At 36.6% G+C, this 71,155-nt stretch overlaps 6 protein-coding genes, 1 non-coding gene and 1 pseudogene across 9 annotated transcripts; 3 read left to right on the forward strand and 5 right to left on the reverse strand.

Moving 5' to 3' along the window:
- Window positions 1-14,112: 14,112 nt before the first annotated feature.
- Window positions 14,113-14,517, forward strand: LOC107943426 (tubulin beta-6 chain-like). Its single transcript, XM_041094437.1, has one exon. The coding sequence runs from the start codon at window positions 14,157-14,159 to the stop codon at window positions 14,457-14,459; it is 303 nt and encodes a 100-aa protein (XP_040950371.1). The 5' UTR covers window positions 14,113-14,156; the 3' UTR covers window positions 14,460-14,517.
- A 3,204-nt stretch (window positions 14,518-17,721) lies between these two features.
- LOC121217882 (uncharacterized) lies at window positions 17,722-20,267 on the reverse strand. The gene is made up of 2 exons (XM_041094436.1): window positions 19,259-20,267; window positions 17,722-19,151 (listed from the first exon to the last, which is right to left on the reverse strand). Exon 2 carries the CDS (start codon window positions 19,108-19,110, stop codon window positions 18,793-18,795), a length of 318 nt encoding a protein of 105 aa, XP_040950370.1. The 5' UTR covers window positions 19,111-19,151; window positions 19,259-20,267; the 3' UTR covers window positions 17,722-18,792.
- Window positions 18,189-18,748, forward strand: LOC107943424 (tubulin beta-1 chain-like; annotated as a pseudogene).
- On the reverse strand, window positions 19,683-19,777 carry LOC121218046 (small nucleolar RNA R72). The gene has a single exon (XR_005914315.1). It is a non-coding gene; the product is annotated as a small nucleolar RNA R72 (small nucleolar RNA).
- Window positions 20,268-21,312: 1,045 nt separating the features above from the next.
- Window positions 21,313-23,869, reverse strand: LOC107943422 (transcriptional regulator ATRX homolog). The gene is made up of 4 exons (XM_016877176.2): window positions 23,246-23,869; window positions 23,002-23,124; window positions 22,846-22,916; window positions 21,313-21,791 (listed from the first exon to the last, which is right to left on the reverse strand). The coding sequence occupies exons 1-4, from the start codon at window positions 23,567-23,569 to the stop codon at window positions 21,485-21,487; spliced, it is 825 nt and encodes a 274-aa protein (XP_016732665.1). The 5' UTR covers window positions 23,570-23,869; the 3' UTR covers window positions 21,313-21,484.
- Window positions 23,870-25,259: 1,390 nt separating this feature from the next.
- On the reverse strand, window positions 25,260-27,118 carry LOC121217883 (uncharacterized). Its single transcript, XM_041094438.1, has 5 exons — window positions 26,774-27,118; window positions 26,546-26,657; window positions 26,277-26,341; window positions 25,608-26,201; window positions 25,260-25,511 (listed from the first exon to the last, which is right to left on the reverse strand). The coding sequence occupies exons 1-5, from the start codon at window positions 26,975-26,977 to the stop codon at window positions 25,392-25,394; spliced, it is 1,095 nt and encodes a 364-aa protein (XP_040950372.1). The 5' UTR covers window positions 26,978-27,118; the 3' UTR covers window positions 25,260-25,391.
- Window positions 27,119-28,465: 1,347 nt separating this feature from the next.
- LOC107943425 (WEB family protein At1g75720) lies at window positions 28,466-29,974 on the forward strand. Of its 2 annotated transcripts, none has more exons than XM_016877178.2 (2): window positions 28,466-28,884; window positions 29,321-29,974. In XM_016877178.2, exons 1-2 carry the CDS (start codon window positions 28,738-28,740, stop codon window positions 29,822-29,824), a joined length of 651 nt encoding a protein of 216 aa, XP_016732667.1. In that variant the 5' UTR covers window positions 28,466-28,737; the 3' UTR covers window positions 29,825-29,974. The 2 variants fall into 2 exon arrangements, with proteins under 2 accessions (XP_016732667.1, XP_016732668.1); XM_016877179.2 differs by having other exon boundaries at window positions 28,481-28,884; window positions 29,354-29,974.
- Window positions 29,975-31,948: 1,974 nt separating this feature from the next.
- On the reverse strand, window positions 31,949-39,693 carry LOC107943427 (5'-3' exoribonuclease 3). Of its 2 annotated transcripts, none has more exons than XM_016877182.2 (23): window positions 39,324-39,693; window positions 39,121-39,223; window positions 38,927-39,003; window positions 38,558-38,749; window positions 38,335-38,454; window positions 38,130-38,192; window positions 37,777-37,923; window positions 37,525-37,689; window positions 37,310-37,387; window positions 37,126-37,212; window positions 36,319-36,585; window positions 36,022-36,117; window positions 35,554-35,649; window positions 35,398-35,468; window positions 34,973-35,101; window positions 34,818-34,894; window positions 34,684-34,724; window positions 34,512-34,586; window positions 34,228-34,385; window positions 34,021-34,125; window positions 33,844-33,919; window positions 33,209-33,318; window positions 31,949-33,050 (listed from the first exon to the last, which is right to left on the reverse strand). In XM_016877182.2, exons 1-23 carry the CDS (start codon window positions 39,525-39,527, stop codon window positions 32,285-32,287), a joined length of 3,303 nt encoding a protein of 1,100 aa, XP_016732671.1. In that variant the 5' UTR covers window positions 39,528-39,693; the 3' UTR covers window positions 31,949-32,284. The 2 variants fall into 2 exon arrangements, with proteins under 2 accessions (XP_016732671.1, XP_016732670.1); XM_016877181.2 differs by having other exon boundaries at window positions 34,021-34,137.
- Between the last annotated feature and the right edge of the window lie 31,462 nt (window positions 39,694-71,155).

A 71,155-nucleotide genomic window follows, 5' to 3' on the forward strand; every position in this document is an offset into this window, starting at 1 on the left:
AGCCTTTATAAGATAAATGCCTTAAATAGTTTTTAATCCAATCAACTCCATTTAGCAACTTATGGAATATAGTTGCAGTTTACAACTGATGGAAAAAAAATGGTAACTAATTAGGGTTTGATGTGGAAAGCTTAATTGATTTTTTAAATTATTCAAGTCTAATAATTATTAAAATATTATAAAAATTATCGAAAAACTATAAAAATTTAAAAAGAAACTATTAGAGATTAAGCAATATTACCAATATGTTATGAAATTATTATAAAAAATTATAAAATGATAAAAATAATATACAACATTTAAATATAAAATTTATAAAAATAAGGGACATATTTGATAAACTGGCTATGAAATTTAAAAATTTTACAAGTAAGATTGGATTAATGACAAGTGTAGATAGAGTATATTAAAAAAAAATTGGGCATGGCACTGCCAATTTACCAAATACTCACCTAATAAATTATAAATAAATATTATAGAAAATTTTTGTTGTTTTGTATGTTTGGGATCTTTGGTTTTAGTAATAAGAGACTCTTGAAGTGTGATGGTGATCGTGCTTGTATAGGGTGCTGACTAAGGAGTTTGAGTGACAATAATTTAGTATTTGGTGGCTTAAAATGAATTATGAATAATAGTTTTGGCCAAAGAGAGGTGATGCAAGAAAAGATAATTTTTTAAGAAATATATTATAAATTATTAAATATTATTAAAAATAAAATAGAAAAAGTAGAAAAAATATAAATCATTAAAAAATTATTGAATATTATAAAAATTTAAAAACTACTACTTTTATAAATTTTCATGATAAACAATTAGAGTACATGTAATAAATTTTCAACCAAATGACCTTCTCTGCAATTCTCGTACCAGGAACTGTTTCGAGTATAGGCTCAAACGAATTCAAATCAAATATAGAACCATAAATTATTTACTTACTTTTGAGTGAGAATGCAAAATTCTCTCTTTAATAGAAATCGATAGAATTATTATTTCAAAAAAATTAGAATTTATATTTAAAAAATAAATTCTCACTATTTTCAAGTCTCAAAATTGTGTATTTAGCCCTATCGGTGTTATCTATTTATAAGGAGAAGAAGTAGAACAATTGTTGGATTAGTAGAAGTTTATTTCAATAAAATAAAAATAAAAACAAAATACAACTAGGAAAGAGAAGGGCGGCAACCCTAGTTAAATATACTAGGGTTTGTCGTCCTATATACTAATATAAGGGGTTTTAAGGCCTCTCCTGTATAGGTTCTAATTATAAATGCTTCCTGAACTTTTAACCCAACACTTTATAATTCAATCTAATCCAATACATGTTTTTCTATTTTTCAAAATAAACATCATAAATTAATTTAAATAAATAAATAATTTTCTCAATTAAATAATTTTCTCAACCTGATTCCAATTCCGTCAAAATCACTACAACTTTACTGTAAAAGAATCTATGAGAAAACATATTTAATATTTCTACATTCAACGAAGCCACAATGACCAAATAATTTAATTCTATTTTCAAATTCAATTAATTAATTAATTAATTTTCCAAGTCATTTCCATTTAGTGAAAAAACTACATTCATTTCTGAATGTTTCCGATTTCTCTAACTTTACCATTTCTATTCATTTATGTTCATTTGATTCAATCTGTAATTTTTTTCTAGTTTTAACTAGCTAGTGGAGGGACCGATTGGACATATGTGATTAGGGCTCAAATGATTAATAATTAAGTTCCAGCCTTTTGCCTATTAATTAGAAACTCATTTAGTCACGAAGTCATTCTACTATAGTATCGTGACTAAGCTCTCCTAATGACATACCATTAAGAAAGCAACTCGATCAGTATTCTTCTAATGACCTTGTCATAAGTGTGTTACCCGCATATGATATCCTTAATCTCTTTTGGATAAATCTTCTCTCCCTGTATGATCCTATTTTATCTCATGGTAACCATTACATCTTTCTTCACGAAAAGTCAATTACTACTAAATAGTAATCAAGTCATTCATCACAAATAAGAACAACTCGTGGCCACTTTTACTTTTCATCAATTATGTAATGCTAATGAGAGAATATCATTTACTCGCGTATTGGGTTATGATTCAACTATTGTGAATGATGCTACATAACGTAGAATTCATACACCTAACACACCAACTTTGATTCTATTTAAACTCAGGTTTTTACTTACATCAAAGTATTCGAGTCACGCATATATAATTCATCATCCACTCAAGATTAATGTATGACACTCTTTAAACGTCATAAGTGTGACAGCCCTAAAGTGACCCTAGTCGGAAAGCAGTCTCGGGACCGCTAGACCGAGTCACCAAATTATTTGAATGTGATAATTATTGCCTAAAATATGTGAATATAAATGTGTGAAAGTTTTAAGCTTCGATTTAGTTAATTGCATGTGAATTTAGTTGATAGGACTTATGTGAGAAAATTTAGAAATGTGCTAGGCAAATGCAAGTGGCCTAATAGTGCATGTAATCAAAGGGGTGGACTTGCATGTCAATTTCCCCCCCATTTAAGTACTAGTGGCCGGCCATGACAAGGGATGATGGGCAAAACATGTCATGAAACATGTTGTGTTAATGGAAGAATAAAATAAGAAGCATGGGCAAAACATGTCATGAAACATGTTGTGTTAATGGAAGAATAAAATAAGAAGCATGGGCAATAAACTAATAAGAAATTGAAGGAAGAAAACAAAGAGAAAAAAATGTGTTCATCATTCTCATGCATGACCAAAAAAAAAAGAAGAGAAAAGCTCTCATGTTGTTCTTGGCCGAATAGGAGAAAGAAAAAGAAGGAAAAAGAGCTTTGAGGAAATCGGCTATGGTGGTTTGATAGACTAAGGTATGTTTGATGATGTTCCATGAGATGCATGCATGTTTTAGTAGTTAGCTTGAGTTCTAAATAGCCCATGGATCAAATCTTTACTATGTCATGGAGATGATATTCGGCCAAGGTGGATTGGTGTTGATATCATTTGCATGCTAAAAGTGAAGCTTTGTAATGGTGCTTGTGATGGTGGATTGATGATTCTTGAATATTCTTTTTAGCATTTTTGAGTGAGACATTAAGTTCTTTGTTTAACCATGACCAAAAATTGAAATGGTATGGTGTTGTGATGCAATCGGCCCCAACATAGACATGTATGTTCGGCCACATGAATAAGTACATAAGTTATGTGTATATTCGGCCATAAGCTAGCAAAATGAGACTTTAATGAGTTAAATTTGTTTGAATTAAGCTCAAGAGCAAAGGGAAACTAAATCCGATAAAGGGAAGGAAAAAGTGGTCGAATAGCCGTCGAAACCGTTCGACAACATCCGAGGTAAGTTCTTGAGTAATAGAGCTTAAATTATTATTTGATTAGATCATGTTTTAAGCAAATCAAAATCGTGCTCTTTGTGTATGGCTATTGAGCCGAAATGGCAAGAGTGATAAGTGTCTTTTGTTTGAGTTTTGCTAATGAAAATGAAATACGAATGTGTTATGATTTATTATTAAATGTGCATGGTTATTCGAATGATGTCCGGGCTAAGTCCCGAAGGCTTTGTGCTAAGTGACCATATCCGGACTAAGATCCGAAGGTATTTGTGCGAGATACTAATTCCGGGCTAAGCCCGAAGGCATTGGTGCGAGTTACTAAATTCGGGTTAAGTCCCGAAGGCATTTGTGCGAGTTACTAAATCCGGGTTAAATCCCGAAGGCATTTGTGCGAGTTACTATAACCGGGCTATGTCCCGAAGGCATTTGAACGAGTAGCTATATCCGGTTAAATTCCGAAGGTACGTGATTTGGGAATGAATGATCTTGCTGTAAAAATTTCAGTTAATACGCTTGTAACATCCCAACATTGAGGTATGTTTCGTATGTGCTTTGAATTAGTTGAGCCCTTACAAATAAGTATTCGCTCAGTTGATAAATGAGCTACCGGCCTTTGGCTAAGTTGATCTTTGTGTATGACTAAAAAGGGTTGGTAATGTGAAGTAAGTATGATATTGAAAATTTGTGCATATGAAATTATCCGTTTAGCTACATGAATGTTATACTTTGATTGTGTCTAAATTCTTTGCTCAAAACTTACTAAGCATTTAATGCTTACTCCGTTTCTTTGATTCTCTGTTTTATAGATTTTGGTTCTTCAGCTATCGGACTCGGGATTTTGAAGTCGAAGTCGCCCACACTATCAAAGCCCCCTTTTGGTACAATTTTGGTTGAACTTCGAAATGGCATGTATAGGACTACCCTTTTTGTTGTGGGTCATGGACCCTTTGGATTTGTATAATTTTGGATAGCCATGCGAAAATGGCTTATATATGTTTGAGCATAATGTTATACTCATTTGGTATGGATATGCTTAACGAGGATTGGCCATGGGAATGGTTAATCACTATCATAATTTGTGCTATTTATGCTAAAAGGGCTAGTTGAATCATGGAAACTATGAAATAGGTAAAGTCTACCTTAAAGGCAGATGCTGACAGCAGCAGTGATGTAGATTTGGAAAATCACTAAAAATAGTAGGAATGGAATTAAATAGTGAATAAATTATGCAAACGAACCTTGATGAATCTATTTTCATAGGAAAGTAACGAAACGTTCATATGAATAGTATATTATGAGATGCTAAAGTTTTTGTGAGACAGGACCAGAACTGTTTCTGGATTCCCTGTTCCGACTTTGGAAATTCATTATAAATTGACCAGAGATAATTAGAAGTCATGCCATATGTGAATAGATTCCTTTTTGAGTCTATTTTCTATAGAAACAAACGAAATTAGTATTGAATCCCTGTACAGGGAGATATCCAAGTCGTAATGCGCAAAGGTCAGTGTAGTCGATCCCTATAACATGGGAGACTTTGACTAATAAACTGTACTAATTGGCCCGACCAAAAATTCTAGAAAAAAATTTGTAAATGCATATATGAGTCTAGTTTCAGGGAAAAATCACGAAGCTGATTTTTGAGTTGTGAAACTTAAGATATGATTTTTAAGGTGACAGTGACGCAGTTAGCCAGCTTGCCTGGAAAATTTAAAATGGATTGTGCAATGAAGTGATTTAAGTCTGCAAACCCCTCGTGTCCGACTCCGGCGACGGACTCGGGTACGGGGTGTTACAATTTTATTGGTATCAGAGCTACGGTTTAGTCGATTCTAGGACTACCGTAATACGTTTGGGTCTAGCTATACATGCCATTTTGTGATTATTTGATAGTGTGGTGATTTCTGACGATTGAAAATGTGTTTATTTATAGTAATGGATCCCGATCCCGACCGAGCGGTAGCTGATGATCTGGAGAGTGTGGCGCCTGCTCCCGCACAAGGGACAGCGCCGGTGGACTCTCAACCTATTGCTAGCAACCCGAATGATGAAGCTAGACAAGCTTTTTATAGCGTAATGAATGATTGGTTCAACCAATACATTCGAACTAATACGGCTGTTCCACAACCTCCATTCCCGACTAATGCCACCCCCGCACCTACAATACCTCCGGTAACTGACCAAATAAGGTCAAATAAGCCCCCAGTTGACAGAATCCGAAAACATGGGGCTACTGAATTTAAAGCTACGGATAGCGACGATGCCGAGCAAGCTGAATTTTGGTTGGACAACACTATCCGGGTACTCGATGAGCTATCTTGTACACCCGATGAATGCCTAAAGTGTACTATCTCCTTGCTACGCGATTCTGCCTACTATTGGTGGAGTACTCTGACTTCTGTTGTGCCCCGATAGCAAGTAACTTGGGAGTTTTTCTAAACTGAGTTTCGGAAAAAGTATATCAGTCAGAGATTTGTTGATCAAAAACGAAAGGAATTTCTTAAGCTTAAGCAAGGTTCTATGTCAGTTACTGATTACGAGCGAAAATTTGTTAGACTTAGTAGATACGCTCGGGAATGTGTTTCGTCTGAGGCTATCATGTGTAAACACTTCGAGGATGGGCTGAATGAAGATATAAAAATGTTCGTTGGCATTCTTGAAATACGAGAGTTCGTAGTACTTGTCGAGCGAGCTTGTAAAGCCGAAGAGCTTAGAAAAGAAAAACAAAAAGTTGATGTGGGAACTGGAGAGTTTCGTAAAAGATCCTCGGGAAAGTCTCTTCAACAGGCATCGAAGAAATTTCGAGATGATGTGGGCCGGTCTAGAGGCACTTCGGGCCTTTTTAGATGAGATCGTGATCGACCCCCTGTGGGTACACGAGGCACTTCGGTCGCTAGTGTTGGAAATGATCGTCGGGACAGAGCGGAGTGCCAGTATTGTGGTAAATGGCATTCGGGGAGTTGTAGATTCCATGATCGCTCCTGTTACAAGTGCGGATCAGCTGACCACTTCATTAAGGATTGCCCGAGGTTGTCTGAACAGAATATAAATCAAAGCAAGAAACCGGGTGCTACCACTGTTCGAGGTAGACCATCTAGAAATACGGGCAATGCTAGTGGTGGTCAGAGAGGATCTAGAGATGCTACGACCAGATCCGAGGCTCGCGCTCCTGCTAGGGCTTATGCTATACGCGCACGCGAGGATGCTTCCTCGCCAGATGTTTTTACCGGTACTTTTACTCTCTTTGATACTAATGTGATTGCTTTGATTGACCCTGGTTCTACTCATTCTTATATATGCGAAACCTTAGCATCCAGTAAGACTTTACCTATTGAGTCTACTGAGTTCGTAATTCGGGTGTCAAATCCCTTGGGTCGTTACGTGCTTGTCGACAAAGTGTGTAAGAAATGCCCCCTAGTAATTCGAGATTCCTGTTTTCCGGTGGACTTGATGTTTTTGCCGTTTGATGAATTTGATGTTATTCTTGGTTTGGATTGGTTGACCGCGCATGATGCGGTTGTGAATTGCAAAAGCAAGACTATTGATTTGAGGTGCGTAAATAACGAGATAATCCGAGTTGAGTCTACGAACTTAAGGGGGTTGCCAGCTGTAATATCAGCAATGTTGGCCCAGAAATATGTAAGAAAAGGGTACGAAGCATACCTTGCGTATGTACTTGATGACAAAGAATTTGAAAAGAAACCCGAATCTGTGCCGGTGGTTTGTGAATACCCGGATGTTTTTCCTGAAGAATTACCGGGTTTACCACCTGTTCGGGAGGTAGAGTTTGGTATTGAGCTTGTCCCTGGAACTACGCCAATTTCGATAGCTCCGTATCGTATGGCACCAACCGAGTTAAAAGAATTGAAAGCTCAGTTGCAAGAGTTAACGGATAGAGGTTTCGCTCGACCAAGTTTCTCACATTGGGGTGCACCAGTATCGTTCGTGAAAAAGAAGGACGGAACCATGAGGTTGTGCATTGACTATCGTCAACAGAATAAAGTGACGATAAAGAATAAATATCCATTACCGCGTATTGATGATTTGTTTGATCAACTAAAGGGAGCCTCAGTGTTTTCAAAGATAGATTTGAGATCGGGTTATTATTAGTTGCGGATTCAAGATTCGGACGTACCCAAAACTGCTTTCAGAACGAGGTACGGTCACTACGAGTTCTTAGTGATGCCGTTCGGGCTCACTAATGCCCCTGCGATATTTATGGATTTGATGAATCGGATCTTCAGACAGTATTTGGACCGGTTCGTAGTTGTGTTCATTGATGACATCTTGGTCTATTCAGGAGATGAGACCGAACATGCTGAGCACCTGAGATTAGTGTTGCAAATTTTGCGGGATAAGCAGTTATATGCTAAGTTCAGTAAGTGTGAGTTCTGGTTAAGAGAGGTTAGCTTCTTGGGTCATGTGGTATCCGCATCGGGTATTCGAGTTGACCCGAGCAAAATTTCAGCCATACTTAACTAGAAGCCTCCAAGAAATATTACCGAAGTTCGGAGCTTCCTGGGGCTCGCCGGTTATTACCGACGATTTGTAAAAGGTTTCTCGATGATAGCCACACCAATGACGAAGCTACTTCAAAAGGATGTTAAGTTCGAATGGATGGAGAAATGTCAGAAAAGTTTCGATCAACTGAAAACTTATTTGACTGAAGCTCCAATTTTAGTGCAACCCGAATCAGGCAAAGAGTTTGTCATTTATAGTGATGCATCCCTACTTGGGTTGGGTTGCGTATTGATGCAAGAAGGTCGAGTTGTGGCCTATGCGTCGAGACAATTGAAGCCACACGAGAGAAATTATCCGACCCATGATCTCGAACTAGCTGCCATCGTATTTGCTTTGAAAATATGGCGACATTATTTGTTTGGTGAGAAGTGCCATGTATTTTCGGATCACAAAAGTCTCAAATATTTGATGACCCAGCGAGACTTGAATCTGCGACAAAGGCGTTGGCTTGAGTTGTTGAAAGATTATGAGCTTGTCATTGATTACCACCCGGGAAAGGCTAATGTGGTTGCGGACGCCTTAAGCCGGAAATCACTGTTTGCTTTACGAGCGATGAATGTACACTTGTCTGTTCTACCCGACAATGTGTTAGTAGCTGAATTAAAAGACAAACCATTATTGATTCATCAAATTCGTGAAGCTCAGAAAGTCGATGATGAATTGGTTGCAAAACGGGCTGAGTGTGTTCCGAACAAGGAATCGGAGTTTCAAATTGATGATGATGATTGTTTGAGGTTCAGAAGTCATTTGTGTGTTCCAAGGAATTCAGAACTCATTCCGATGATTCTGAACGAAGCCCATTGTAGCCGAATGTCAATTCACCCAGGGAGTACGAAAATGTACAACGATTTGAAACGTCGGTTTTGGTGGCATGGTATGAAACGAGACATCTCCGACTTTGTTTCGAGATGTTTAATATGTCAACAAGTGAAAGCAGAACATCAAGTGCCTTCAGGATTACTTCAGCCGATCATGGTACCTGAATGGAAATGGGATCGAGTCACGATGGATGTCGTATCTGGGTTGCCAGTATCGGCAAGTAAGAAAGATGCGATTTGGGTTGTTGTGGATAGACTGACTAAGTCGGCTCACTTTATCCCCGTACGTACGGATTTTTCATTGGATAAACTAGCTGAATTGTATGTTTCTCAGATTGTGAGATTACACGGGGTACCGATTTCTGTTGTGTCGGATAGAGATCTGAGATTCACCTCGCGATTTTGGAAGAAATTGCAAGAAGCTTTGGGTACCAAGCTGCACTTTAGCACCGCTTTTCACCCTCAAACCGATGGTCAATCCGAGCGGATAATTCAGATACTTGAGGATATGTTGAGATGTTGCATCCTCGAGTTCAGCGGTTCATGGGAACGGTATTTACCTTTGATTGAATTCGCTTACAACAACAGTTTTCAATCAAGTATTAAGATGGCACCTTACGAGGCTTTGTACGGTCGTAAATGTCGTACACCATTGTTTTGGACCGAGCTCGGTGAAAGTAAAATTTTCGGAGTTGATTTGATTAAAGATGCTGAACAGAAAGTAAAGGTAATCCGTGAAAGTCTGAAGGCAGCCACAGATCGTCAGAAATCGTATGCGGATTTGAAACGAAAAGACATTGAATATCAGGTGGGAGATAAAGTGTTTCTTAAAGTTTCGCCTTGGAAAAAGATACTCAGATTTGGCCGTAAGGGCAAGTTGAGCCCGAGATTCATTGGGCCGTACGAAATCTCCGAACGAGTTGGTCCGGTTGCGTATAGATTGATTTTGCCCCCTGAACTTGAAAAGATTCACGACGTCTTTCATGTTTCGATGCTTCGACGTTATAGATCCGATCCGTCACATGTGATTAATCCCTCAGAAGTTGAAATTCAATCTGACTTGAGTTATGAAGAAGAACCGATTCGTATCCTAGCTTGTGAAGTGAAAGAGTTGCGAAACAAAAGGGTTCCGTTAGTTAAGGTGTTATGGCTCAAACACGGGATCGAGGAAGCTACTTGGGAAACCGAGAGCTCGATGAAAGAACGATACCCAAACCTATTTACCGGTAAGATTTTCGGGGACGAAAATTTCTTAAGTGGGGGAGAGTTGTGACAGCCCTTAAGTGACCCTAGTCGGAAAGCGGTCTCGGGACCGCTAGACCGAGTCACCAAATTATTTGAATGTGATAATTATTGCCTAAAATATGTGAATATAAATGTGTGAAAGTTTTAAGCTTCGATTTAGTTAATTGCATGTGAATTTAGTTGATAGGACTTATGTGAGAAAATTTAGAAATGTGTTAGGCAAATGCAAGTGGCCTAATAGTGCATGTAATCAAAGGGGTGGACTTGCATGTCAATTTCCCCCCCATTTAAGTACTAGTGGCCGGCCATGACAAGGGATGATGGGCAAAACATGTCATGAAACATGTTGTGTTAATGGAAGAATAAAATAAGAAGCATGGGCAATAAACTAATAAGAAATTGAAGGAAGAAAACAAAGAGAAAAAATGTGTTCATCATTCTCATGCATGACCAAAAAAAGAAGAAGAGAAAGCTCTCATGTTGTTCTTGGCCGAATAGGAGAAAGAAAAAGAAGGAAAAAGAGCTTTGAGGAAATCGGCTATGGTGGTTTGATAGACTAAGGTATGTTTGATGATGTTCCATGAGATGCATGCATGTTTTAGTAGTTAGCTTGAGTTCTAAATAGCCCATGGATCAAATCTTTACTATGTCATGGAGATGATATTCGGCCAAGGTGGATTGGTGTTGATATCATTTGCATGCTAAAAGTGAAGCTTTGTAATGGTGCATGTGATGGTGGATTGATGATTCTTGAATCTTCTTTTTAGCATTTTTGAGTGAGACATTAAGTTCTTTGTTTAACCATGACCAAAAATTGAAATGGTATGGTGTTGTGATGCAATCGGCCCCAACATAGACATGTATGTTCGGCCACATGAATAAGTACATAAGTTATGTGTATATTCGGCCATAAGCTAGCAAAATGAGACTTTAATGAGTTAAATTTGTTTGAATTAAGCTCAAGAGCAAAGGGGAACTAAATCCGATAAAGGGAAGGAAAAAGTGGTCGAATAGCCGTCGAAACCGTTTGACAACATCCGAGGTAAGTTCTTGAGTAATAGAGCTTAAATTATTATTTGATTAGATCATGTTTTAAGCAAATCAAAATCGTGCTCTTTGTGTGTGGCTATTGAGCCGAAATGGCAAAAGTGATAAGTGTCTTGTGTTTGAGTTTTGCTAATGAAAATGAAATACAAATGTGTTATGATTTATTGTTAAATGTGCATGGTTATTCGAATGATGTCCGGGCTAAGTCCCGAAGGCTTTGTGCTAAGTGACCATATCCGGACTAAGATCCGAAGGCATTTGTGCGAGATACTAATTCCGGGTTAAGCCCGAAGGCATTGGTGCGAGTTACTAAATCCGGGTTAAGTCCCGAAGGCATTTGTGCGAGTTACTAAATCCGGGTTAAGTCCCGAAGGCATTTGTGCGAGTTACTATAACCGGGCTATGTCCCGAAGGCATTTGAACGAGTAGCTATATCTGGTTAAATTCCGAAGGTACGTGATTTGGGAATGAATGATCTTGCTGTAAAAATTTCAGTTAATACGCTTGTAACATCCCAACATTGAGGTATGTTTCGTATGTGCTTTGAATTAGTTGAGCCCTTACAAATAAGTATTCGCTCAGTTGATAAATGAGCTACCGGCCTTTGGCTAAGTTGATCTTTGTGTATGAATAAAAAGGGTTGGTAATGTGAAGTAAGTATGATATTGAAAATTTGTGCATATGAAATTATCCGTTTAGCTACATGAATGCTATACTTTGGTTGTGTCTAAATTCTTTGCTCAAAACTTACTAAGCATTTAATGCTTACTCCGTTTCTTTGATTCTCTGTTTTATAGATTTTGGTTTTTCAGCTATCGGACTCGGGATTTTGAAGTCGAAGTCGCCCACACTATCAAAGCCCCCTTTTGATACAATTTTGGTTGAACTTCGAAATGGCATGTATAGGACTACCCTTTTTGTTGTGGGTCATGGACCCTTTGGATTTGTATAATTTTGGATAGCCATGCGAAAATGGCTTATATATGTTTGAGCATAATGTTATACTCATTTGGTATGGATATGCTTAACGAGGATTGGCCATGGGAATGGTTAATCACTATCATAATTTGTGCTATTTATGCTAAAAGGGCTAGTTGAATCATGGAAACTATGAAATAGGTAAAGTCTACCTTAAAGGCAGATGCTGACAGCAGCAGTGATGTAGATTTGGAAATCACTAAAAATAGTAGGAATGGAATTAAATAGTGAATAAATTATGCAAACGAACCTTGATGAATCTATTTTCATAGGAAAGTAACGAAACGTTCATATGAACAGTATATTATGAGATGCTAAAGTTTTCGTGAGACAGGGCCAGAACGGTTTCTGGATTCCCTGTTCCGACTTTGGAAATTCATTATAAATTGACCAGAGATAATTAGAAGTCATGCCATATATGAATAGATTCCTTTTTGAGTCTAGTTTCTATAGAAACAAACGACATCAGTATTGAATCCCTGTACAGGGAGATATCCAAGTCGCAATGCGCAAAGGTCAGTGTAGTCGATCCCTGTAACATGGGAGACTTTGACTAATAAACTGTACTAATTGGCCTGACCAAAAATTCTAGAAAAAAATTTGTAGATGCATATATGAGTCTAGTTTCAGGGAAAAATCACGAAGCTGATTTTTGAGTTGTGAAACTTAAGATATGATTTTTAAGGTGACAGTGACGCAGTTAGCCAGCTTGCCTGGAAAATTTAAAATGGATTGTGCAAAGAAGTGATTTAAGTCTGCAAACCCCTCGTGTCCGACTCCGGCGACGGACTCGGATACGGGGTGTTACAATAAGTGAATAAACACATAAACAAATTTAGAATCTATTCTTCTTGGCTCAAATCCGATGTATTGTTAGTCCAGCCAGTCACATCTATGTTTCTATCTTCTGAGAGTTATTTGCTCTTATACCCAAGATAAGACATCTCTCCAATTGGACTTGATATGTGACATGTTAGTCTTTCAATCCGATTTACTTATTTTCGATTAGACTGACATGCTTAGATTTGTCTAATAATATAAGTTGTCTTTCTATATTGCAATCTGACCACGTAATATCGCTTAGTAGTAGATTAAATATTAAAAAACCAGTAAGCTAATATTTGATTCTATTTTGCTTTGCATGCAAAAACCATATGAGGACATTATACAAATAATATTAATTTAATTTATGAATAATTTTATTAACTAATCTATTTAAAATTTACAAGTTTACAAATGAATATAGTACACTTAGGGTACAAAATCCAATAGTTTACATACTCATATGCGTGTGATAAGATTTTTAATATTTAGTAAAATAACTTTCTTATGTTTTCTACTTATGAATTTTTAATTCAACTTTTAACATATAATTAAGATTATATAATATATATTTTATTTTATTTTGTGAAAATTTAATATATTATATAATATTGTTTAAAATTTCAGAACAGAGAAAACCATTTCAAGATAAAGAGCAAGAAATTTAAATAAAATCAAATTTAGAACAAAATTTGAAATTTAGTCATTGTACTTTTAACTTTAAGAATTTAGTTTCTTTACTTTTCAACTTTTAAAATTTGGGTCAAATTGTTAATTGTTTTAAATAATTTTATTAAATTTATGTTCACTTTTGTTATACCTCCTTTGGACTTGGACGCGTGTTAGCATGACAGGTTACATGAGAAGTGCCCATGGCCAGCTCTTTGATTCCACTTGGGCACTTTTGTGACTAGTCGTCCTGGATCCTTTGATCTCAGCATGGGACCTAAACTACTCACTCCCTCTTGGAGGACTTAAACCACCTGTATCTAGGAAATGTCCACTCGTTTAGCAAGTATCTTTGACAGGCACATACTCTTTAGGTATGAACACTCATTAAGTCTTACCACACCTCTAATGACCACTAAACTTCACCTGAGTGTAAGAACCTTGTATTGTCTTAACAGAATGGGGTCCATGGTGCACGTTTTGCACATCCTACACGTCCTGCATGTACCATATGAGGGTAGCCCCTTTGCAACGATCTGTCATGTCACACTAGTGACAAACAATCCTTCTCTCACCTCTATATTTACTACCCATTCTCCTCCCTTCCCTTTTGCCAAAACAAACCCCCCCAAAAAAAAACAAAGAAGCCTCTAAATCCCTCCCTCTCTCCTTTCTCTGTTTCTAAATTTCCATCTCACCCAAACTCAAAACCATGAGAGAAATCCTTCATGTTCAAGGAGGCCAATGTGGGAACCAAATCGACTCTAAGTTTTGGGAAGTTATCTGCGATGAGCATGGCATCGATCCTATGGGAAGGTACCAAGGAGATGGATCGTCTGATCTTCAACTGGAACGTATGTATTACAATGAGGCTTACGGTGGAAGGTACGTCCCTCGTGCGGTTCTCATGGATCTAGAACCCGGTACCATGGATAGTATTACATCCGGTCCTTATGGCCAGATCTTTAGGCCTAATAATTTCATCTTTGGACAATCCGGTGCCGGCAACAACTAGGCCAAAGGTCATTACACTGAAGGAGCCGAGTTGATTGACTCTGCTCTTGATGTTGTTCGTAAAGAGGCAGAAAATTGTGATTGCTTGCAAGGTAATACATACATACATACATGCATACATACATATATATTTGTCTTAGAAATCTATATTTGGCTAAATCTGCATGGATTTTTCGGGGTCTTGGTTCTATTAATATGGCATTTCACTTTTACCTTAAAATTTTGAACTCTTATCCGTTTTGAGCTACCGTATCACTTTCATGATAAAGATATACAATTGCTTTTGCTTTTTTTTCTTTTAATTTTTCCAGCTTTTGACGATGACCACATCGAGAGGAAATACTCATTTAGACCTATCAAGATTAACTCTCTTGAATACAAATAACTGTGAAACTGATATGGAAGGATTGATTCTTTCGTCATTATCTACCCTTTCAGCTTTAGTTGGTTAGCAGTAGCTCTTTACATTTTGTTCTAAATAGTAAACATATTTTATCGACGATATTGAACTATGATTGGTAAGGCTATTTTTTGTCAGGTCTGAACCTCTGAAGGCAAAAAAGGGCATGGGTTTTTATCTACCTTCTATATATATAATATTATCTATATAAGCTGATCTATGTTTCTATATGATTTATTTCTTATCGTGATTGTGATTGGCCCGTCTATTTATCATTTTGTCCTTTATCGTAACCACAATCTTCTTTTCTGGTAATAAAAGAGTGGTAATTAACAAATCAAACAAACTAAATTGAAGCTCTTAACGTATTCTGGGCATCATTTTTGAGCAAGGACCATGAGCTTGGAATCGGATGCTCAAAACAATGAACAACTCCATCTTGAACAGACCCAATCTTTGCCATAAAATCAGCCACTTCGTTCGCATCTCTCGAAATCTTAGCAAACTGGACTTCCCAATCCCGACAGCAAATTTCCTGGATATTCCCAACAAGACCTGTTGAGTGTTGGTCCGTATGCAAGTCGATTAACATCCGAACCATCATCTCGTTATCGCTCTCAACGATGACCTTTTTGTAACCCCTTTGCTAAGCTAAACACAAACCATCCCATATTGCTTATAATTCAACTTGTAAAACTGAACCAGTCCCCATAAATCTGTTTTAACCAAGCAGCCAATTACCAGATTCATCTCGCAGAATTCCGCCCGCAACCGCACAAGGATTAGTCGTTGCAACTGCCCCATCCGCATTAAGCTTACCCCAACCGTTGGAGGAGAAATACAGGTATTGACAGGGCTGCTATCCGTTCTCTGAAGAGAACCCGAAAGTGAACTGTGTGCAACATGCTTAGCCCAAGACCAGCATTGTCTAACAAGATCCTCAGCACTACACGATTCCTCCTTGAAAATAATCATACAACGGTTTTTTCCAAATTTGCCAACAAGTTATCGAGAAGATAAAGCACCGTGGGACGGACTCATTGCGCCAACCGAATCTGTCATGGATGCCATCCATTAACCATTGGGATAAATCTGAAGAGTAGAAAATGGACGAGCCTAATGTAGGGACCAACTTCGGCCATATTGACTGGCGACATGGCAGTCTCGTAAAGCAGGCGAAACAGTTTCCTGATCCGCTCCACAAAGCTGACAAGAAGTAAACGATGTAAGATGGCGTCTCCACCACTCATAATTACAGAGCAAATGATTTTTCATTGCAAGCCAGAAGAAACTCCTAACCCATTGCGGGACATGTAGCTTCCAACTCTTTTTCCAAACATTATCCTTGGGATCAAATGTGACTGTGACGGCACATTATATGCTTTGGCAACAGAAAAGGGTTGTTGATTAGAACCTTGCCACACAAATTTATCTTCACCCTAGCTTCGCATGGGGAGGCATAGATGCGATCCGCACCAAAGCAAAACAATCAATTAAATGAGCAAATGCATCTCACCTCCAAATCTCATTCCCATCCACCATATCAGCCTCCCTAGGTCACAATTAAATGGTCTTTAAGCGGCCCTAAGCCCGAAATCTATTCATCCGTCCAAAATTTCACTTTCTTATCATTGCCAATAGACCACCCAATGTGTTCTTTAAAAGAGTTCCAAATGTTCACAAGGGATCTCCATAAAAAAGAACAATTGGATCTTGCTAGCAAAGTTGGACAAGCTTCCTGAATCTTATATTTACTCCTCAAGATCCTAACCCAATAGGCATCCAGCTTTGTCACCATACCAAGCCCCGACTTAAATTAAAAAAACATTTATTTTGAACCTCTAAATTCCTGATCCCTAGCCCTCCATTTTCAATCGGTTGGCAACAAGTTTTTCAATTGGCAAGTGCAATCTTCTTCTCACCATTTCTTGACCCCCAAACAAAATTCCTTGCAATTGTCTCAATTTTCTTGCACACCCCCACAGTAATAAGAGCAAAAAAAAATTAGGAATCGTTAATGAAACAGATTTAGCATGCGCATTATACCCAAGGTGTTTCCGGATTTTGTCAATAACAAACTGAAAAGTCTCTTGGTCACCCTCGATGAAAAAGAGGCATTCCCAAGTAGCTTCCCAAATCAGAAGCAAATCCCATGATACGACAAATAGAATCCGCACTAGATTCAGAAACATTAGTCGAGAAGAAGACTCTACTCTAGCCTTGTTTGCATTCACTTTGTGGCCTGAAAAGGAGCAGAAATAATTAAGCACATCAATAACTATTTTCGCTTAAAAATCATCTGCTTCACAAAAGGGAACTAAATCATCCGCGAAAAATAAGTGCATCCCTACTAAGTCTAATTGGTTTCCAAGCTCCTCGCATCACAGAAGCATCAACACTTTGCCCTAACCTCTTCATCCCTAGCACAAAAAGATAGGAGACAATGAGTCTCTTGTCGAATCCCTTTAGTCGGCTTAAATTCATCAGAAAAGGAGCCGTTCCACAGGATTTGCATGAAAAAAGTAGATACACACTCATAATCACCTTTTAATGCATTTGACGGAGCCTTGATGGCCCTTAATTGCCACTCTTACCAGCTCATCATCATATGAATGATGTCTTCACAGTATTATGTGTTGGCCACATTTAATATCTGAATCTTGAAGGAAAATGAAAGATGTTAAATGAACAAGGAGAATAATGATTATTTTATCTGTCTAAGAATAGTTCACATGGTAAATTACAGCGCCCATTCGAGTATCAGATTTATATTTTACCCAAAAGTTGAAGAATAGTAAGTATAAACCTTTTTTTTTAGAAACTCGTAAGTATAAACCTATTATAAAAAAAAAAGGGACTATTTCTTTCATCATCTGATAATGGTATGATTGCTGTGAAACTGTGAAATATACAACACTATATTGTAGACGATGGTAATGATAGACTACTGAGTACCATCACATTAAGGGAACACAAATATATGCGTGGGATACATTAGGTATCACGATACAATAATCATGGCTCACTTCGAACATGTAAGGTAGCTCGGGTGTTGCAAGAACTTTTCCATCCAGATAACGAGTGGTTAGCTGTTTGGCTCCTGGTATTAGTAAATTATAAAGCATGCATGATAATCTTATTATTCAAATTGAGTTCTTTTGCTACTATGAAAGGGTTACTTTGAAAAAAATCCTTGAGTTGAACTGTTGCCAACTTAGCAATAAAGTCTTACTGGCAAGTAAACAATGGTTATTTTCATTTTGAATTGACTGATGATGCTCACTTCTTCACGTTACTTATGGACCAGGCTTCCAGGTATGCCAATCACTTGGAGGAGGCACAGGTTCCGGGATGGGAACTCTCCTGATATCAAAAATCAGAGAAGAATATCCAGACAGGATGATGATGACATTCTCTGTTTTCCCTTCACCTAAAGTCTGACACAGTTGTGGAGCCTTATAATGCCACCCTCTCTGTGCACCAGTTGGTAGAGAATGCTGATGAATGCATGGTCCTTGACAATGAGGCACTTTATGATATTTGCTTCAGGACCCTAAAGCTCACCACTCCAAGCTGTGAGTGATATAATCTTTTCATTTTGATGGAAAGTTTGCACTATAGTGTTAAAACAATTTAAAATTCTGACCCTAACGCTACATTTGTAATTTGCAGTTGGAGATCTGAACCACTTAATTTCTGCAGCAATGAGCGGTGTAACATGCTGCCTAAGGTTCCCTGGACAGTTGACCTCTGATCTCCGAAAGTTGGCTGTGAACTTAATCCCATTCCCACGTCTGCACTTCTTTATGGTTGGGTTCGCACCACTTACATCCCGTAGTTCCCAGCAGTACTTTTCTCTCACTGTCCCGGAGCTGACTCAACAGATGTAGGATGCAAAGAACATGATGTGTGCCGCTGACCCTCGCCATGGTCGCTACCTGACAGCTTCAGCTATGTTCCGGGGCAAGATGAGCACCAAAGAAGTTGACGAACAAATGACCAATGTCCAGAACAAGAATTCATCATACTTTGTAGAGTGGATTCCCAACAACGTTAAGTCCAGTGTTTGTGACATTCCACCAAAGGGTCTGAAGATGTCATCCACATTTGTCGGAAACTCGACATCGATCCACGAAATGTTCAGAAGGGTAAGCGAGCAATTCACGGCAATGTTCCGTCGCAAGGCCTTTTTGCATTGGTATACTGGTGAGGGAATGGATGAGATGGAATTCACAGAAGCAGAGAGCAACATGAATGACTTGGTGGCAGAGTATCAGCAGTACCAAGATGCAACTGTAGAGGATGAGGGTGAGTACGAGGAGGAGGGTCTTGAGGAGAACTACGAGTCATAAAATGTGTGGCCAATCACGTTTAAACCAAATGAAAATTGCAACCTTTACCTGCCTATATACCTACAATTGTGCGGCTACTGCTGTTTGTTCAGTTCTCTGCTCTGCACTTGTATTTCCCAAGTTAATATTGTTTGCTTTTCTTTCACCTTTTTTTTAGACTTCCAAATAATGATTTCTGGTTTACTTACAGCCCTCAAACTGAATTTATTGATTCTTCTGACAATACTACAAATTTTTAGAAAAGAAAGAAAAGAACAGCCATTTAGCATACATATATACATACATAGTAATTAAAGAAGAAGTTCATAGAAACAGCTGTCGATTGAAAGAGAGACAATATGACATACACAGTGAGGAACAAAATGGAATGAAATTTACAATCATCTAGCACGACAAACTAATAGAACCCCCAAAAAATAAGGAAATAGCCATTCATCATTATAATCAATTAATAATATATCATTAGAGGCGTACGCATCAGAGTCATGGAAGTATGAGGTTCAAACATCGCTCGCTTTAAAGTATCGGCGAGCTTCTCATACCCAAAATGATTCTCATCATTTGCATGCCTGTCTGGTCTATTACATTATAAAAATAATCAGAAATAAATGACCCAACTCAACCTCCATTGGGAATAGGATAAAAAGAAAAAAAAACAGTATCACTGTTGTCGGAGAGTGGCAAGTTGCAGCGGCAAGTAGGAGAAGGATGTTGGCGGATTGAGATTATCAAAGTTCATATACCCAAGGAAGGTTCCCTAGGGTTGCTGGGAGAGTTTAACTTAACCAGGTCTAAACCATGGAGCAGAACTAAGGTTAAATAAATGAACGCACAAGATTTCCTCTCTGCAGACTGGGCTGCCGCCAACACGATCCGATTAGAGAGTAGATGGACAAGTACTTAATGCTATAGAGTGTTATCACGTGACATTCATCCTCGTTTGATTTCATAACCCCTCTCGCTCCACATGAAATCCTAACTCAGCTTAAACCCATATTCTCTAACTCACTGAAAAACTATTAAGGTGATGAAACAAGCAAGAACAGAAAAATATCGATTACCCAATGAATAGGTCAAATTTAAATTTATCTACAAGATAGAGATTTAAACAAATTTAAACTCCCTGTTATATCCTTTAGAATTAAAATTTATAAAAATATTTATCGGTTCACTGGAATTCAAATAAATAAGTTTTTTTTTTAAATTATAAAAATTGTCTTATTTTCTTAGATGAATGCTTTGGGCTACATGTATGTCTTGACCATAGGTCTCTGTGCGTGGGCAATGACACTAGTGCATACCTTTAGCCAACGAATTTTTGTTTTATCTTTTTAGTCAAGTGCTATGTCCAAAGAAAATGAAATGCTCGTTATGCATCTTAACTAAAACAACTAACTGTTATTAGCTTATGGTATCTGATAGTCACATTAAATCTCGATTTAAAATCAAATCGTCGGATCCTTAAAAGTGAACAAAATTCTCTCATTACTATTTTTTTCTTTTCATCTGCGATATTCACACTGAAAACTTTGCTTAAAAGATATTAAATGTCTTACTTCTTGACTCAAGAAGCATAGACTTACAAAGTTTGATACTATTGTTCTGTTAGATATTTAGATCAAACATGGGTTTCGAGAACCACTCCACCAAACTTGTACGGTCTTGTAATAAAATACTACGGCGGCGCCATAGCCTTATATCTATATGGCTGTTCCTGGAAAAAATATATATATACTCTTCACAAGCAACCATAGGGTATCTAATCTCTCTTCAAGTTTACCAATTAAGAGTAGAAGGGCTTTGGATAATGGCTGATCTGATCTTCTTCCTCTTAGCCTTATACTGGAGAACCAGCCAAAGATTAGCAACTTCTTTATCTGAATCGTTGACCCATTTTTTTAATGCTTGCTGTTTCACTAGTTTCACAGCCATAATGCAGGTTTTCTTGTTGTTAACAAATAGGGGTTAATCTGTCCTCAGACAACTTCCATTGGAGTCAAGTGTCAGTGTCATGCAAGGGTTAATCTGTCCTCAGACAACTTCCTTTGGGGTGTAAGAACATAGTTCTCCATTCAGCAGAAACAAATTTAGCAGATTAGGGAGATTTTGAACACTTCCAGTCTTCCATTGAATGCTCGCTAAACAATGCAATGATCATTTAAGATCAGTTCAATCAGGCCGGGATTCAATTAGTATTGGTACAACTAATCAAATGAGTTAAAAAGTACCACAACAGAACAAACTAGAAACAATCAGTTATGGTGGAAATCAAAATTAGTTTGCTTTCTGTTTCTTCATTCTACTGACCAAAGTATTCTCAAAATCATCATCAGAGCTTTCGCTTTCTTCGGCCTTGCGTTTCTTAGTCTGCTTTGGGGCAACCTTGGAATCTGTTTTCTTTTTATTCGAAGAACCTGGGGAGACCATAGGAGTTCTCTTAACGGTGACGGATCCTGTACTACTCTTTACAGCTGAACCAGGTTTCATTGGGGAACTCAGCTTTTGCTGCTTAATCTTCTTCTGTTTCTTTTCGAAGACTTTCTTTGCTTCTGCTAAGGGGAGCAAACCAGACTCCATCATCCTGCAATTACATATCAGAGCATCCTTCTCAGTAAATGCATTCAACAAAATATAGTAAAGAGAATATATGTTCTCCAAGATGAATGAAAAAGTTATGCAAAGGATTTTTTTTCTATTCATTTCTGTGTGTAAAATCAGTTTAATCAACCGTGCACTGTATTGATATGAGTTGATCAAATGGAATGGGTATAAAGAGATGACACTGATCACAAGAACCAAATAAATGAGACAAAAATATTCATCATCAATGTAGCAACATATTGCAGTATCATTCTTCCATCCAAGAAGAAGAAAAGTCTAAATGTAGCTACATATCGAATTGAAGAGCAAAATATTGAGGTACGAATCAGCAGATTATGACACTCAGCTAGAGATTCTGAAGAAAGCTTTCTTGCATTGTACAAAGAAGGATCACAGACCATTTGGCACAATATTAGCTGTTTCAGTTTCAGATGCACAATCAATTTTCTTTCAGATTGATGAGTTCATAGCAATAAAGTAATATATTTGGGGCAAGGCTTGCCTCATTGCGGGAATTAAAGAGAACAAATAAGAAAAATTCTGGCTATTACAAAAGAAAATTCGTCACTTGGGACTTGAGAGACAGAAATAGGAATTACAAAAGAAAACGAAAAACTATCAATAGAACCAAAACCTAAAGATACACACTTTAAGTTGCATCAACTCTATCTGGGCAAATTTTTGCATTACTTCTATGAATAAACCCGACCAACCGAGGGAAATATAGTAACCCAAATGACAACCTTGACACCCCAAATCTGGTCAAGATTTTGTTTATTCACCATTCTTAACTGCACCAGTCTTTGTTAAGGCAAGGCTATCACAGCATTCAAGCACATACTGCCCCCAAGGAAAGTAGCAGACACAGCTTTCAGTTCTCAAATTAATGAGATCACAGCACAAACAGTCGATAAAATGACTTCTAAGCATTCACAATCCTTATATTGCATACATTACAGAACTACAACACGCCACAGAAATGAACTACATTATCCATAAAAAGTTAATGCAGGACTTGGGGAATTATGTCTTACCAGAATTGTGCCATTTCACTATGGGGAATTTGCTGGTACATTGTTTCATAAAATATCCGCAGTGGATCCCTCTGAAATTCAACAGTGAAAACAATGATAAATTACTCAAAAATTAGGAAAATAAATCCCCCAAAAAAATGCCTTAAGTCCAGGTACCTCCTCAGGAGGATCCCTCTTCTGACCAGGCAAATCATAAACCTTCTTCTCCCGCTTCACTTCCTTCCCAGCAGCCGCTTTCTTTTCTTCCCCCTTTTTCTTCTTTTTCTTCATCTCCCTTTCCTTCAAAAATTTATAGCGGAAACAAAAATACCAAACACATTATCTTTTTTTTTCCTGCAAATACCGAACAGAACAGAAGTCTTTTTGGACAAAGAGAAAGCACAAAAGGAATTCCAAAAACCTTATCTGCTTTAGTAGCGGAGCTCCTTTTGGAGATGGGTTTTTCGTCTTCATCGTCGCTCTCTTCCTTCTTGGGCTTGGTTGCTTTAGTAGCGGAGCTCCTTTTAGAGATGGGTTTTTCGTCTTCATCATCAGTCTCTACGGGCTCTTCTTTCTTCACTTTGGCTTCTTTGGGACGCGATTTCGAGTTAGAAACAGCAGCATTGTTGCTATTACTCGCGGATTTCTTCTTACGATTCTCCGCCATCGAACTCAGGCTTTTGAGGTCCTCATTATCCTCTTCGGGTTCCTCCTTTTTCACTGACTTCGAGTCCTCAAATGGCATGCTTAATCTTCAAGAGAACAAACAAGTTTCTGCCTTTGTGTCCCCAAAGAAAGTATACAGAAAAGGGATTGGGATTTTCCAACTGTTTCGGCGCAGAATACATGTAAAAAATCCCTCCGAGCTGCCGCTCGGGTTTTTAGCTTGTGACAATCAGAAAATGGTTGAAGACGGGCCCTCCAAGCCCTAACCAACCCCACGTTACGGGACCTAACGGCATCGTTTAAATGTCCATGACCCAAAACATAAAGTTGGCTACTTTTCTTTCTCTTCATCAAATTTAAAACCAAAGATAATGTAGGAAAACCCGCCTTCTTAAATTTGCACGGAAAGAATAAATTATGTTTTCTCTCTCTATATCTTCTTCAGAAAAACATATTCTCAGCTACACCTCATCATGCCCCTCTTGAGTTTGGGCAGCTTCAATCTACAATTGTGGGTATATCTTTTTAAGATACGGGTTGATTTTAAATATGAGTTTAAAATTTTTATCAAGCGTTAATTTTGAACTTAGTTCGTTTGTATTAAAGTTTTCATATTTTTTACATTAAAACAAGTTTAAAAATATAATATATCAAATATATTAAAAACATCAAAATAAATATTTTTTAATAAATTAAAAATACATTAAAAAAGTTGGATACTTAAATAGTTGCAACTTAACAAATAGATGTCTCTAAAATAGTAATAAAAATAATAATAAAACAACAGTTATATAATATTCAAATAATAACAATAAAATAATAGTAATATAATAGTAAAATAGTAACAAAATAACATTAGCAGTGAAAAAATTAGACAAATTTGAGCCGAGCTAAACCCAGGCAAAAAAAAAATCTCACCTGAGACCCAATCCATTTAAGAAAATATTTTTACTTAAATTCTTCCACTTTTTGAACGAGGCTTATGATGAGGTTTATTTCCAACCTTAATGATAATGAGTTCAAAAGAAATATGTTGGTTAATTATAAGGTTTGGTCATTCAGTTATACTTTTATTATTATTATTATTATGTATTAAGGATAAATTAAAAACTACAAATCACTTCTATGGCCATTCAAAAGGTCTAAAGCTTAATATTTTTCACATTTTATTAATTTGATCTTAATTTTAATTTTAAAAAAATTTAAAAGTTATTAAAAAATTTAGTAATTTCTCCTAAATCTCTAGAATCAAAATCAAATTGACAGAATGTATAAACATTGAACACTAAATTTATTATTATACTAATTAAAGCCATTATTAATTTTCCCTAATTTACTTCAAAATTGACAATGACTAAATTGCTCCGCTTTTCTAGAAGAATCAATTTACTCAATATCAAAACTTCACAGGTTTTATAGGCTCTCTAAATTACCTTCTCATCACTTTTTTTTTTTACCTAAAATGAAAAATACATTCACTTTTTGTGTTAATCGCTTACTTGCTTTTCACATTATTGGACGAGTAATACAGTTAACTCTTTCAAATTTTGACTGGCATAACACCTATAGAGAGAGATAATGGTTATAAGCTTGTCATATAAATTATATTGTGAATTTTCAGAGAGAAATAAAACATAAAAATAATTAATTCGTGAAATTTTATTACAAAAGATTTAACTGTTATAGCATGAGACTGTGATATAAAGGGTTAATTGTATGAGCATAATAGCACCCACCACTTATAAAAGGAAAACATATCCAGATTGATATAAGAGGATACAAACATATCCAGATTCATTAATAATTAGCCTTGTTCCAGGGTATGGAACCAATACATATTGCACAAACTACTTAAGACAGACGTTGATGGAAAAGCAAGAAACGAAAATGATGGTGCAGAGTCATCTTGTCTTGGGAGAGGAGGTTTTCAATCTGGGAACTTTAAATGTAGAAGTGAACAATTTTGGAGTTTCAGATATGGGTTTAGCATCTTCTTTTTTTCTCTTCGAGCTTCTACTTCCCTGAACGACAATAAGAAATTAACATTTGATTAGACAATGAATCTTTCATGCTATTAACAGAATATGTTCTGCCTGCAAACTAACATAAAGAAGTACCTTTTCATTCTCCTTCTGAATATCAGGAACATGAGGAGCAGAATTTTCTTTCTTCACAGTAATGTTACATGGATCCCTGCCACTGTTCTTACCGCCCATGACATAAGTTCTTCCGCCTGCTGCGCAACGTTTTATTACAGGTGTACAAGAAGCACTTCTCGACTTCCTTAACGATTCTACATCCCCAGAAGTTTTAGAAACTTGTTGGAATCTACTTGCATCAGCCTTTTTCCGAGACAGTTCCGCTTTTAATCTCTCGATTATTTCATCCTTTTCAGCAATGGATGACCTGAGCTCCTCCATATCGGACATAAGTGCCTCAATTCTCTTGTTAGCCTTGTCTAGTTCAGACTGCTTGGTGTTTAAATTATCAGTGTACCGACTTTCCAGAGCATTAAACTGATTCCATGCAAATTTATTCTCTGCCACAAGTGCAGTGACTTGACAACTCTTTTCCGAAACAAGATTTTTGTATTGAAGCTGCAGCCTTCGTATATCGTCTTCCAACGCCTCCAAAGTAACAGACTTGGAGCCACTACGCTTGCGTGCCGACGTCCCTTTTTTGGTTTCTATGGAGTCCCTTTGAGAAATATCCTGAAAATTATTAAAAAGATTAGAAACTGTACAATGGATATGATTATGCAAAGAAGAAAAGCCGTAGGAACATACTTTTGAATTTTTACCGAGGATATCAAACCAGATTCTGAAATCAGTCAGTTCATCCTCCGCTTCCTCTGTAAAAAGCCAATTTAAAAAAAAAATCTACAAACATCAGACCATAACTAAATTACCAAAAAAAAAAGAGCATAAAATCAAAACATGAATCTAATTCAACATAAAAGAATTCGAAACCAAATTGAACAACCACCATTACATCACAAGTTTGTTTCTTCCCTAGTGAATTTGACCAAAATATTAAGACGAAAGAGAACAGGTACCTAATTTCATTTTGCAAAGATAAGCTTCTCTGTGCTTCAATCCTACCATCATATCGGCTTTTGTAGCCTCAAGCACACGTGCCATCTCTTCCGATTCCAAACCACTTTTCATCTAAACACCAAAATATAACCAAGATCTCCAATATGAACCCTCCGAATAGGGGAGCAAAAAAAACCCTGAATTTACAAAAAAAAAAGGGGTCAAAACCCTAGATTTAGAAGTCATACCTGAGAAATGTGATCTTCGTAGAGGCGAACATCAGAGACCCAACGTTCATATTGCATCTTGATCCGATCTTCGAGAATCTTTCTTTCTTTACTGAGAGTTTCAAGCTGTTGTTGCTGGGTTTTAAGCATCTTAACTAAACCCTCAAAGATTTTGTCCCACTTTTGACGCTCTGACGAGCCTTGAGACCGCGTTTTCGCCCCCATTGTGGCCTTCTTGATAGCAGAATTACCAGAAGATGAAGAAAAAGAAAATGATTGAGAGAAAATTCAAATGTTGCAATTTGAAAAGGGACTTCAACGGTCTGATTTTTAGTGTATTACAAACCAAAAGGATAGGGGGTAATACTAACGTACGCACCTGGAGTACTAATACCTTTTCGCTTTTTGGGCTCTCACTTGGGTTCTAAACTGAAACGCTTAGCCCATCATAAACACTTGATTTAATTAGAAAAATAAATAAATCACATTTAGTGTAATACATTTAATTAGAAAATTTCAAAAACTAAAAAAGTTATTTCATCGATCAAAATCAATGTTTTCAAAACTAGACTAGGAACCAATAGGGGTGTTGGGCCAGAGATAAGGGTTGAACCGACTGACTTGTAAATTGATACATACCAATTGAACCAAGCTAAAAAAATCAGTTGAACTGAATTTCTCTATTTTCTTAAATATTTTTATTTTTATGAATTTTAATAATTTATTTGATTGAATCAAATGAATTGATTAAATCAGGAACTGGTTACATGACTGGCTTAACCTTTAATCTAGTTCTAAAGAAAGAAAAGAAAAAAGAATATATATATATAAGAGAAATAATACTTTTGTGTATTTTTTTATCACATGTCAAATTTTAATTGGTTGTTTTTTAAATAGAATTAATAGCTTAACTAACGTTTGGACTAACAGAGGCACCAACTTAGAAAAAAAAAGTTTAGGTACCACTTGTGACCTGAAAAATATTTAGGTACAAAAATGAGAAGAAAAAAAAAGGACATACTTTAGGTACCAATTTGTAGGTTAAGCCTCTTTCAAAATAGACTTAACAGTTTGACTAACGAATGTACTAATTTGGAATTAGGTATCACTCATGACTAAAAAAACAAGTTAGATACAAAGATGAGAAAAAAATGTATAATTTAAGTACAAATTTGTAGGTTAAGCCTTTTTTATAATCATGCAACACCTCTCCAATGTTACTATAAATGTGAAAACAACATGAGTCTAAATTTAACAAAATTAGAAAGATTAAGCCAAATGAGTTTTAGCTCGGTTGATATCAACATTGTTGTTAGTATAGGAGGACGTGAGTTTCGAGTGCATTAAAACGTGTTTATCTTTTTATTTAAGGATTGAGAATGAACTATGAATAGTTCTAGATATTGTATAATAATAAAAAAAGAGGTTAAAATATCCTTCAATTCTAAAACTCGCTTGTTAGAGGTGTAGCGAAAAATTATATTGTAATGAACCGAAATTTATTAAAAGAATGTTAACTATATTAATAATTGAAGTCGAATTTTCAAATCCAAAAATTAAGAAAACTAATTTTTTTTTGTTAAAGAAGGGAATTAAATTATTTTAAATAAAAGGAAGAGAATGTATTTTTGTATTGCAATAATTGATATTTGTATTGCACAATTAGGCATTGGCTGCTAAGAAAGCAAAGTAGGGGAGGGCCCTGAAACTGAAATAGTAGAGAGTGGGGGGTCCGTTGATCCGTTGGGTATAAGATAGTTAAAGAGTCCCTCTCTTCCGCCATGAAACAGGCGAAGCGAAGCCCATATGAACAGATATTCCAGTGAAGTGGACGCGAAGCAACGAACCTCCCCCTTCCCTTCCCTTCCCACCAATATTATTATAATTGCTTTTGCTCTCCTCTCTCTAAATATTTAACTAACAACACCCTTCACTGCTTCCCTAACTTTCCATCTTCCTTTGTCTGCCAAAACTAGTTCAGCAGCATGGACCGTGAAGGGGGAGTTGTGATGATGAATAGGGCAGAAATCGATACCAGGGCACCATTCAGGTCTGTCAAAGAAGCCGTTGCCTTGTTCGGTCATAAAGTTTTGTCTGGCCAGCTTTATCCCATCAAGCTCAAGGAGGAGGAGGTAACCTCCTTCTCATTTGCCCATGCTTCAGTTCACTACTTTGATTTATTAATGGTTCCCAAATCCCTGAATACTATTGTGTTTTGCCCTTCTTCATATTAAAAATATGTATGTTAGTGTATTATGAAATATTTCTTGATCAAAAAGCTTTACTGTGGTGTTTAAACTCCAGGTAATTTCTTTATCTGATGCTTGCTTGTCGCTGAGTGCAAGTGTTATCGGTGTAATAGTAGAGAGAAGATAAATATAATAATTATCAGGGGGCTTACTTTAGCTTTTTTTAAGGAATCATTCTCTTACTCTTGATGAAGATATCTCCATTAAAAGTTTAAACATGGAGGTTTATCTATCAAGCAAGCAAGCATATCTGTTACAGTACTTCCCTGAAAATATCCATATATAGTCTTCTAAATTCATCAACTGAATTAATAATCAGGAAATGTTAGTTTACCAAGTTCATTTACGACAGATGCATGGGCGTGAAGGCAGTGAAAATGGTTGTTCAAGGCTTGGAACTGTTACAGCTGAACTGGAAGAGACAAAATACAACCTTGAAAAGGCCAGAGAAGAGAGTTTGATGATGGCGAATTGCCTGTGTGCTCTTAAAGAAGAGCTCGAAAGAACAAAGACCGAACTGCAGCAAATGAAGGAACGAGAAACCGAGAAACTGATGATGGAGTTCGAGATGGAAGATGTCAAGATTGTTCCAGGCTCCGCAAGATATGAAGTCAATGAAACACGCAGGTTTAACGAAGAAGGTACCACCGAGTTTCAGCAGAAGAGATACGTGACCTTTTCAAATCAACCTTGTTTGACTCAAGTTGTTGGTCCACAAGGTGTGGAGAAACTTGAGAGGCACCCTTCATTGCGCAAGAAGAAGAAGAAGCCATTGATCCCTCTGATTGGAGGGTTATTTTCCAAGAGAAAAGGGAGTCAATAAGTTCATAGTGCCAACATAAATAATACCTTATAAGATTTTACTTTTTGTAAGGTTTCATATTTCTCTTGTATGTACACGCCTAGCAAGTTTAATGTATAAGAAGGGTGTAGATGTTTTATGAGAGAGTTATATAAGAAAAGATCACATAAATCACTTCATTTTCTACCTTAAAGAATAATCCAAAACTTAGCTTAATTGATTCATTATATTCAGGTGGCTTAAAGTTCGAACTTCGAACCATTGAAGCATCAGAAGCGTCGAGAAACCTGAAAGAAATCAAAACCAACAAAAACATACCTCATCTGAAGTGTACAAAAGAAGAACAAAGTAACATTCCAAGTTTCCCAATGTCTCTTTCTATGGTAGATTCGTAACCCACGAAGGAAGAGACTAATCGAATATATATTCATTCCAAAAAGCTGCTATGCATTAATAAAATAAACTTCCAAACGAAAAAAACAAGGAAAATATAACGAAGAAGATCAGCAGCAGCAGCAGCAGCCAAAATTAAAAATATGATGATTAAACCAAAACATCAGACTTTCGACCATCATAAATCCCTTCTTGCGATGACTTGTTGAAGAACTCAATGCAGTCAGCAATGGCCTCAGTGTAATGGGAGTGAGAAGAGTAATAAGAGCTGCATGAAGTCTTGGGTGGATCGAACCTGTCGCAGCAGTTATTTTGCTTGGCAGCCATATTTGAGGTGCTAGAAGGTCCACCACAAGGAAGGGAAGAAAATAAGAGCCGCATAAGGAACTTGCGGAAAATGTGAAAGAGTTTCATTGCAGATCAGAGAAAGAACTGGCTAGAAGGGTATGGTGTTTATTGTAGGGTTTCACTGCTTCATCGATCTTTCATCTGAGGCAACATTGTGTGAATTTGTAGTCTCTCTCTCTAGGAGGTTTTGGCTTTGCCACTTTCCAGATACCCTCGGGCTATCATGTGTGTGATTCATTGTGAAGACATTAAAAAAAGTTCGAGGTTATGAAAAGGGTGTGTTTATCCATGTGCCCAAATCATTTGTATCTGTGCGCTTCACTTCACTTGTGTTCTCCTATGTAGTTTTGTTTATTCTAATTTTAACTGTGAATAAATATGGATATGTAATTGCTTGTTTACTATGAATGATCTGAAGTAAGCAAATCCATGGATGAATGTACATGGAAAGTTTTAAAAGGCAAGGTGAATGATGAACAGTGACCCTCATTTGTCCCATAAAAGAACCCTTAAAAAGTGTCTTTAACCCAAGACTTGAACATTTGTGGGGCCCATATACTCATACACTTTCACTGTGTTGATATCAAAATCCGCCATTAAAATTTTAAAAGCTAAAAAGAATGGTGAAATAAAGTGAAGGCGCTGGAGCCGGGTATGGGTAGTATGTTTATTCATGTTCTTTGGCGGCCTTATTAACAAAGCTATGATCATTCATTGATTAGGTAAGTTTGTCTAATGCAGAACAAGTACTATGTTTTTAGGCATTCCAAAGGCAAGGAATTTGTGGTCCTAACAAGCTAAAATTCATAGTTTTTATCCTCCGTACATGGACCAATCCAAAAAGCAAGTCAAAGAAACGAACAGTAGGGAAAGCAAAACAAATTATCTGAAAAAGTAGGGGGGGGGAGAAAAAAGAAAAATTGGAAAGAGTGAGAGATGATGAGAGTTGAGATGAAATCATTAAGAGGGGAGGGTTTAGATAATGATTCGGTTAAGACAGACATACGTACATGATTGTGTCCTCGTACTTGCATCTTTAAACTAATTAACACAAAAAGGAACAATCATGAGCTTTTACCACATTTCCTGTTAAGTTTCATTAACATTTCCTGTTAAGTTTCATTAACAAGATAATAACATTACTTGCTTTCTTTTCTTAAATGATGTGGTTTGGATCTCTGCCCATTAAATCGGGTTTAATTATTTAAAACATATATCCAGCCATTTTGATCATTTTATACTACTCAACATGTTTGAATAACAAAAATCAAGCCGCATAATTTACTAAAAAAAATAACAATTTTACCCTCTAACGAGATGAAAAGTGACCACATGCATCAGGTTCAACCATTTCCAACAATCAAAGCAATTTAGATTGCAACGTTCATGTTCAACAGTTCCTTATAACAGAAAAAATAATGCTTGATATACAAGACATTATTGTTTTTTTTAAGTCATTAATTGGTAAAACGTCACTTCAAAAGTTGATAGGTGATCAGAAAAAAAAAACAAGACTACTTTACGGCCACCTTCAAAATATGTAATCTAATAGAAGACAGAAAAGAGGGGGGAGAAGCGACCATATTATGCAATAAGACTAACGCAAACAAATCAAGAAAATAAACCCACGTGACATAATGCCTAACAACGAAGGACTTATCTTTTACCCGCAAGGAAACCCCTAGCCACTCGAACAAGTAGTATACAACAATTCAAACATCAAATGAGTTAAGAGGAGCTTTAGTGGTTGGGGGGCCTTCGATGACCTCTCCTGTCTAGTGCAGAATATGGGTTTCCTCTCTGTTGTTGGCTACCCCCATGCTGTTGGTTGCTGCCATAATACTGTTGACTGCCCCTATGTGGCTGGCTTCCTCTTTCTTCATAGTCTCCTCTCTGATGATGATGATACGATTGGTTACCTCTTTGTTGCTGCTGGTCACGGCCTCTATAAACACCCTGGTTCACTCCACCTTGTTGATATAAGCCATATCCTCCAGAAACATTTTGGTTGGCCTGCGGAGCCATTCTACCACCCCACTGCTGATAACTACTGTTTTCAGGTGCCTGGTACCTACGGCTGCTGTCATAACCACCTGGATGAGAAGGATACAGATCAGCCTCTGTTGACATTTGTGCCATAGGAATGTGCCTTGCCCGACCATCCTGATAATGTCTTGGAGGGTAGTGCATGTTATTGGCAGCTTCTTCGTTATTTATTTGGTAGTGATGGTAGCCTTGGGAATTTGGATGACGTGATGGAGGATTCTGAGAATATGGGTAACCTGCACCAGGATAATCTTGTCTAGGAGGTACCATTCTAGGCTGCCCCTGGTTATGATACCCATAATTTGCATGGGAATTGACTGATGGGTTATAGGTAGCAGTGGCATATGATGAAGCCTGTATATTATTGCCAAACCCGTTACGATCCATCTTCAACTGTAAGCTATTAGTAATAAGTCTGTGTGATGCATCCTGGCCAGAAACAGATCCAGAAGAGTTATGCCTGAAATGAGAAGGCAAAAACATATGGTAAACACGGATGTAAATGGTTTCTCGCACTGAATGACAAGCACGGTGGCAAGGAAAAAGGGAACTTCAGAAACAAAGATAAATAGGGAACTTCAGAAACAAAGATAAATATATTATCTTTTGAACACAGACCGATCCATTTGATGACCTCCAGCAGGCTGCCTTCCATTTTCCCAAGGTCTCCTCCCAGAATCTTCATGCCATAACGCAGGTGCAGGTTTTAAATCGCTGAATTGCACCATCTGTGAAGCACAATATTGAAAACTATCAGCAGAAGTCGTATGACTAAATCTATCAAGAGAAGCATTTTTTTACTCCTTTTGTTAAAGGCAAGCTCACTCAATACATAAATTATCCCAACTTCTTTTTCCTCCTTTCTGGTGTGTTTTAGTGGATAGAACAAGCTTAGTACGGTTTCATACTAAAAATTTGCTTCTGGCATGACATTTTGAGGATATTGTACATAAGCAAGTGGAAACTATTTTTTTCATAAAAGGCCCTAACAATGCCATCTAGAAGTCCTTGAGTTTGGTAAGCAAGAAACTTCACGAGGAATATAAGTTGGCAGGATTAAACAAAAGTCTACTGCTTTAATTGGTCACTTCTCATATTTAAAAACTCAGAAAATTAGCTATGGCTACAATATTTGGTCAGCTACCATATCCAGATAACTTCAATGAGTCAAGCACAAGCTAAGTTGAGATGACACAGAACAGGCAAAAGTAGATAAAATTAAAGGTGATACAACATTACTAAGCAGAACATACCTTAGGAGGGAATGCAACTCCTGGTGGAGGACGGGTTATATGCTTATGAGCTCTTGGAAGTCTATATATACAACATCTGTAAAGCAGGCATGCAAGATAGTTAAGGTATCTTCATTTAATAACCTGCCCCATGCATATGATCAATAAATACGTAAAGCATCAATAATTAAAACTTACATGACTTCATTGGCCAAAATATCTTCCATGTCCTTGATTGGAGACCTGAACACTGGAGGCTGTGTATCTCCAGCACAAGGGGATATGTAACCATTCATCCCATCACTGCATTCATACCTAAATAAATCAGAAAAAAGTGGGACGTGTCTTAAATTCAACTAGCATGGAAAATAATCAAGGCAGACTGAATTCTAAATTATATCCCACCTCAAATCAGGTTTGACTTCCTCCTTGACTTCAATCCGTTGCCTTTCTGGCAATTGTTTACAACGACTGTCAAGAGAAAAGATTTGTTCAGAGAGGCGGTGTGATGCAGCCACAAAAAGCATGTCACACATTGTACTGTTTCTCTGTGCTTCTTCCTCCTGCATAAGATTGTAGCATTTAAGAGGCAGCTAAAACAAAATTCAGCGAGAGAATATAGATTCTAAACCAAAGGAAGAAAGAGTGCAAGGGACACATGAAATGATGACTTCAACAAAGAGCCATACCGTCAAAGTGTGTTCTATTTTTGCAACCTCAGCAAGAAGTCGCTCTTCATCAATGAAAGGCAATTTTGCAATACCCTTCAGAAAGAACAACAACAAATAGATCAACTTTCCACTTCAGGAAAAGAGAATTTCCATAAACCAATTGGCATATGAAAGTAAACGATAAACCTACTTGCCAAGAATACCGCTTGCCATTCATGTCAACTTCAAAATCTGATAGAGAGAGGAAGTTCAAGTTTATGGATCTTATGGAAGAAGTTAAGAACAAAAACATATGATGCATGTTTGTTTAGCAAAGTTGCATACCGGTCGGATAAAAATCAATAATGGGTGAATTTGGATCAGTCATCAACTTCCTATATTGTTCGGGAAGGGCATGGGAACTGCAAATTAAATATATTATAGTACCATACTGGCTCAAAAATTTAGATGGAGAACAAAGCAGAAACAAGTAACAGTACCTTGCAGCAGGAAAAACCCCCAATAACTGATTGAATGGTTTGAAGGGGGAACCCAACTCAAACTGAATATCAAGCTGGCCAAGATCCTTCAGATCAGATGCAAAGGGTGCATAATGGTAAGGATAAAACCTGAAACAACAAAGTTCAATGACAGAACAGTGACAAATAATGTCTATTACAGCAGAATGATGATATTCTGATTAACTGACCAGTCTCACCAAAACAAAGCACAATCAGGCCTAAAAATTCAACTCAGGTAAAAACCAAAAAGGAATAAGATGACTGATTCTATGCACTAATAATAACATCCACAACCTCCAAGAACAACCAGTAATAGGAAAGTAAGAATGTAAAAAAAACTCACCACCTCCAAGAACAACAAGAACAACCAGAAATAGGAAAGTAAGAATGTAAAAAAAACTCACCACCTCCAAGAACAAACACCTTCATAGTAATAATGCATGACCCAACATAGACCTTCAGTGAACTTCAAAACCTACACAAATGAAGCTCCACTGATTATTAAAGAAATAATTCAAAAATACAATAGACAACACCCTCAAATAGATCCACCAACTTACAACATCTTTTCGTATTTCTTCCATTTCTTCTGGAGTTTTTGCTGAAAACTTTTCTTGATAATACCTTTCTTTCCACCCTGGCTCTCCCAGTTTAATCTGACAAGAGCAAGCAGCTAAAATATTAAAGTCATGGAATAAAATGGCAAAAACATTGTGAGCTAATAAGAGAAAGAAACAGCAGCTTTTTTGTATTAAGGTGGCATGCTGTGTCCAAGCATGCTGGTCTCAACTGCCAAAAAGTTGCAAGTATTAGGTAAAGCCCCTTGAATGTTGCATATGATGACAAACCAATATGATTTTTTTTTTTTAACTTGTTTGAGATAAGAGTGGGACAATCTATGTTTTGAAAACTAAATCCCAGAAAAAATGAAAGCAGAGTTCCCAATCCTACTGCCTATACCCAAAATATTCGTAGAAACTGCATTATTAAAAAAAAAAATCATAAATTACTTAAGAACATATTCAAACCTTATCTTCCTCGTGATTACTGGAGTTAAAAACATCAGATTTGTCACGGATCAACTCCTTAAGTTTTGCTTTCAATTCTTCTTTGTTCTCATGCACCTGATGCCAATGGGAAGAAAGAAACAGCATAGTAAGTGTCATCAGGTAAAAATATATAGCAGGATAATTAATACTCTCTTAACTCCTCGCCTGCAAGGCTCATACCAAATCATAGGTTAGCCCATGGAATATGAGTCCTAAAGAATGGCTGAAGGAGTCAGAACTATATTAAAGTGTCTCTCCTGAAGCAGGAAAACATACATCTGTTTCAATACTATCTTCTGCTTCGACAATAGCAGCACCAATGTTGGCCCCCGAGGATAAACGTCGCACTTTATGTGGGCGATTAGAGGATCCATTACCATTAGACTCCACCGTTTGCTGAAATGGAACAGGTGTAGGGCCTGAGGCAAGACGGGAACCATGAAATCTAGCAACTGGAACCAGAGAATCAGGTTGAACTTGAGGCTGCGCATCATCTCCTCTTCTAACTTGTGCTTTTTCTCGTTTGATTCTTTCTGCTTGACGCTGTATGAAACCAGCATAGAACAAATTAGTACTGAATTCTTTACCAGCTTAAAGGATGAGTAGAATTCATGTGTAATACATTCATTCCAGGAATCCTCAAGTCAGATGGTTAATTTGAGTTGCATATATACCCATATAGATCAATGGCCTAAAATTATAAAACAACTAAAAGAGAAAACAGCATAAGGTGTTGCTACATCCTTAATCTCAGGAAGTTATTCAATTACACAAAAGGTAATCTTGCCACCAAAGAGTGCTAGACAAGTCTCCTTTCATGGTTCAAATCATGATAGTGTAAATCTCTTGCACAAGCACTGAAAGAGGATTGAACACATAATGAATACCACATGCAGAACGAAATAGAAAGAGACTAAGAGACTACTGGCTCACAAGGTAAGACCCAACCTTTTTTACATGAAAAATGAAACAAGACCATTCGCAAGTTTTCCAGAATAATTTGGATCACAGATAAAAGCTAAATACAAACTAATTTTTTGTTTAAGTTCAAGAGAATCATATTGATCCTAAACTCAAACAAACCTGATGCAACCGTGCTCTTTTGTTGAATATTTTATCTTCATAGGACCCCACAGCTTGGATAAAATGCTCTACCCTGCTCAAATTAGGCTGAAATAAAAATCATACAGTCAATAGCTTTAGTTTACCAGATGAAATTTGATGACTGGAATAATAAGTGGCCATCACAAATAAGATCAACAGGCACCTTGCTTCCATCAGTCAAATAACCACCAAATGATCTAAATTCCTTCTTGTATACTGCCATTAACAAATTGATTGCACCCTGAAATTAACAAATTGAAAAGGGGAAGGCTTTCAATTAAAACCTTGGCTTCATATAAGAACCCTAAAGTTACATTCAAAATCACAATATAAAAATACAACCCAACAGTAGAATAATTACTTCAACAACATACAAACCTCACGAATCTCAAGTGTAGGCATATGAGGTAAGAAATCATTGCCAACAAAGAAGCATATGAATATAAAATCATCCACAACGCGTTCCAAGTCAATTTCAAAAGGAGGATTGGGGATTCTCATCTCATATTCCAGATACTCCCTAAGGGTCCATATGTTCAGGAACTGCAAAGATGAAGCAAATAACAAGTTCTAATTTTTCCAAATAATTCATTAAAATAATTCCAACTGTAAATTAAATTGCAAAGTAACCTGATATGGCTTTCTGGCCACAGCTTTTCCATCAGCTTTCTCATCAAATTCTCCTTCCTTCCTCTTTGCCTTTCCTTCACAATTTGCCGCTATATGGCCCATCTGACCACATATGAAGCACTTATCTTGCCCAGGGGTGAAGACAATCTGAAAATATTTCATAAACCCTGTTACTTTTGGGCCAAGAGGGAACATGATAATAGAATGATAAAACATCCTTCGAAGAAAATTCATTTAAGCGGTAACATCTACTTATTCCTACAAACAAGTAAAATAGCCAACCTCGGGTAGAAGTTACAAAATGAAAGAAAACTAGATCATAGATATTATTTTGCAAAGTAAAATATACGAACCTCTCGAAGGATTGAAAAGTGAACTTCATGAGTGGCCAAGGCCAACATAATTAAATCAGCATCCTGTCGTATTTCAACAATAAGCAGAGTGCATGATCTTAGTCCACTAAAGTAGGCCAAAGAAAATAAACAGAACACATGCTTAAATTTTTTATTTTTTTTTAATATGAAACTTAGAAATGAAAATATTGAAGGAGAAATATACCAAACCATATAGGCAATGGCGTGTGTTTGGATCAAAACCAGGAAGGTTCCTTTGGAGCCGTATATATGACATAATTTTATGTTCTCCTTCACCAGGAACGTTTGCATCAGATAGAATAACCTTCAAAAAGAAGAAAGTAAGAGAAATGCTAAAACTCTCCACCATATCAAGAGAAAGCAAAGAATAACACATAAAAGACAAGGAACCATAAAACTGATACTACCTTGATGTTTTTCCAGCCGGGATCGTAATTTAATCTGAGGTGGATATAATACTGCAAAGCAATTGATAGAACAGCCATAAATGGAGTGCCAGGTGTAATAACATTCGAATCAACAAGCTGTGATTCCTCTTTAGGAGGAAGCCTTCTGCCCTCCCTCTCAAACTCCTCTCGAAGTCGTGCTTCTTCAGCTGCCTGCAAAAGCAAGATTAACAAGAACAAAATTACCAATCAAATTGTCTTCTTTCTTGCAACAATTTCTATCATTAAAGTGTGGGAGAAAATGAAATATCAGTACCAACAATATCTTGACGACCTAACATTTCATCCAGTATTCAAATTGGTACTGGAATCAACCAAATATATACATACCGCCTCTGCAGCATCTTTTGCTGCTCTAAAACGCCTAGATCGCTGTTGGTTCATTTTAGCCCGAGGGGCAACGCCATCTACAGCAGTTTCCAGGAAGAAATGACAGTATCATCAAATAAACATAAGTACACGATATCTGCATGTCAAGAATATAAATACACTTTATCTTTCAACCTAAGACAAGCACTACTTACCAATAGCCATATACAAAAGCTTTCGAGGACGGACCATGACAAACAATCTATCAATGTAATCAAATATGCATTGAAAAACTTCATCAAAAGTTGTTGGTGAAGGCTGCATGAGACATCGAACAAGCCAAATTACATTGGTTCTAAAAATTCCGAGGAAGGAAGAAAGAAGAAACTATGGAAAATGCATTTGTCAAGAGGGTTACCCTGTCTTCGGGGTGGAAACAAGGATGAATAATCCCGTTCATGTCGAGATAAAGATTATCGTACTCAAGTTTATTTGGATTGGGTTTACTAGTATCCACCGGAATGGAGACGCCTTCGATCACCACCGGTTCTTCCTCGATAACGTCCATCACAATCAGCGGATACTTCTCCGCTAACCACCTGTAGAACGCTGGCACTCCCATTTCCAATCGCTTGCAATTCCAACCTCTCGCGGATCTCTAATAAAATCGAACACCAATGAGGAAACCCTAACCCCTAAATTCGAGAAAAATGCGGAAGAAGAAAACAATTTGGATAACTTCGATTTTTCTTTATAGCTTCTGCCAATGTATGTTTCGCAAACAGTCCGGTTTAGGGCACAAAAATAATGTGAATGGACAGTTATACCCTTATTGATTTGGCAGTCTGCTAGTCAGAATAGTTACAGGTCTTTGTGCACTCGCGTATGGGTAAGGTAAGTTTGGAATTTTGCTAATGGTATCATTTATATCCATTTAATTGGGACAAATTACCAATAAAAGTTTTTTTTTAATTACTGAAATGGGCCTATTATTAAATTATTTACCGGAATGGTCCTTTTTTCTCGAAATCGCGTCCACGTCAACGCGAGTTGCTGACATGGCAACAAATCGCGCCCTCAAGGACGCGATTTGCTGCCACGTCGCGCTGACGTGGACGCGATTTCCTGGCGCGTACCCTGATATCGTGCTGACATGGACGCGATTTCGCGGTTTTTCCCACGTTAGGTTTTTTTGGCTTTTAAGGTTTAGGGTTCAGGCTTTTAAGGGTTTTTAGGTCTTGGAATAAATAATTTCGAGTTGACGTTTCTGATAAAATAGTATAAAATCGCTTCTACCAGAATGCTATTTGAGAAGAATTTGTGAAATCGCGCCCTCGTGGACGTGCTTTTGCTACAGTAGGTCACGGAAGAAATAATTATTTTTTTGACGTTTCTGAGCAAATAGTATAAGATCGCTTCTAGGAGGATGCTATTTGAGAAGAATTTGTGAAATCGCGGCCTCGTCAGCGTGCTTTTGCTACAGTAAGTCATGTAAGAAATTTTTTTTGACGTTTCTGAGCAAATAATATAAAATCGCTTCTAGCAGAATACTATTTGAGAAGAATTTGTGAAATCGCGCCATCGTGGACGCACTTTTGCTACAGTAACATGTTTGGGCTGAGGCTATAAATTAGGTAGAAAATGTTCTCATAATGCATAAGTCACAGCAGATACAATTTAGAGAGGCTAAGAAGGTTAGAGTTTCAAATATGAGTGAACGTATTAGTGCTGTTATTTACTACGATGGTAAGGTTTGCCATACCGAGAATGGTGTTATTTTTTTGTCGGAGAATACGGTGCGACTGGTTTTTAACCAGAACATAGATTTGACAGAACTTCGTAAAAGGATTAGGCGTAAAATTTTCAGAACGACGCCAATGAAAGTTCTGTCTATCACGTATCGATTTTGTTCTTCTGTTGATCCGGTGACATATGACTCGTTCGACATAAAAGGTGCACATAGCTTGGAGGCAATGGTACAGACTCATCTTGCTAGTGGAGCATCTTATATTGAGTTATATGTACAATTTACATCGCCAACTGATGTACCAGCGACCGGTGTTCGAGATGTATACACCACCCCTGGCCGACACTCGGTCAGCGGGTTACAAAATATGGAACAGCCCATGTTCAGTAGCGGTGTCGAATGCACATCCCCTACAAGACACTCTGTCAGTAGATGAGACATGTACTTCGGTGGCTCGATGTTTGATGCTGGAAATGCGTACTAGGGAGCGGCATCAAGTTTTAGCAGGTGGTAATCTACATCCAATTTGGGACATTATCAAATACCCAGAAGAAGGGATGATGTACTCCCTACGACGTCAACCGGTGAGGGGACCTCGTACACTGCAGATGATTGTGGGTTAGAATATGACTCAAATGTGGATCCACCTCGAGAGCCCGAGCTGGATAGTGTAGAAGTTGGCTTATTTTCTAAACCGGAGCCTATTCCAACAAAAGCTGAAGATGCTGAAAGGAGTTTAGATGAGAAAGAAAATCCACGATTCAGAGCATACTCACCTCCAGCCTACATGCATAATGTCGATCTGTCTGCAGATGACGCATTAGAGTTTCCAGATCTACCACACCGGTTGCGTGATCATACAAGTTCGGGGGGTAGATTTCAGTGAACTTGAAGTTGGTAATCAGTTTACCAACAAGGATAGTTTTATTGGTGCTTTGGAACAACATGGCATCAAAAACGGCGTTAACTACTACGTCGTTAAATCAAAATTTGATAAGTTTGAGGCGAAGTGTGCGGTGCAAGACGGCACATGTTCATGGAAAATCTACGCCTCGTTAAGGAAAAGGACAGGGTTGTGGGAGATAAAAAAAGTACAAAGGTCCACATACATGTGCTGCAGGTACAGTATTGACTGTATCTGAATAATACTTTTATTATGCAATGTTGCATTATTTAATGTACTCCCTTTGTAGGTGTTTCACAAGATCATCCCAAAATGGATTCAGCTATGTTAGCTAGCTTGATACTGCCCACGATAAAAGTAGATCCTAGGACTTCAATGCCGGTGTTAATTGCCAATATCCGTAGCCAAATGGGGTACACGCCCTCTTACCACAAGGCTTGGATAGCTAAGCAAAAGGTGTTGGAGAATATGCATAGTGGGTGGGATGCCTCATATAATGAAATATGGCAGTGGTGTCAGGTACTAGAGAGATACGTCCCCGGTGCCATCACAAACATTGAAACGAAACATGCGTACTACAACGGCTGATTGCTACGTGGATGCCAAGTGTTCAAACGCCTGTTTTGAACCTTTAAGCAATGCCGAGACGTATTTCCATACTGCAAGTCGTTGGTATAAATTGACGGTACCTTCATGTTCGGTAGATATACTTATCAGCTATTGCTTGCAGTAGCACAGGATGGCGGTGGGAGAATTCTTCCAATTGCATTTGCAATAACACCGGGGGAGTCGTCTGATCACTGAGATTTCTTTCTCTCTAGGTTAAGGAGGCATGTATGCCCCCAACCTGATATCTGTGTTATTTCAGATCGGGGCGTCGGTATACTAGCTGCATTTGATCGAGAGGGAAGCTTATAGCAGTGCACACACCATAGATATTGCCTAAGACACGTTGCTTCGAACTACTACAGGCAATATCCATCTAAGAGCGAACGACAACAAGTGACCAATATGAGTATTTAGTCTATATATGTGTTATTTCGTTTGTCAATTTAAATTAGTTTTATTGGTAGAAGTGGTATAAATTATTCGCTATGATCTTATATTGGCAGGGTATGAAATAAATAAAGATCGTTTTCACGAGATGTTGGCAATTTTACAATCCCAAAACGGAGAAGGGGCAGACTATCTTTGTAACATACGTTTCGAACAGTGGGCACAAGCATACGACGGTGGCCTGCGATATGGCCATATGACGTCGAACCTAACAGAATGCATAAATTATGTTCTTAAAGGAACGCGCCATCTACCGATAACATCAGTTGTACGAGAGACATATTTTTGTTTGGCGGCACTATTTCCAAAGCGAGCAGCAAGTTATGTATGCCAGATGTAGGGAGGCTATGTATGGTGCAGTAAGGTAGTTCAAGAAATTAACAAGGCCAAGTTAAGGGAAAACACCATGCACACAGTGTGTCATGATCGAGACAATTTATGGTTTCGCGTGACAGAGTTTGACAGACCACACCAAGGTGTTGTTGGCGAGCAATATCGTGTACACTTGCGAAATAGGACTTGTGACTGTGGGATGTTTGATGCACTTCGTTATCCATGCGCTCATGTTATTGCGGCTTGTCAGAAACTCCGTCTGGATCCAATGAGTTATGTGGATGAAGTGTACAAATTAGAAAACATGTACAATGTATGGAGACACGTTTTCCCACCGGTCCTAGATGAACGTAAGTGGCCGCCCGTATCTTTTGCTCCTTTTAAGCTGTTACCGGATAGAGAATTACGTCGCAAACCAAAGGGTCGACCTTGCTCGACTAGAATACGTAACAATATGGATATCCGAGAAACAGCCAGTGAAACGAAGTTGTGCGGATGGTGTAGGAATCCAGGCCATACAAGTCGATCATGCCCTAATCACAATAGTTGAATGTAATTGTAAAAAAAAAAATAAGTTTGTGAAATTATTAATTGATAAATTGTATTCAGTCAAAAAATTGTATTAATGGTTAGTAAAATTATCAAATTATATCAAATTATTAATTGTTAGTACCAGTCAAAACATTTTTCCAAATCTAACATTATGTGAATGTAAAATTATTAAGTTAAAAAATTGTATTAATGGTTAGTAAAATTATCAAATTATGTAAAATTATTATTTGTTAGTACCAGTCAAAACATTTTTCCAAATCTAACATTACGTGAATGTAACATTGTTAACTTAGTTTAGGGTTTTTAATTAAATTAGGTTAGGGTTTTTAATTAAATTAGGTTAAGGTTAGGGTTTTTAAGTTAAGGGTTTAGGGTTTTTAATTAAACTAGGTTAGGATTTGTGTTTTTAATTAAGTTAGGTTAGGGTTTTTAATTAAATTAGGTTAGGGTTCTTAATTAAATTAGGTTAAGGTTAATGTTAGAGTTTTTAAGTTAAGGGTTTAGGGTTTTTAATTAAATTAGGTTAGGGTTAAGGTTTTTAATTAAATTAGGTTAGGGTTTTTAATTAAATTATGTTAGAGTTTTTAATTAAATTAGGTTAGGTTTTTAATTAAATTAGGTTAGGGTTTTTAATTAAATTAGGTTAGAGTTAGGGTTTTTAATTAATTTAAGTTAGGGGTTAGGGTTTTTAATTAAATTAGGTTAGGGTTAGGGTTAGGGTTTTTAATTAATTTAGGTTAGGGTTAGGGTTCTTAATTAAATTAGGTTAGGGTTTTTAATTAAATTAAGTTAGGGTTTTAAATTAAATTAGGTTAGGGTTTAAGGTTAAATTAGTTAGGATTTTTATTACATCAAATAAACTTCTATTTTATTACATCAAATAATATGAAAATAACTCAAAAAAATTCTATTTTTTTTACATAAAATAATATCAAAATAATTAAATTATTTGTACAAATAAATTTAAATACGGCAATCAATGTCTATGCCCGGGGGATTCAGTTCCACATGGCGGCCGTCGACGGTTACGCGCTGGATTCCTGCTTTCTCTAGCTTCCGGCGGTGGTTGTTGTTCCTCCAGTGGGGATTCTGGTTCTTCCAGTTCGACATCTGGTTGTCAGACTTGGGACGATGATCCACCTTCAAATAATAGTGTATGTGGAGTTGTTTGCATCAGGAACGACGACGGTATTTGAAACCTATACGTTGGTGGGGATTGGTAAAAAGGAGAGCTCCTCAACGGCCCCCATTGCGATCCCTCGTGTGCCGTTGGCCTATACATCGGTGGTCCGCTCGGCGTAACAGGAAATGGAGCTAAACCGGGCATTTGGCTCCAACCTGCTTTCTCTAGATTCAGTGCCACATGGCGGCCATTGACGGTTACGCGCTGGATTCCTACTTTATTTAGCTTCCGGTGGCGGTTGTTGTTCCTCCGGTGGGGATTCTGGTTCTTCTGGTTCGGCATCTGGTTATCGGACTTGGAACGATGATCCACCTTCAAAGAATAGTGTATGTGGAGTTGTTTGCATCAGGAACGACGACGGTGTTTGAAACCCATACGTTGGTGGGGACTGGTAAAAAGGAGAGCTCCCCGACGGCCCCCATTGCGATCCCTCGTGCGCCGTTGGCCTATACATCGGCGGTCCACTCGGCATAATAAGAAATGGAGCTGAACCGGGCATTCGGCTCCAACTTGCCAGAGGACTTGGAAAAGGATACATATAAGGGTTAGGGTACATATAAGGGCTAGGAAACGCACCTGGCATCATCTGAAAAGGCGGTTGCATGGGTATCATCGGTTGAACTGTTGCGTTGGTGCTCTCGTTGGGCCTGGTGATTGCATGGCCGCTGATGATGAGCCGGGTGAATGTCTGAGCCTCGTTGAGGGGCTACCTTCGTTTTGTCGTCTTAGATTTAGAGGCCCGCGCCTTTCCTTTTCGACACGTATTAGTCGCTGCCTCTCATCTGGCGTCAGTAAATACAGCTTGCCATGGATCCTAAACCATGGCATGTATTCTGGAACGCACGATAACTCCGAAACGATGATTGGTTCCCGAGTAGGTAGATATTCATACCGATCTTCCCACATTTCCATATACTCAGACCAGTATCTCGTCCAATCCGTATTCAATTGCCGAAGGTCGACTTTGTGTTGATCGTCAAACACCTCAGGATCTACCGGAATCGGTTGTCTACATCTAAACTATCGTAGCAGTCTGCCTGTCTGGTGCGGCTCCACGGTTGCGTAGTTGACCAACACAACTTTCATGTGTCAAGCTTGTGGATTTTGTAAAAACTCTTCAGGGATTACTGCCCGAATTGCCGGATCCTCGTATGGTGTCCATTGAAACTATATGAACATGATAGAAATATTAGTTATATACATAATACTAAATACTAAATACTAAATACTAAATACTAAATACTAAATATCAGTCGAATAGAGAATGTATGAAATATCTATTTGCAATAATACTTACTTCCGCTTCCGATGTTTGCTCTCCTCGGTCGCGTCGCCCCGCACATCTCCCGATATAATGTTGCCAAGACGGCAGACCCCCAACTCAATTCACCGGCTGCTCTAAAATCAACGAGTTTTAGCAGCCATCTTAGATGTACGCGACTCCGTGACGTGTCGGGCATCAGATAACCTCCAATTAATTGAAGAATGTATGTCCGAGCATATCGAATTCTTTCAATTTTGGTTGAATCTTCATCCGGATCAGAGAATGTGTCACGTAACCAGCCTATCTCGACCTTACCTCCCTCCATTTTCTTCGGAATAGCGCCCAAAAGCTCGTAGCACACCGCATCCCAATTGCTAGATTGGGCAGACCCGGTGACTGGGTACCCGTCCACCGGCAATCCCAACTGCAGACTAACATCTTCTAGAGTGATAGTACAATCTCCACATGGAAGATGGAATGTGTGCGTCTCGGGTCTCCACCTCTCGATCAACGCACTGATCAGTTTCGGGTCCAACTTGCATCCCCGGCCTACCGTCGCCACGTGCCAAAAACCCACTTCCCGCAGGTAGTTCTCTACCAACGGTGATGGAGAAGCATGCATATTCCGGATATTGCATTCTAATACCCGATCTACAGACTTTTATAACAAATAATAAATTAATAATTATCTAAAAATGCATAAATAAAAAATTCTTAAATAATATTTAAAAATTAAATTTAACACTTACCATTTTCATTTGTTCCACCGATATGTGATGCCTATCAAGACGAGTCAATGAGCCGGCCATTGATGAAATCGTACAAATTTTTACGATTTATAAAAATATAAAAAATTTTAAAATTATTTTAAAAAAGGAAATTGAGAGGAAATTGAAATTAAATATGGATTTGAGAGAAATTTGGAAGGAAATTGAGAGGAATTGAGAGGAAATATGAGAGAGGATTTGTTTGTGAAAAAATAAAAAGGGGTGGAGGTATTTATAGTTTTTTTTTTTTACCGTTGGGGTGGGGCAACGGTCAAATGGGTACTGTTCACGTGCGGGTCGAAATCGCGTAGTGGACTCGATTTCCTGGTGCGTACCCTGAAATTGTGTTGACGTGGACGTGATTTCGCGGAAAAAGGACAATTCCGGTAAATAATTAAATAATGGGCCCATTTCGGTAATTTTTGAAAAAAAGGGCTTTTATTGGTAAATTGCCCTTTAAATTAGTGTGATAAATTAACTTGATGAGACTAAAAAAAATAGTAATGAATGAATGTTTTTGTCTTTTATTAGTATTGAGAGAGATTAATTCTTTTGAGAGAAATTTTCAAAATGTTAATAGATGGATTCCTTAACAATCAAATGTATTGTCTCTCGTATTTTGTCGAGAGTTAATATGTCATGAGTGGCTATCAAATAGGCTTAATTCATAGAGTTGGGAGGGCTTCGGTTGGTGGTGACCCATGCAAGTAAGCAGTACCATGATTGCAAACAAGTGACCTATATGTCTCAGGTTGGTGGTTCGAGTCCTCCATGCTTAGGTAACTTCATAATTATTCTACACAAAATAATAATAATTTTCTCGAGTCTTGTAAGTGCACCAACCAATATGCTCCTGGCTTTGTGAACCAAGCCCATTGGGTAACGGCTCAAGAAACATTAGTTTTCATCAGAGTACAATAGACAAAACTCTTATAAGGGAACAATAACTTTAGTTGTTGAGGACTTGAACAACTGCTTGACGGACGATATTTCGAAGCCTTGGGGCATACAAAAAGGGATAATTGGGTCAAGATATCCCATTTCTTCATTTATCTATTTTTGTATATACTGCAACATTCCTATGGATGAGAAAAAGGGGCATCCATCAAAGTCTTGTTTTCTAACAAATTTTATTGAGACTTTGGTCAGTTAGTTAAAGCTAAAGGTATCATGTAGACCTATGTATTATGAATTAAATTGTATTTTATTCTCTTTACTCAAAAATTGAGTAAAACAATTTCATTTTTATTGTTAAAGACTAGTCATTTCTGTTAAAAACTCCATTCATTTCTATTATTAAAAATTGACGTGACTGACAAAATAGCTAGACAGTTATACGTGGCATGCCACGTGTACCTCTTCAAGATACATAGACCGATTTTTTAATTTGCTCATTAATCTAATGTGTATGAATTAATTTATCTATTTAAAAAAAAGAGCAAAATGTAATACAACTCCGTAATATAAAAGTATTTTTGGAGTATGGTGCTTGGAGCACCTCTTTCTGTTTTTAGCTACCCTAGATAGTTTTTAAGATTCTCATACATCTTATGATATTTTGTTAAAATGATGATGATGAGAGCATATGGGTATTTGGGGTTTTTTTATTTGGAATGGATATTTGAGTTTAGTAGAGATGTAAATTTGTTTAAGCGTCATGTTATTTATTTAATTAGTTTTTAGTAATTTTTGGGGTTTTTTTCTTTAGATTATTTTTTTAATTTTATATTTTTTTACACGTCATCTTCAACTTGGCATGTCACACTTAACTAACGGTCAACTAACGTTTTCCGTTAAAATTGGTCTGATTTATGAAAAATTGTTACATTGAGAGCATCAATAAAAAAAAAGTCAAGAGCACAAAATTAAAAATTCTTAAACGTTGAAGGTATTTTTTACAATTATGCCTTTATATAATAAGAAATTATAAATATACTATACTATAATGTAAATATTTAAAATATATATTGGATTGTTTATGTTTAAATTTTTAATGAATAAAATATAAAATGATAGTAAAAGATATACATAATTAATAAATATTAAATAATTATATCTTTTTTTAAAATAAAAGAAACAATACAGGTGAGCATAAATGAGCTTATCTTGGCTATTTATAAATATGAAAAGTTTATGTTTCTGACAAGGTTAGGTTTGGGCAACTATATATGATATTAATATCATGCATAAGCTTAATTAGACCCGAACAATAAACACCTCTAAAGAAAGTTTTTTTTAAAAAATCAACTTTTATTTTTATATTTTTATATAAATTGTATACAAATTTTTAATAAATTTTTTTATTTTATAAAAATTTCAACACCTTTTTTATATTTTTATTTTTTAAAAGTTCATGTATTTTTATTTTTTTATAAATTTTAGTTTTTTTAAATTAAGACTAAAATAATAAAAATTTGTAAATATTAAGGACTAAATTTATTATCATGTCAATAAAAATGCCACTACAACTTTCAGTTAACTATTTACCAAAATATCAAATGTTGAAAACGTTAGTGATAAAAATGATTTTTTTTCATGGTTGAATAACCAAAATAAAAATACTAATAATTAGTAGACCATCAAATTACTTTTTTTTTACAAAAATATAACAACCTTAAATTTATTTTTAAAACAATAAATATAGAAATTTACTTTATATTGATAATCAAACTAATAAATCAAACCTGTGATTTTTTTTTACACATTGGTTAGATTTATATTTTATTGATTTCTCAATTTTAGTTACAAATTTTATTTTAGCAATTTAAATTGAAATTTTAATTTTTAATTTCAATTTTTTTTACTGAAGAGATAAAAATTTCCAAAGTCTCATCGCTGTCTACCATATTTATTTTTATTAATTTTTAATATTACATGTGTGGCATGTAAATTACACATTTAATTTTTAATTAAAGAATTTTTAATTAGGCTTAATGATAAATTTGGCCACTAACGTTTGCATGTTTTGTTAAAATGACCCTAATTGTATTTTTGAGTTTTTTTTTGCCATCAACCTTTGTTTTTTTTCCAATATGTTTTTTCTAACTGATTTAATGAATAAATTTAATGTTTCAAATTTTCTTTTCTTTCAAAAGGTTTCAATCTTTCATACGTTTTTTTACTAGGTTAACTTTTTTTTAGATAATTAGGTTTATTTTCTTTAAATTAAGAGTTATTTTTTTAATTTAATGTATTATTTATTTATTTTATTATTTTCCACATGTAATTATCTTATTGAGTTATCTAAGTAATAAATTACATCTCATTAAAAATATTCCACATATGAAATTCCACATCATCCCCATTAATTTTTTTAACGGTATTTTCATTAAATCTGTTAGAAAAAGCAGATTGAAAAAAATAACAAAGGTTGATGGTCAAAAAAGGCTTAAAAATACAATTAGAGCCATTTTGACAAAAACATGCAAACATTATTGGCCAAATTTGTCATTAAGCCTTTTAATTATTACTATGATCTATCATTAATTATGATCATATCTCTTAGTTTTTTAAAAAATATATAAATTTGGAGCTATATGAAAAAGTAAACTATAATGTTAATTTGAAAAAATAAATAGATAAAACAACATGCAACAACTATAATAGTAGTTCATAATAAATAAGAAAAATGTTTAAACTAAATTAATAAATACATTTAATAATAATAATTAAAAAATAATGGTTGAAATTTGATTTTTTTTCCAAAACAAATCCACAAAACATTTTTCGTATACAACAAACAAATAATAGTAAAAGAAAAGAAATATAGTTTTAAGAGTGTTTACTGTTTACTTCACAATATAAACTTATAATTGTTTTTAAATATTATATTGCCTCATGAATCTTTGATCCCTCTCTAGTGCCATTGTTATTCAAATATGATACGATATAACCTCTTCAAAGAACCTTGGCTTTAATTCTCCGTTCTTTTTTTTTATATAATTCTAACTTATTAAAGCTAAAATTTTCCATCTTTTTACAGGTAATTTTTCTTAGACGCTACTCGATTAAATATGCTTAATCATTGAATACTATTTATAAAGTTAAACTTAAATTAGAGTTTTTTTGAAAGATCATATTGATGTGGAAATTCAGGAGAATGTTGATGGGAATAAATGGAGGATGATAGGGTTTTATGGTTCTCCTGATATGCGATTTCGTTCAGGGACGTGGGATCTTTTACGGGTTTCGGGTCAGGATCAGGACTTATTTTGGTTAGTGTGCGGGGATTTCAATGAGACTCTCTATTCTTTTGAGAATAAGGGAGGGGCTTTTTAGGATAGGGGTCGTATGGAAGATTTCTGAAATGTGTTAGCAAATTGTCAGTTAGAGGATTTGGGATACGAAGGGCCTTGGTTTATATGGGAACGTGGGAATTTTATGGAAAATAATATTAAAGAACAGTTAGATGAGAGGGTTGCCAATGTAGCTTAGTAGGAACGATTCTTTACTTTTTCATTTAGGCATCACCTACCTCATTCGTTCTCTGATCATTGCCCGTTGTTGATAGATAAGGTATAGAGGATGGAAAGGCAAAGGGTGGAGAGGTTCTGCTTTAAGACCTGTTGGACTTTGAAAGAGTCGTGTAAAGCTAAGATTAGTCACTTATAGAAAAATAGTGTAGAGAGTGTTCCCCAACGGTTAACGTCGTTGTGTAAGGGTCTTGAATCAGTGGGTAACTCACTTGAAATCAAGGAATGGGGCAAATTAATAGGCTACAAAATTGTCTAGTGGATCTCAATAAAGATGATAGAGATGAGGAAAATCTCTCTATCTTTTAGGCACTAAATTGGAAATGAACCTGAAAATTGACAAGGAAGAACTATATTGGGAGTAGAGAGCGCAGGTGAATTGGTTGAAGTTAGAAGATAAAAATATGAGGTTTTTTCATCGATTTATGTGGCAAAATAAGAGAACAAATAGAATTAAGGGTTTAATAGGGGGTGATGGGCAAACTGTTTCAGATAGAGATAGCTTGTTTGCCATTGCAAATGACTATTTCATGCAACTATTTTCTTCGTAATAATTTTGATCATATTTTAAAGGGGTGGAAGTATGCATTATTGATGAGATGAATGTTTGTTTAGATGCTAGCTATAAGAGGGAAGAAGTTTTCACTACTTTGAGAACTATGGCACCAACAAAAGCGTCGAAACCAAATGGTTTACCAGTTTTGTTCTATCAGAATTATTGGTACATTATGGTGTTGATAAGTTAAATTAAAAAGGGGTTGAAAAGTCAAAAATGGTGGGAGGTGCAATTGGCACCGAAAGAAAAAAAATAGTTGGCAAGTTGTTTAAAGTTGAAAGGGATAATTGCAATTTTAGTTCCTAATTTTTTAGGCCATTTGCAAGTTAGTCCCTGAACTTCAACTATAAATAGGCCTAACCATTTCTCATTTCAACCATCCCAACCAATCTTTCTCTCTTAGTTTTCTTTTTCTCCCATTTGAGAATTCTTAAGGAATTCTATTTGTTTGTAATATTTTGGAGATAGTAAAGTTATCATCTGGTGTTAGTGCCCGAGGACGTAGGTATAATTTACCGAACCTCGTTAAAACTCTTGTGTTCTTTTTGTCCTATTTTTCTTTCAATATTTGAGGGTATAATAGTAGTATTTAATTGTGCTATTAAATTACGTTAGAAGGAATATTCTGACTAAGGAAAGACTTGGTATTTAAGAGATCCTTGTGATCCACCTCTCTTCCCTGGGAATTGAACTTTGTGTGATTTTTTAGTACAATAATTTACACGCTTCCGACCCTATTGGAACAACAAGTGGTATCAAGAGCCGAAGGTTAATCGTAGTATGCTCTGTGGTTGCAGTTTAAACTGATCTTCCACATCAGAAAAGATTTCCTTAGGTATATTGAAAGATTATGGAGAAAACGGTCGGTGTAGGAGCTTCAACATCGTCCATGTGGACAAGACCGACAATTGCAAATGCAAGATTGGCCGTGGAGATCTTTGATGGCACCGGCCATTTTGGTATGTGGCAAAGTGAGGTTCTAGATGCCCTTTTTCAGCAGGGTCTAGACATTGCCATTGATGAAGAGAAACCAGATGATGTACAGGAGAAAGATTGGAAGGCGATCAATCGGTTGGCATGTGGCACAATTCGATCATGCCTTTCTCGAGAGCAGAGGTACGCTTTTTCAAAAGAGACTTCTGCAAATAAGTTGTGGGTGGCACTTGAAGAAAATTTTTTGAAGAAAAACAGTCAAAATAAGCTCCACTTGAAGAAAAGACTGTTTCGCTTCACATACGTCCCAAGTACCACAATGAATGATCACATCACCAAATTTAATCAGTTAGTCACTGATTTGCTGAATATGGATGAGACATTCAAAGATAAAGATTTGGCTTTGATGCTGTTGGGGTCACTTCCTGAGGAGTTTGAGTTCCTAGAAACTACTCTACTTCATGGCAGGAGTGATATATCTCTGAGCGAAGTCTGTGCGGCCTTATACAGTTATGAACAGAGAAAGAAGGACAAACAGAAAAACTCAATCAGAGATACAGAAGCTTTAGTAGTCCGAGGTCGTTCATACACTCGGAAGAAAACTCAAAAGGGGAGATCAAAGTCAAAGTCCAGACTCGGGAAAGATGAATGTGCTTTTTGTCATGAGAAAGGCCACTGGAAGAAAAATTGTCCAAAGCTGAAGAATAAGGAAAAAGCTGCTGTAGATGCTTGTGTTGCTAAGCATGATACTAGTGACTCTGAACTATCACTGGTTGCATCATCATCGTCGTTCCATTCAGATGAGTGGATATTGGATTCGGGTTGTACCTATCATATGTCCCCTAACCGGGAGTGGTTCTCTGATTTAGTAGAACTAAATGGAGGAGTTGTTTATATGGGCAATGACAATGCCTGTAAAACTGTTGGGATAGGTTCAATCCAATTAAAGAATCAAGATGGATCAACCAGAGTTCTGACTGATGTTCGGTACGTGCCCAGTTTGAAGAAAAATCTCATCTCATTGGGAGCCTTGGAATCTAATGGTTCAGTTGTTACTATGAGAGATGGGATTTTGAAAGTGACATCTGGCGCACTTGTGATATTGAAGGGCATCAGGAAAAATAACTTGTATTACTACCAAGGTAGTACAGTTATTGGAGCAGTCGCTGCAGCTTCCGGTAACAAAGACTTGGACTCAATGCAGTTGTGGCATATGAAGTTGGGACATGCCAGCGAAAAATCCTTGCAAATTCTGGCAAAGCAAGGATTGTTGAAAGGTGCAAAGGCTTGCAAATTAAAATTTTGTGAGCACTGTATTCTGGGAAAGCAAAAGAGAGTGAAATTCGGCACTGCTATCCATAATACAAAAGGTATTTTGGAATATATTCACTCAGATGTGTGGGGGCCTTCCAAAACACCTTCGTTGGGAGGAAAACACTACTTTGTTACTTTTGTTGATGACTTTTCCAGAAGAGTTTGGGTGTATACCATGAAAACTAAAGATGAAGTGCTTGGAGTTTTTCTTAAATGGAAAACTATGATCGAAAACCAGACTGGCAAGAAAATCAAGCGGCTTAGAACGGACAATGGAGGGGAATATAAAAGTGATCCGTTCTTCGATGTGTGCCAAGAGTATGGTATTGTTCGACACTTCACAGTTAGGGATACACCACAACAGAATGGAGTGGCAGAGCGTATGAATCGAACATTGCTGGAGAAAGTTCGATGTATGTTGTCCAATGCTGGGTTGGGCAAGCAATTTTGGGCTGAGGCTGTGACATACGCTGGCCATCTTGTTAATCGTTTGCCATCATCTGCATTAGAAAGAAAAACTCTTATGGAGGTATGGTCTGGAAAACCGGCTACAGATTATGATTCCTTACATGTGTTTGGAACCAATGCATATTACCATGTGAAGGAGTCAAAGTTAGATCCGAGGGCAAAGAAAGCTCTCTTTATGGGAATCACTTCTGGAGTGAAGGGATTTCGTCTTTGGTGCTTAAGTACAAAGAAAATGATCTGTAGTAGAGATGTTACCTTTGATGAATCTGCCACATTGAAAAATGTAGCAGATAAAGATATTCAGACGAGCAATACTCCACAGCAGGTGGAATGTACTCCAAAACAGGTGGAGTTTGAGCAGATGGGGATTTGCCCAGTTAATAAGTCTAATTCTCCAGCCACAATGGAGGAATTAGAGGTTGAAGAGGTTCTGACCCAAGAACCACTAAGTACACCAGAACCAGTTGCAGTTGCAAGGCCACGGAGAGAAATTCGTAAACCTGCTAGATTTACTGATATGGTGGCCTACGCCCTTCCCGTTGTTGATGATATTCCTATCACTTATCAAGAAGCAATGCAAAGCTTAGAAAGTGATAAATGGAAAAGCGTCATGGATGAAGAAATGCAGTCTCTCCGGAAGAACAATACTTGGGAGTTGGCGCAATTACCGAAAGGTAAAAGGGCAATCGGATGCAAGTGGGTATTCGCAAAGAAAGATGGATCTCCTAGCAAGAAGGATATTCGCTACAAGGCAAGATTGGTAGCTAAAGGCTACGCTCAGAAGGAGGGAATTGACTACAATGATGTATTTTCCCCTGTTGTGAAGCATTCCTCCATTAGAATTTTGTTGGCCTTGGTAGCACAGTTGAATTTGGAGCTAGCTCAACTTGATGTTAAGACGGCTTTCTTGCATGGTGAGTTAGAAGAGGAGATCTATATGACTCAGCCAGAAGGATACACAGATGCTGGTGGTAGAAATTGGGTTTGTAAGCTTAACAAATCGCTATATGGATTGAAGCAATCCCCGAGGCAGTGGTACAAGCGATTTGATAGCTTTATGAGAAGGCAGAAGTACACAAGAAGCAAATATGACAATTGTGTGTATTTGCAGAAGCTGCATGACGGATCTTTCATTTATCTACTCTTGTATGTTGATGATATGTTAATCGCTTCGAAGAGCCAAAATGAGATAGATAAGCTGAAGGCTCAGTTGAATCAAGAGTTCGAGATGAAAGATCTAGGTGAGGCCAAGAAGATTCTCGGCATGGAGATAAGTAGAGATAGACAGAGAGGCAAGCTTTGTTTGAATCAGAAGCAATATCTGAAAAAGGTATTACAATGTTTTGGTGTAAATGAAAACACAAAACATGTAAGTACCCCACTTGCTTCTCATTTGAAACTTAGTGCTCAATTATCTCCGAAAACTGAAGAAGAAAGAGAATATATGGCGAAAGTCCCATATGCTAATGCAGTTGGGAGTTTGATGTATGCGATGGTGTGTACGAGGTCTGACATTTCACAAGCTGTTGGAGTTGTGAGCAGGTATATGCATGATCCTGGAAAAGGACATTGGCAAGCTGTGAAATGGATTCTACGGTATCTTCGAAAAACCGTAGATGTTGGTTTAATTTTTGAACAGGATGAAGCACTTGGTCAGTTTGTAGTTGGATATGTTGATTCTGACTTTGCTGGTGATTTAGATAAACGTCGTTCAACTACGGGGTATCTGTTTACTCTTGCGAAAGCCCCAGTGAGTTGGAAGTCTACCTTACAGTCTACAGTAGCTGTGTCTACTACAGAGGCAGAATATATGGCAGTTACAGAAGCTGTTAAGGAGGCTATTTGGCTTAATGGATTATTGAAAGACTTGGGAGTTGTTCAAAGTCACATTAGTCTATATTGTGACAGTCAGAGTGCTATTCATTTAGCGAAAAATCAAGTCTATCATTCAAGAACCAAGCATATCGACGTAAGATATCACTTTGTGCGGGAAGTCTTTGAAAAAGGAAAAATTCTACTTGAGAAGATTCCGACAACAGATAATCCCGCAGATATGATGACCAAGGTGGTAACAACAATCAAGTTTAATCATTGTTTGAACTTGATTAACATCCTGAGAATTTGAGCACCTTTAGGTGTATGGCGCTCGAGAGCGCATTTGGAGGCACTACAAAAGATAGCTTTATCGAATTTGGGGAGTTGAAGGAAGTGTGTGAAGATGTGATTATCCTAATCAAATCTTCAAGGTGGAGATTGTTGATAAGTTAAATTAAAAAGGGGTTGAAAAGTCAAAAATGGTGGGAGGTGCAATTGGCACCGAAAGAAAAAAAAAATAGTTGGCAAGTTGTTTAAAGTTGAAAGGGATAATTGCAATTTTGGTTCCTAATTTTTTAGGCAATTTGCAAGTTAGTCCCTGAACTTCAACTATAAATAGGCCTAACCATTTCTCATTTCAACCATCCCAACCAATCTTTCTCTCTTAGTTTTCTTTTTCTCCCATTTGAGAATTCTTAAGGAATTCTATTTGTTTGTAATATTTTGGAGATAGTAAAGTTATCATCTGGTGTTAGTGCCCGAGGACGTAGGTATAATTTACCGAACCTCGTTAAAACTCTTGTGTTCTTTTTGTCCTATTTTTCTTTCAATATTTGAGGGTATAATAGTAGTATTTAATTGTGCTATTAAATTACGTTAGAAGGAATATTCTGACTAAGGAAAGACTTGGTATTTAAGAGATCCTTGTGATCCACCTCTCTTCCCTGGGAATTGAACTTTGTGTGATTTTTTAGTACAATAATTTACACGCTTCCGACCCTATTGGAACAACATATGGGACAGGATGTTGGGGACTATTGCCTTGAGATTCTAAATGAAGGTAAATCACTTGCTGACACTGATAAAACAAATATAGTCCTTGTCCCAAAAACTACTAACCTAAGTGTATGCAACAGTTCAGTCCCATTAGTTTATGCTCCATCTTATATAAGATCATTTCAAAAACAATGGTGAATAGGTTCTAAAAAGTGTTGAATGTGTGTGTGGATGAAGCGTAGAGCACTTTTGTTCTGGGAAGGCTAATCACATATAATATTCTTATTGCATATGAAATTCTCAATGTGTATAAAAGGAAGATGTTGGGCAAAAGAGGCAATTTCATTCTTAAATTGGATATGAGTAAGGCTTATGATAGGGTGGAGTGAAATTTTTTAGAGAAGATGATGTTGAAAATGGGTTTCTCAAAAAGATGAGTGGATTTTATTGTGCAGTGTATTAGTATAGTGCCTTATTCTGTTGTTCTGAATGGCGAGTTGGGAAAAAGACTTTTCTTCTGAGATGGGTCTTCGTCAAGGGGATCCCTTTAGTCCTTACTTGTTTCTGATTTGTAGTGAGGGATTGCTTTCCCTTATGTGAACAACAATATGGGAGAAGTTGGTTAGGGGAGCAAAAATTAGTTAGAGAGGCCCGAAAATCTCACACTTACTGTTTGTGGATGGTTGTATTCTATTTGGGGAGGCGACAAAAAATGGAGCTATGTTTTTTTAAGTAGATTTTGGCAAAATATGAGAATACGTCGGGTCAATGTGTTAATTTGAGAAATCAGTTGTTTATTTTAACACAAATGTTCGAGGGTGTAGTAGGGAAAATATTGTTGAATCCATTCTTCTATTGATCCAGAGTAGTATTTGGGTTTACCCAACATGGTGGATCGAAATAAAATGTGGGTTTTTCAGGTTTTGAAGGATCGTTTAAGAAGTTGTATTGCAAGTTAGTGTGTTAGACATTTGTTGCAGAGGGTAAAGAGATTTTTATTGAAAGTGTTTTACAAGCCATTCCTACCTTTGCAATGTCATGCTTATTGTTACCAACCTTGTTTTGCTTGGAGTTGGAACTTATTATTAGTTGATTTTGGTAGCAGAAACATGGAGGAAGAAAGAGAATTCATTGGTGTAAGTGGCTGAAGTTGTGTGAACTAAGAGAGGATGAGGGCTTGGGTTTCAGAAATTTGGTGAAATTTAATATTGTTTTACTTGCGAAACAAGGGTAGCGTTTGATTAAATATCTGGATTCACTTTTAGCATGATTGCTTAAATGACAGTATTATTCGTCTACTGATTTCATCAATGCAAATCTATGTACTTACCCATAATATACTTGGAAGAGCATTTTTGCTGCAAGCGGTCTGCTCCAAACGGGACTGGGCTGGCGAGTGGGTTATGGCACCAATATTAAAATTTGGGAGGACGTATGCGTTCCCGGGCTGCCTAGAAGGAAAATAGAACCATGTGAGGGGAACTCATTAGTTCGATTAGTGTCCGAATTGATTAATCATCAAGAAAGACAGTGGGATGAGCAGAAACTTATTGTTCATTTGGGTGAGGAAATTGCTAAAAGGGTACGATGTATTTCTATTGCTGAGAATCTATAAGAGAATAGGATAGTTTTTGGGAGAGGAGCCGTCAGGTGATTTTTCAGTAAAGAGCAGCCATAATATCTTAATTCAGAGTGCTGAGTCTATTGATAGTAACTATAATTATACAACTTTCTTTAAGAGGCTCTGGCAGATTAGTTTACCAGAGAAAATGAAAATTATAGCATGGAGAATCATTAAAAATTACATCCCTAGCTACTACATTTTGTACAATAGAAGGTTACGAAGTTCACCAATGTGCCTGAAGTGTACAAGATGTCGAAACCTCTGAGCATATTTTTAGAGTTTATCCATTTGTAGTAGAAATATGGAGAAAGTTAGATTTTGAATGGCTTGATGGATCTTTATAAGAATGGCTTAATTACATTGTTTCCGCGTTATCTACTACTACATGCAGGATTGTGATTTGTACCCTATGGTATATGTGGTCAGTAAAAAAAATATTAATTCATGACAGGATAATTTTATTATCTCAAGACATAATTAAAAGGTTCGAGTCCTACATTAGAGAAGTTGATGTGGTTTAGAAGAAATTACTTATTCGAAGGGTTGAAAATGAACATTGAAGGCCTCTAAAGGATCCTTTCCTCAAAATAAAATTTGATGTAGCGTTTCAAGGTAACAATAGGAAATCCTGCACAGAGATAATTATTAGAAATTTGGGAGGGTTAAGTGGTGGGCTAAAACACAATAGTAAACTATCACAAACTTACAAGTTTTGCAGTTGAGGCTCTTGCATGTCTCCAGGTAGTGAGTTTGGGGATAGATTTAAGGATTCATGAGGTGCTAATGGAAGGAGACACATTGTCAGTTATAAAAAAGATGAGGTCCTTGAATGAAGATGGGTCGGTTATAGGGGCTTATATATACGATGCAAAGAAAAAAGTGTAGAAGGGTTCTCAAGATGCTCGTTTAGACATGTTGTAACAACTCAATTTTGACCCTAGTCGGACATAGTAGTTTCGGGACCACAAATCCGAGTCAGAAAACTATTTTAAAATTATTTTTGGTATTTGCAGTATGTGAATTACTATGTGTGAAAATTTTGTATGAAAATTTAATCGTTTGAGTGCTCAAATTGATAAAATGACTTAATCGTATAAAATGGAAATTTAGGGGGTCAAATTTAAAAGCACCCAATTGTTGTTGTCTTTTAAAAATGAGTGTTTTAAATGGGAATTAGGCCATTTAGTTGATAGTGGGCGGCAATGGTCAATATTGCCCTTATGTTATATGTTTTGTAATTTATTTAATTAGGTTAAAATAGTAAATTAAAAATGCATGATAATATATATTAATTAAAATAAATAAATTACAAACCATGTTCTCATCTTCCCTAAGCCGAAACTAAGAAAAGAAAAGAAAGAAAAAAACTCAAGCAAGGGTTCGACTATTAGAAAGTTTGATTCAAGATCAATAAACGAAGAAAATGGGATTAGATCTAAAAAAAACGAAGATAGTCGAGTAGTCGATCGTGTCCGTCGATATCTAAAGTAAGTCAGTTAGCAATTAAATGTTATTTAAATTGAATATATATATTTATTTATAATATAAATGATAAGCTGAAACTTAAAATATGTAATTTGAATAAAACTTTGTTAGTTTTCTATTTGATAGCCGAATATATGAGATGGTGTTGGTAGGTTGATTTTAATGATACAAATTATAGGTATGTTAGCTAAATATGCTTTAAGTTCAATGATATGAAACCAACAGTAGAATATATATATATATATATATATATACATAGATATGTAAATCGAATGTAAGGCTTATTCCTTGGGTTGAATTTAAAGTTATGAGTTATAAATATATGGTTCAAAAGTATAATACAAGTTCTTGAATTAAAATTAATATTATGAATCACTTATATTTTTATGCATGTGGTTCGAACATGTATATATATATATTCAAGTTCCTAAGTTGGAAATTAATGTATGAATTTTATATACATAGGGCAGTTTGAGCATAGGTTACAAAACCCCTTGTGCTGAATGTAATATTTTTGAGTTATACCTATGTGGTCCGAATGTAAGTTTACTATGAAGAATCGAATATAATCCAATGTTACTGATATACAGTTATTGAGTAATATTTATGTAATTATAAAGAACTATACGAAAGATCATCTTTGTATTTGAGATTCTTAGGCTTGTGCGTAGCAGGCTTAATGCCAGTGAAATATTCAGACTTTACGTCTAATAGGCTTTTTGCTGGTGTACGGAAGCAGGCTTTAAGCCTAACAGACTATGTGCCGGTGAATTTATTCAAAACATGTGTTCAGAAAGTTCTTGTCAATGTAATATTAAATGCAGTCGAACATGTGAATGAATTTCATTTGCAAGTATGTATTAGTTAAATGAATGAATGGAAATAAGGTAAGTTGTCTATTTGGAATGAAATATCATAAGTGATTGTAATATCATAAGTTATCATGTTTATTTAGAGATGTAAATTGGCTTAGTTGATAACTAAGCTACCATAATCAAGGCTTATATATTTATATATAAATGAATTAAGGTATGTTTAGATTAATAGAAAAGTATATGAAATTAAAAGTGTAACCAACAGATGTATATTATCTTTATAAATAAGTTAATTGCTCTTTTATTTATTTAGTTAAATTTTATCTATGCTATTGATTTACTAAGCTCTCAATGGCTTACTGTATGTGTTTGTGTCTGTTTATTTCTGTCTTATAGATTTTGAGGTTGTTACGAGCTCGGGAATCGTCAGTAAAGCTTATCACACTATCGGCTAATTACGGTATCTTAAGGTGAAATTTTTTTTGAGACTATAGCATGCATAGACTAAGACTAGTTTGAAATTGTTTATTTTGAAAGTAAATATGTATTAAAGCCATGCGAATATGGCTTAATTATCTTGCCTTATTCGGTTTTGGATTGGATTGAAGATCATGCATATTTTGATTTTGGTATATATATATTTGATAAGTAAAGTTGGTCATATGGTTTATAACATTCAGAGTTAAAGTGAGGAATTATTTGTATATGTGTTCGGTTTAGATTTAGGATAATGTTAAATATAATGTTTCATAGAATAGATGAGCAATCCGTTTGATAAATATTTATAATGGTAATGTTGAATACTTATGTGCGGTAAATGATATGAGATAATTGGATTAATGAATTTTTGATTTGTGCATAGATTGTTTTCGAATATGATATGTGCTGAATTGGTGTTCATAAATATCGTATATGTAAATGGAATGTATTGAAATTTGTTTAATTCAAGTATATAGGTGGCTTTGAGATTTATTCGATGTTTACGTTATATTGATAAGCAGGTGTTATATTCTAATTGATGTAAAGGTATATTTGATTAAAACAAGGAAACAGAAGTTTAATATTAGTTGATTATATAAATAAATAATTATGTTCGAATATACCTAGATTAGTTAATTTAGTTTGAGTTGATAGGAATGCAACCTTATTTAAATTTGAATAGTTCATTAAGTGCATTTAGCATTTAAAGTAAGAAATGCAAATTTGATATAATGTGAATTATACTTGTGTCTTTAAATATTAAATGTGATCAGAAGATTTGTGTGTTTCGTAGTAACGACTGAGGTATATATATATATATGTCATATCATGATTTATTATATGATTAAATTGATAAGTAGTACTCGTGTCATTAAGTTGGGATATGTTCTATTGCTTAAATGTAAGTTGTTTGAATAAGTAATTATAATTTTTTAATAGTGCTGATTGGTAAGTTATGACTTTATAATTAAATCTATTTGTGAATGGTTAAACCAGTCAAAGTAATAAAAGTAACATTGTTCTTGAGTGACTAAGAATGTTCAATAATTGTGTTTTAATGTGCTATGTTCAGTAATGCCTCGTAACCTTAATTCGGCGACGAATACGGGTTAGGGGTGTTGCATATATACTAGCAAGAGGGGTTGATGAGAGGTAGGAGTACTTATTTGGAAGGGTGTGTGCTGGACTTTGCGAGGGATGTGGTGGACAACAACCGGCGCGAACGACAGTTGGGGGAAGGAGGATGAAATGGTGGAGATGTTCTCTGATGGCATCGTAAAGAACTGTGACGGGGTTTGAAAGGGAGTACGGAGATCAATGGGTTACTTTTGAGATGGTGATGGTTTTTGAGTTTTTAATGATTCTTGAGGGGCCTCAAGTTGGATCAGGGGAGGTGAACGATGTGGCTGTTACCTAGGAACAAAGGTTACCGTTTTGGATTCCATGGTGCTGCTGATTGCCTATGGAAAAGGAAAGTGGGTCTAGCTTTGGAAAAAGTTATGACTTTTTCAACTAATAATTCTAAATTAAATTATAATTATTTTTAAAGTTAATTTAATAATATGATGAAAAATAAAATTTATTTTTGTCAGTTCAAAAATTTCTTCAAACTCTTATTTTTATATAGACTAGCTCCCAAGTCACGTAAGTCGCACCTGATTTTATGGGTTTATTTTCTAAATTTACTAAATAATATATTTAAAAAAATACATTTCTAATTAAATGAGAGTTTACTTAATTTATAAAAGTCTACTAATTTTGAAAATAATTGAGAGAATAAAATAATATTCTAAAAGTTATTAAATAATATTAGTAACATTAGATAACACAATGATAAATAACATTCACAAGCATGTAAATTTTAATAAAATTAGATAGTAGTAAAACTATCAAATATCAAATATCAAATCATAATAACTAAGCATCTCAAATAATAATGAAAAACCATTAAAAAAAATTTGGTGATGAAAACAAAACCTTTTAAATAATATTAAAATGTTAGATATTTTGTTTTTCGGTCCGTGTGGACTGCATTTAACCAGTTATTTTGTGTAGTAAAGTTGATTTTTTTCCCCTGTGATTTCACTTTGTTTTAAAAGCTGCTATAAAGCTTCTGGCATTGTTGCAATTACTGTATAAACATACCATCATCAATTCGCTGATGGACTCCCACTCATCTTGGGCTCACCCCTCGTAACTAATTTCGAGCCTACAAGGATGCAGCTTGTTAGGCTAAAGATGCCAAGGCCCAATAAAGCAACCCAGTAGCTTCATCCAACTCCAGCAACCGTACACAGAACGCAGCCAATGTCAACAACGTGCGCCATTGCCATCTAACCGACGGTAGATAAGCTTGACTTTACCAGAAGTTTCATAAATAGCTATCGAAATATCTGACTTCTGGGTCTCTCATTCTCAACGTCGCCTCTCCCCCCTGACCCATACACACAGTCATTCACCAAGCTGGCTTGGACCCCTCCCGATGAACTGTTGTTCCCTAAAATCACATTCAAAACGACAACAGATGCGCAATACAGTTGTATTGTAGACCATCATTTCAAACATCTCATTTATTGTTTCCTTCATCTTACACGGTACATGCCGCACCCCCTTGGATCCCTGTTTTTTTTTTTTTTTTGAGGTACGTCCGTAAGTCCTTTGGCTGTCCGGATTCACGGTCTTAAGCTGTAAAATGGGGCATTCTCCTTTTCATTTATTTTTACGATTTGATTGTCTCATCCAAAATTCCTGATCTGTCGAGCTGGTTACGCCCTAAATAAATTTCATGCTTGCAATGTCGAATTCGTGTCATACTCTGCAATCCTGGCTCACTCAAATCTGATATTGTAGTGGCTTAGGCCTTAACTTAATTTCGATCACCAACGAAAGGTGCATGTAGCAACTTTATGAATCTTAATTTTTATCTAAGCTCAACTATATTTGTAAATATGAATATTTGTTCAAGTTTAGCCTTATTTAAAATATGAATCTTAATTTTTATCTAAGCTCTACTATATTTGTAAATAATTAACCTAAATCTGTTTATGTCCGTTAGTAAAATAAGAAAAGGAATGAATTGACCAATTATTGAACCGATGGTATAAAATCGGATATAAATCAAATCACTATTTATTGGTAGAAAACTAAAAACCAGGACAAAAAAACCGCAATTCAATTTGCTCAACTAGTTTATGATTTCTTTATATATTTATTTAATTATTGTTGATTCAACAATTTATCTAATTTTTACAGCATTAAAATACATCCATATTATTTTTTAAAATAATTTTTATTTAATATTTAATAAATATATATCTTTTATTCTCATTATATATATTTCTCTTACTAAATTTCTAAATATAAACAACTTAATATATTATTTTTTATATTTACATTATTATAATATAATATGTTAAGAAATGGCTTAAAATTGGTAGTGGATTGTTGTTGTTGGTAGTGGGTTGTTGGTGGTAGTGGATTAGTGGATGGTTGTTGGTGTCCATTTTCAACCACAAATCTTTGCCAAAGTTTTGGACAATTATGTCCTTGAACTCTCTTATAAATAGAGAGGTTCATTAGCCATATTTATCATCCCAAACCAAGAGAGAGCAAAGCTTGTTCTTTGAAAGCTAGGATTTTAGCTTTCGGGTTTTCTATAGGGGTTGAGAGTTGTGAGGTTCTCGGGTTGTGTCTTGAGTGTAAAACACTTGTAATCTTCATCTTGTTATAGTGAAATTTCTTTTCGCCTCTGCCCGTGGACGTAGGCATTAAAGCCGAACCACGTAAATCCTTGTGTTCACTTTATTTTTCGTTCCGGTCAATTTACTTGTAGTCATATCGGAGTTCTCGAATCGATCCTTTCCGCAACAAATTGGTATCAGAGCGTAGTTGAAGGAGTGATAATATTTTCTGAATTGCCCTGTGACTGCAGCTTTGTCTGATCTTTCACATCAGGAAGAAAATATTATCATTCATTCAAAGGTTCCAAATTATGGCTACAAGTGTTTCATCGACTAAGTATGATGTCGAGAAATTTACCGGGAAAAATAGTTTCAGTTTATGGCGCATCAAGATGCGGGCAGTGCTGGTTCAACAAGGATTGCTAAAAGCATTGTCTGGTAAAGATAAATTACCAAGCACACTTTCGGAAGAGCAAAAGGATGACATGCTAGAAAGAGCACATAGTGCTATTCTGCTATGTCTAGGAGATGAAGTGCTACGAGAAGTAGCGGATGAGAAAACCGCGTCCGGTTTGTGGCTCCGGTTAGAGAGCAAGTACATGACGAAGTCATTGACGAACCGGCTCTACCTCAAGCAAAGACTCTATGCCCTGAAGATGGAGGAAGGTACACCTGTTTCCCAGCACCTGGATAAATTCAATTCCATTATCATGGATTTGAATAATATCGATAACAAAATCGATGATGAGGACCAAGCAATAATTGTTTTGTGTTCTTTGCCTCCCTCGTATGAGAATTTTGTTGATACAATGATGTACGGTCGTGATGACCTGACTCTAGAGGAGGTGAAAAATGCCTTAAGTTCCAGTGAGTTGAGGAAGAAAATCACTGGTAAGGTGGTCGAAAACAATGAAGGCGAAGGCTTGGTTGCTCGAGGAAGATCCAAGGCAAAGGGTGGAAGTTCAAGTAAAAGCCATCCTAGATCGCAGTCCAAGAAGAGAATACAGTGCTACTACTGTAAGAAGTACGGGCACATGAAGGTAGATTGTCCGAAAAGGAAGGAGAAATCAGAATCACAGGAGCAACAAAATGATCGTGCGAATGTAGCTGATGCAGATTCTTCAAGTGATGCCGAGATCGTTCTTGCAGTATCCGACTCTTACGCTGGTGGGAGATGGATTCTTGATACGGGAGCTACATTTCATATAAGTACTTCGAAAGATGCATTCTCAACATACGAGAAGCATTCTGGTTCAGTACTAATGGGAAATGACCACGCATGTCAAGTCATGGGGATTGGCACAGTTCGTATAAAGATGTTTGACGGTATTGTTAGAACCCTAACTGATGTTCGGCACATTCCAGAAATGAAGAAAAATTTGATCTCTTTGAGTACGTTGGACAAGAAAGGCTTTCGGTACTCTGCTGAAGGTGGAGTTCTCAAGGTATTCTCGGGTGCTTTGACTGTGATACGTGGTAATTTGGAGCGGGGCCTTTACTTCCTCGATGGTTCCTCGGTTACAGGTGTTGCGGGAGTGTCATCATCAGATGATCTAGATTCTGACACCACGAAGTTATGGCATATGCGGCTCGGGCATATGAGCGAGAGAGGCTTATCGGTGCTAAGCAAACGAGGATTATTGTCTGGGCAGTGTACAGGAAAGTTGAATTTCTGTGAGCACTGCGTCTTCGGTAAGCAGACTCGGGTAAAGTTCAGCACTGGGATTCACAAGACAAAAGGCACAGTGGATTACTTCCATTCTGACCTTTGGGGGCCTTCTCCGACAATTTCTAAAGGTGGTTACAGATATCTGCTTACCTTTATCGATGATTACTCGAGAAAGGTTTGGGTGTATTTTCTGAAGAGCAAGTATGAGGTTCTCATCAACTTCAAGCAATTTAAAGCTTTGATCGAAAATCAAACAGGAAAGAAGATCAAGCGATTCCGGACGGATAATGGCTTGGAGTTTTGCTCAGGTGAATTCAATGAGTTCTGCAAAAATGAAGGAATAGTGAGACACCGCACTGTTCGTCGAACACCACAACAAAATGGAGTTGCAGAACGCATGAATAGAACTCTCTTGGAGCGAGCTCGTTGCATGCGATCAAATGCTGGGCTCGGTGAAGAATTTTGGGCTGAAGCTGTTAATACTGCTTGTTATTTGGTTAACAGATCTCCGTCAACAGCTATTGAGCTGAAGACTCCTGAGGAAGTATGGTCTGGTTCTCCTGCTGATTACTCTGGTTTAAGAGTGTTTGGCTGCCCTGCGTATGCTCATGTAAATGAGGGAAAACTCAAACCGAGGGCGAAGAAATGCATATTTCTTGGATACGGCCAAGGGGTGAAAGGATACAGGTTGTGGTGTCCTGATCCGGTTTCGTCCAAGTTCATCATCAGCAGAGATGTGACTTTTGATGAGTCATCCATGCTTCGATCCACCACAAATTCCCGGGAAAAGGAGGAGTCAGATAGAATGGGAGATCACGGTGTTGAGAAGCAGGTGGAGTGTCAGGTGGACGCTCCAATTCCTACGGAAGGTACTTCAGTCCAGGATGATCAAGTTGAGGTGCAAGATTCCGATGAAGATGAGTCACCTCAAGAAAAACCATATAGCATTGCCACTGGAAGAACGAAGAGACAAATCAAACCAAATCCGCGTTACGCTAATCTGGTGTCTTTCGCGCTCAGTGTGGCGGAGTCCATTGGTATAGAACCTTCCAGTTATAATGAGGCTGTCACGTGTGATGAGTCGGCACAGTGGGCAATTGCTATGAGTGAGGAGATAGAATCTCTTCACAAGAACCATACTTGGGAGTTGGTTAAGCCGCCAAGTAACCAGAAGATAGTTGGTTGCAAATGGGTCTTCAAGAAAAAGGAAGGCATCCTAGGGGTTGAAGCAACTAGATTCAAGGCACGATTGGTTGCTAAAGGCTTCACTCAGAAAGAGGGGATTGACTACAATGAAGTTTTCTCCCCAGTCGTAAAGCATTCTTCCATTCGTGTATTACTTGCCATGGTGGCCAAGTCTGATCTAGAACTTGAGCAGCTTGACGTAAAAACGGCGTTCTTGCATGGTGAGCTCGAGGAAACAATCTACATGCGTCAACCAGAGGGTTTTACAGTTCCTGGTAAAGAAGACCATGTCTGTCTATTAAAGAAGTCTTTATATGGATTGAAACAATCCCCAAGGCAGTGGTACAAGCGGTTTGATAGCTTCATGATTCAGCATGGTTACACAAGATGTGACTATGATGCTTGTGTCTATCATCGGAAGCTCTCAGATGGTTCGCACATTTATTTGTTGCTGTATGTTGATGACATGTTAATTGCTTCCAAAAACATGTCGGAAATCAACAAGTTAAAGTCGCAGTTGAGTGGTGAGTTCGAGATGAAGGATCTGGGTGCTGCCAAGAAAATTTTGGGCATGGATATTCACAGAGATCGCAAGGCGGGCAAGCTTCGTGTGTCGCAGAAGAACTACATTGAAAAGGTTCTTCAACGCTTCGGCATGGATAAAGCGAAAACTGTGAGTACTCCGTTGGCACCACATTTCAAACTCTCTGCAGAGTTGTCACCACAATCTGATGAAGAAAAGCAGCAAATGTCTCACATTCCATACTCGAGTGCAGTTGGAAGCGTGATGTATGCAATGGTTTGCACTCGTCCAGACATTTCACATGCAGTTAGTGTGGTCAGCAGATACATGAGTTGTCCTGGCAAGGAACACTGGCAGGCCGTGAAATGGATTCTCAGGTACTTGAGAGGTTCTGCAGATTTATGCTTGGTATATGATCAGAGTGACTGCACTAGCAGTGTCACGGGCTATGTGGACTCTGATTATGCTGGAGATCTGGACAAAAGAAGATCTCTGACGGGTTATGTTTTCACTTATTCTGGAGGAGCCATTAGTTGGAAAGCTGTGTTACAGTCTACCGTAGCCTTATCTACGACTGAGGCGGAATATATGGCGTTAGCAGAAGCAGTGAAAGAAGCATTGTGGATGAAAGGTCTAGTAAGCAGTTTGGGTTTACAACAGGATTTCACTGTTGTATTTTGCGATAGCCAGAGTGCCATACATCTGACTAAAAATCAGATGTTTCATGAACGGACCAAACACATTGATGTCAGATATCATTTTGTTCGGGAACATGTTACGCAAGGTGACATTGTTATCAGCAAGGTTGCTACCGAGAAGAATCCTGCAGATATGTTAACTAAGGTGATCCCTGCATATAAGTTCAAGCATTGCTTGGACTTGATAGGTATTCGGGATTGATTAGCGCCAGAGAGGCGTTTGGAAGAGGTGATCCAGTTCGAGGAATTCACTATGATGTTCAGCTTGGTAAATTTCAAGCCAAGGTGGAGATTTGTTAAGAAATGGCTTAAAATTGGTAGTGGATTGTTGTTGTTGGTAGTGGGTTGTTGGTGGTAGTGGATTAGTGGATGGTTGTTGGTGTCCATTTTCAACCACAAATCTTTGCCAAAGTTTTGGACAATTATGTCCTTGAACTCTCTTATAAATAGAGAGGTTCATTAGCCATATTTATCATCCCAAACCAAGAGAGAGCAAAGCTTGTTCTTTGAAAGCTAGGATTTTAGCTTTCGGGTTTTCTATAGGGGTTGAGAGTTGTGAGGTTCTCGGGTTGTGTCTTGAGTGTAAAACACTTGTAATCTTCATCTTGTTATAGTGAAATTTCTTTTCGCCTCTGCCCGTGGACGTAGGCATTAAAGCCGAACCACGTAAATCCTTGTGTTCACTTTATTTTTCGTTCCGGTCAATTTACTTGTAGTCATATCGGAGTTCTCGAATCGATCCTTTCCGCAACATAATATAATTAAATTTTATAAAATATAAATCACATAACATAAAAAAAACATATTATAAACTTAAAAATCGATGAAGCGATTTAAGTTTAAGCTTTAAATATAAAAATCGAGTCTAATTCATATAATAAATAATTTTGATGTCTCGAAAAATTCAACTTGGATAAATAAGTCTACATCAACGAAGTAATTAATACACATACAATAAATGTGATTAGGGAGTTCATAGATAGGGTACAAAGCAATTGGCCAAAACGTACGTAGCCGTAGCAAAGGATTAAGAAGAACAGGGATTAATTTGATAGAAGTTAATGAAGACCGACCCTGGCTCTCTTTCTGCACCTTAGAACATGGGGTACCCTACATTTAAAAGAGAGACAAGTGGTCCTACTTTCATTTATTTCTAATTATGACTATATATGTCCATCCTGCCAAAAACTCCATGCACACAAAAGAGATCTTCAACCAGAGAAAATTAAAATATGTGCTTTCCATAATCAAATTAAATCAATCAGTCACATGTGCTATAGGACTTATAGTTGAAACAATCATGGGTTTTTTCCCATTAATTTGATTTAATTTTTAAAAATCATTAGTAATATTATTAAATTAGTACAATTTTATGTTGATATATCATATACATAAACTATTGTATTAATCCGGTATTAAAATAAATATATGTATTTATTTAATGTGTATAACTGAATCACTATCAAAATTCTTTATATACATATGAGCCATAATTCAAGTTCCATATGTATAATTACATAAAATCAAAATTCATGTATCAAATTGCACGTTGAAACAAAGTTTATGTATAAATTTGATATTTACCCTAATAAATTTACCAAAGATGGTATAAAAATCTAAAAAGTTGAATTGGACTAAAATTTGAGAGTTTTGATACTATATTGGTTCAAATAATTGAAAACATTAAATTTGTAAGAAAAAAATCCAATTATTTATGATTTCTCCCATTCT

This window comes from Gossypium hirsutum, chromosome D05 (assembly GCF_007990345.1).
Source record: "Gossypium hirsutum isolate 1008001.06 chromosome D05, Gossypium_hirsutum_v2.1, whole genome shotgun sequence".
NCBI classification, from domain to species: Eukaryota; Viridiplantae; Streptophyta; class Magnoliopsida; order Malvales; family Malvaceae; genus Gossypium; species Gossypium hirsutum.

Coding starts and splice junctions, on each gene's coding strand:
- LOC107943426 (XM_041094437.1), top strand. CDS start 14,157: ATGAGAGAAATCCTTCATGTTCAAGGAGGCCAATGTGGGAACCAAATC.
- LOC121217882 (XM_041094436.1), bottom strand. CDS start 19,110: ATGTTGCTCTCTGCTTCTGTGAATTCCATCTCATCCATTCCCTCACCA.
- LOC107943422 (XM_016877176.2), bottom strand. CDS start 23,569: ATGCCATTTGAGGACTCGAAGTCAGTGAAAAAGGAGGAACCCGAAGAG. Junction 23,125..23,245: donor CCGCTACTAAAGCAGATAAG/GTTTTTGGAATT, acceptor AAATTTTTGAAG/GAAAGGGAGATGAAGAAAAA. Junction 21,792..22,845: donor AGTGAAATGGCACAATTCTG/GTAAGACATAAT, acceptor ATGTAATTGCAG/GATGATGGAGTCTGGTTTGC.
- LOC121217883 (XM_041094438.1), bottom strand. CDS start 26,977: ATGGGGGCGAAAACGCGGTCTCAAGGCTCGTCAGAGCGTCAAAAGTGG. Junction 26,342..26,545: donor TCTTTGCAAAATGAAATTAG/GTACCTGTTCTC, acceptor GGCTTTTTACAG/AGGAAGCGGAGGATGAACTG. Junction 26,202..26,276: donor TCCTCGGTAAAAATTCAAAA/GTATGTTCCTAC, acceptor AATAATTTTCAG/GATATTTCTCAAAGGGACTC.
- LOC107943425 (XM_016877178.2), top strand. CDS start 28,738: ATGGACCGTGAAGGGGGAGTTGTGATGATGAATAGGGCAGAAATCGAT. Junction 28,885..29,320: donor TCAAGCTCAAGGAGGAGGAG/GTAACCTCCTTC, acceptor ATTAATAATCAG/GAAATGTTAGTTTACCAAGT.
- LOC107943427 (XM_016877181.2), bottom strand. CDS start 39,527: ATGGGAGTGCCAGCGTTCTACAGGTGGTTAGCGGAGAAGTATCCGCTG. Junction 37,690..37,776: donor TGGCCAGAAAGCCATATCAG/GTTACTTTGCAA, acceptor TCATCTTTGCAG/TTCCTGAACATATGGACCCT. Junction 34,895..34,972: donor GGGGTTTTTCCTGCTGCAAG/GTACTGTTACTT, acceptor TTTAATTTGCAG/TTCCCATGCCCTTCCCGAAC.